This window comes from Zonotrichia leucophrys, unplaced genomic scaffold, assembly GCF_028769735.1.
Source record: "Zonotrichia leucophrys gambelii isolate GWCS_2022_RI unplaced genomic scaffold, RI_Zleu_2.0 Scaffold_145_113207, whole genome shotgun sequence".
In the NCBI taxonomy this organism is placed as follows: domain Eukaryota; kingdom Metazoa; phylum Chordata; class Aves; order Passeriformes; family Passerellidae; genus Zonotrichia; species Zonotrichia leucophrys.
This window is the reverse complement of record NW_026992350.1, coordinates 1-68,388: the sequence shown is the minus strand read 5'-3', so window position 1 is coordinate 68,388 and position 68,388 is coordinate 1. Positions and strand designations below refer to the sequence as shown.

The window sequence follows — 68,388 nt, the reverse complement described above, 5'->3', positions numbered from 1 at the left end:
GCGCGCTCTCATTGGCTGCCGCCGCTTCTGGGCAGCGACCGGCCACGGGCTCTGCCCAACAACCGATGAGGCAATCCAACGCCGCGTGCTCTCATTGGATAAGCCGCCTTCTGCCTGCGCTCCCATTGGCTGAGGCCTTTCCGGGACGCTGCAGCCCCGGGCTGGGGGATTTTTGCGCAGGGGGAACCTTGGGGCGCTGGGCAGGTGGGGGCCGGGATGGAGAGACGCGGGCTGTGGTGGACCAGCCAATCAGAGCCGCTCATTTCACATTTAGCCCCTATTTTTAGGTTACTGAGCTTGTTCAGGATTTTCTGTTCGGAACCCTTGGTCCTGCTGTCCTGGTTTGAAAAGGAAATGAGTTTTTTGGGATGCTGTGGTCAAACCAATCTGTGCTCAGATTTGAATATTAACCCCTGGTGTGGCCCCTGAGGACATGGATACGCCTCTGAGAGCACAGGGGGTTAAAAGCAGAGAACTCCCAGGGGAAGCTCTCTTGGTTCCGTGGGTGAAAGGTTCAGAGCTGCCCTGCCCGGCTGCGGGCTGGGTGCAGGAGGGGAAGCCATGCGGCCGGGTGAGGGGAGCCAGGCCTTGGACAGAGAAGGGAGGTGAAGGCCCTTGCACGATGGAAGGGTGGTTTAGCAGTGCCAAGTGTCTCCTGCCATCTGCCATCAGGGACCTGACCAGGTGAGTTTTGTTTCCAGGGAAAATGGCCGACATTGCTGCACAGGGGCCTGTGTTCCAGAGTGGCCAGCTGGCTGCTGAAATTCCGCATTGCACAGGATGCCTCCCAGACTGAAGCTGGCACCAGTGTCCACTCGGGCTGGTTTGACAGTGCCACGTGCCTCCTGCAATCTGCCATCAGGAACCTGGCCTGATGAGTTTTGTGTGCAAGGAACAATGGTGGCGTTGGTGTTCGGGTGCCTGTGGTGCTGAGTGCCCGGCCGTCTGCTGGGGTTCTGAAATCCAGGTCACCCCTGCCCTGTCCCTCACTTCCCCCACTGCCCACCGGTGACTCCCTGCAGCAGCTCGTGGGATCCTGAACGCGGCTCTGGGACACACACAGACATTGCTGAGGGGCAGAGATGGGGGGGCTGGACAGGTGGAGAGCTGACCCTGAGGGTTGGGGTGCAAAGGACACGGGGTACCAGGCAGGGCTAGAGTACAGGTGCCACCCTCATGGTGGGACAGCCCCAGAGCCCTCCCAGCAGCTGCAGGGAGTTACCCTGATTGGAAGGTAGAGATGAGGTTTGGAGGCCACAGAGTTACAGGTAGGATTTGAACAGCCTTTTAGGAGTTTTATTAGTGTTTTTTTCAGGAATTTTTAAGGATATTTTAGGGATTTTTTATAGGAGTTTTTTAGGAATTCTCTGGGAATGTTTAGGAACCTTTAGGTCTTTTTCAGGGCTTTTAAAAGAACTTTTTAGGGCATTTTAAGGGCTGTCTTACTACTAATTGGAATTGTTTAGGGGTGTTTTGGGGTATTTTGGGGTTTTTTTTTTTAGGACTACTTAAAAGGCTTTCGGGCTTTTTGAGGAGTATTGAGGGTATATGGAGAACTTTTTTAGGACTAGGGTATTTCTATGGTTTTGGGGGGAATTTTTTAGGCTTTTTTAGGGTCTTATCAGGGCATTTTCAAGATTTTAGGGGTATTCTCAGAGCTCTTTAAAAAATCTCTAAGTAGTCCCAAAAGGTTCTTTGGGGATTTTTAGGGGTGTTTAAGAGGCTTTTTAAAAGTAGGGTGTTTTTACTGTATTCTGATGCTATTTCTGTGTTTTTCTGGGGTGTTTAGGACACTGAAAACTAGGCCTTTTTTAGGGAATTTAGAGGGTTTTTTAGGGTCCTTTCAGGGCATGACAGAGGCTGAGGGGCAGCTTGAGGGGTATTGTGGGGCTTGAGGGTGGCAGAGGCTGGGAGCTGAGGGAGGAGCAGGGAGAGGGGACAGTGGGTGACACACAGAGATGCTGAGGGTGGCTGGGGCAGCCGGAGGGTGACACCAAGAAGCTGGGGCTGAGGGGCAAAGAGAGGATTAAGGGTGACACACAGGAGCTGAGGGGCAGCTGAGAGGGGCCTTGAGGGGCATTGGGGGGCTCAAGGGTGACAGACAGAGCCTGAGGGGTTGAGGGAGGGCTTGAGGGGTCAAGGGAGAAGGCTTGAGGGCTGCACAGTGCACTGGAGATCAGGGCTACAGGGAACAGCTTAGGAGGCAAGTTAGGGTACAGGTGCACCAGCCCTCAGCCCAGCCCTCACCTCAGCCTAAGCAGCCCCCCTAACAACAGCACAGCCTTTTCCTCAACAGCAGCACAACACAGCAACCCTGACAGCTAGACCAGAGTGGAACCCTCCCGGTGGGACAGGACAGCAACCCTCACACCAGGACAGTGACAGAACTCTCAGATGACAAGATCCACGGCAAAAAGGTAGGCAAGGCATCTGAGGGTTAGAGAGATAGGTGGGGTGTCACAGACATCTTTTCATAAAAATCCTTTCTTTAGGATTTTTCTCCCTTCTGAGAAGCTGTGGCCTCAGCAACAAAGTGTAAACAATGGTTATCTGCTGCTGTGGAATGCAACAGGTGGATCCGTGATTGGTCTCCTGTGGATGTTTGGATTTACTGACCATTCCTGGCAGAGCTGCTCTCGCTTTCTGCCGGGACACAGACCTTTGTTATTTATTCTTTTCTATTCTTAGCTTAGCTAGCCTTCTGAGATCTTTTCCTTCTATTCTTTGTAGTATAGTAATAATGTAATATATATCATAAAATAATAAATCAAGCCTTCTGAACATGAGGTCAACATTCTCGTCTCTCTACACCCTGAAGACCCTTGTGACCACTGTGAAAGGTGGGGCTTTGAGGCTGAGCAGGTTTTTTTCAGGACTTTTCCACACCTTCTGAGGATATATATAGGGGGTTCTTGAAGGTTTCTTAGGACATTTTTGGCTTACCCTTAGCCTAAGGGTGCATTTACATCCTAGGGTTAGAGTTACAGGTAGGGCTAGGGTTTTGAAACCACAAAGCCCAGAGCTCCAGGCACACTGCTGCTGCAGAATGCATCCCAAGGGAAACAGAAAACTGCCACAACATGACTTCCACCACAGATTTTTCATTGGAATCAGCCTCAGTGAGAGTGGGCAGCTGGCTGCTGAAATTCTGCAATGCTCAGGATGGTTCCCAGACTCAAGCTGGCACCAGTGCCAAGTCAGGCTGGTTTATCAGTGCCAATTGTCTCCTGCAATCTGCCATCAGGGACCTGGCCAGGTGAATTTTGTTTCCTAAGGAAAAGGGCAGCATTGGTCTTAAGGAGTTTCTGGTCTGGAGTGATCGTGTGCCTTCTGAAATTCCACATTGCGCAGGATGCCTCCCGGACCCCAGCTGGCACCAGTGCCCACTCAGATTGCTTGGACAGTGCCAAGCACCATCTGCAAACTGACATCGGGAACCTGGGATGGTGAGTGTTGTTTCCAAGGGGAAAGGGCCGATATTAATGTTCAGGAACTTGTGGCCGTGCCTGTGGGTTCTGCTTGTGTTCTGATGATGCCAGAGCTTCCAGAAAACTGCACCTGGGAATGGCATTCCAGGGGGAAAACAAAACTTGCACAACAAGGCTTCCACAAAAGGTTTTTCCTTGTAACCAGCCCTAGCCTAAGACACTGTTTACTGCCTAAGGTTAGGGTTAGAGCTAGGGTTAGGGTTTTGAAACCACAAAGGTCAGAGCTCCAGGCACACTGCAGCTTCAAAATGCATACCAAGGAGAACCCAAAACTGCCACAATGTGGCTTCCTCCACATCTACCTCCTTGGAACCAGCCCTAGCCCAAAGCAGCTTTTGCTGCCTCAGGTGAGGGTTAGGGTTATGCCGAGGATTAGGGATCCTAAATCCACAAAGCCCAGAGCTCCAGTAATGCTGCAGCTGCAAAAGGAAGGCCAGGGGATACACAGAACTGCCAAAACACAGCTCCTTTTCCTTGACCCCCAGGCTGGGCCCCAGGCTTCCTGCTGAAATTCCACATGGCTTAGGATGTCTCCCAAACCCAATCAGGAAACATTTGCCACTCAGGCTGGTTTGGCAGTGCCAAGTGGCTCCTGGAATCGGCCATCAGGAACCTGGGTTGGTGAGTTTTGTTTGCCAGGGAAAAGAGCCGGCGTTGGTGTTTGAGGTCCTGTGGCCCGGTTCTGGTGCTGCTGCGCTTCCTCCTCTTCCTGTTCTTTCCGGTTCCTCCTTCCCACGGCTCCTCCTCCTCCTCCTCCTCTCGCTCCTCCCGGGCCCAGCCCCCCCCTTTGTCCCCCTCCCCTTGCCCAAATCCGTCCCATCGCCCCCCCAAACCCCTCCCCATCACCCCCCAATAAACGGCCCGGGGCCAACTGGGAAACTTTATTGGGAGCACTGGGAGCAGGCACTGGGCGAAGGCAGAGCGCCAGCGGGGCTGGGGGGACACGGGACCCCCCCAAAATCAGCAGAGTGGGGACGGAGCGGGGGGTCCCGGCCGGGCCCGAGCCGACGGGGAGGGACTGCGGCCGCCGCCGGCTCAGGAGCTCTGTGGGCAGAGAAAAGGGGGTGACACCGGGCTGGGGCCCCGACGGGAGCGCACACGCTCCGCCACGGCGGGGACGCCACTCCCGGCACCCGCCCTGACCTTCTTGCGCAGGGAGAAGCCGAGCCCCAGCGCCAGGAAGACCGAGCCCAAGACGAAGCCCCCAATGCCCGTCAGCATCTTGCTGCGGGCGGCGTCCGGCGGCATCTCTGGGGGGTCCGCAGGGCTCAGCACCCCCAAAACCTCTCACCGACACCCAGAGCCCCTCCCAGCGCCTTCCCTGTGGTCTCCAGCCCAGCCAGGGCCCCCTGAAACCTCCCCCCGATCCATTTTTGGCCTGCCCAGGAGCCACCAAAGCCCCTCCCGTCCCTCTCAGCATCCCACAGCCCCCTCCCAGTTGCCCCCAGCGCTCCAGGACCCCCAAAGCCTCTCGCAGTCCCTTGGCAGCCCCAGCAGGACTCAGCCAGAGCCCTCCCAGGCTGTGCCCAGCACAACCGAGCTCATGGCGAGCCCCGCTTTGCCATCGCCGATCTCCTTCCAGCCCCTCCGGGCTCACTGCGATCCCTCCCAGTCCCAACCAGCACCCCCAAACTCCCTCCCAGTCACACCCAGCACCCCCAAACTCCCTCCCTGTCACACCCAGCACCCCCAAACCCCCTCCCTGTGCCCACCAGGACCCCCCCAAACCCATCCCACCCTCCCCAGTATCCCCCAGACCCCTGCCCAGCCCCCAGCTCCAGCCCGGCTCTCTCCAGCTCCCTCCCAGTGGCTCCCAGCACAGCCCAGTGGCTCTGCCAGCGCCCCCCAGGGGCTCCTCCGTACCCCAGTGCCGCCTCAGGGGCTGCTCCAGGCTGACGTGCTCCACCTGGCAGCTGTAGCTGAGCCCGCGCCGGGGAGGGGTTTCCAGCAGCACCAGCAGCTGGTAGGTCCAGTCCCCGTTGGGGAGCACGTCGGTGGCCACCACGTGCTCCGAGAGCTCCTGCTGGCCCTGGAACCACCTCACCTGGATGGCAGCAGGGTAGAAATCCATCACGGAGCAGAGCAGGCGGCCGGGGCCGGGCTGGGAGCTCGACGGGGTCACCAGCGAGATGGACACGCTGGGGGGCACTGGGAGAGAGGGTGGAGGTCTGGGAGTGAAGTGGGAATGAACGGGGAAAAGAATGCAAATGGTCTGGGAGGCACTGGGGAGGAATTGGAGACGGGTTGGGAGGGACACTGGTGGCGCTGCGAGGAACTGGGAATGAAGTGCTCGGCACCGCGAGGCCGAGTCCAGCGCGGGGCACTCTGCCCTGCGGGTCTGCCTGGCAACCGATGAGTCATCAAGGAGTCGCGTTCTGACTGGATGAGAAGCGTCAGCTTTACGCGTGGCTGAAATGGACGCGCAGGGGGCACTGAGAGGGACTGGGATGGACTGGGGGAGCCATGGTGGTCAGTGGCAGGGACAGGAGGCTCGGACGTGTTCACAAGGAGGGCTGAGGGCTCTGGGCTGATTCCCAGGTAGGTTTTGAGGGACTCCAGGGATTTGGCCGGGCAGGGCCCGAGGGGACACGCTCTGCCCCGCGCTCACCTCGGCGCTCGGCGCTGAACGGGCGAACCCCCTCGTAGTTGTACGGACAGACCATGTCCACCACAGACCGTGCGTACGCCAGTGTGGCCGGGTTGCTGTTCCAGTCACTGGCCCACCCCTCTCCATAGGGGGTGAACCCCACGTAGTGCCCCACGTCGCTGTCGAACATCACGAACTGCTCCCGATTGTAGATGTACCTCTGCACGAACCTCATCTTCTGCGTGCCGTTAATGAAGTGACACTCTGACACTGCCCAGAACTGGAACATCCCTGTGAAAGCAGGACACAGCTCAGGGGGTGCCCACCCAGCACCTCCCAGCAGCATCCCCAGAGCTCCGGAAGACACATCGGATCCCCACTCCGCACCCCCTGTGCCCCACGGCCGCCATGGGACCCTCCTGCCCGCGCTGCCGCTTCCTCTTTGCCACCCTTCCCCCATTTCCCCTTCCACATCCTCTCCCCTCCCACCTCCGGCCGCTCCCCAAATCACTTTTGGGGTCCCATTTCCCCATTTTCCCAAAAATGCCCCAACCCTCAGCATTCTTCCGCTCAATTTTGGGGTCCCGCCTCCATTTTCCCCCTTCCCCCCCCGTCCCAGCGCCTCCCGCCCCCCCGCTCACCCGAGAGCTCCGTGTCTGCAGCCGGGGCGGCTCCCAGCACCACCAGTGCCACCAGCAGGGCCCCAGCTGTCACCCCTCGCCCCATGGCCGGGGCCGGGCAGGGAGCAGCAGCCCCAAAGCAGCCGCGCTGCGCTGGGAGCGCCAGTCCGGAGCAGGGCGGGCTCGGCAGCGCCGCGCGCTCTCATTGGCTGCCGCCGCTTCTGGGCAGCGACCGGCCACGGGCTCTGCCCAGCAACCGATGAGGCAATCCAACGCCCCGAGCTCTCATTGGCTAAGCAGCCTCCTGCCTGCGCTCCCATTGGCTGAGGCCTTTCCGGGACGCTGCAGCCCCGGGCTGGGGGCGATTTTTGGGCAGGGGGAACCTTGGGGCGCTGGGCAGGTGGGAGCTCAGGTGAGCCCAGCAATGCGTGCCCAGGTGCGCGGCATCTCAGGGCTGCCCGTGGCGAGCGGTGACGCTGGCCCGATGCCAGGCACCCCCAGAGCCACTCTGTCCCTGCCCCCGCAGCCGTACAGGGACAGAAAATGGAACCGAGGATTCCTGCGTGTGGACAAGGACCGGGAGAGATCCCTCAGCAAATCCAGCACGGACACAACAGACCCGGTCTGGGCACACGGAGGGAATTTATTACCAACCAAATCACAGCAGCACAAGGAGAAGGGAAAGAAATCTTCCAACACCTTCCTCCTGCCCAACACGGATCAGCCAGAACAGGGGTCACCAGGGCTCTGCCCAACGGGGGTCACTGGGGATCATCCAGCGCGGATCCTCCCATGGGGGATGGAGCTGGAGCAGCGCACGAAGCTCTTCCCACACTCGGGACACTTGCAGGGCCTCTCCCTGATGTGGAAGTGCTGGTGAGTGACGATCTCTGAATCCCACCTGAAGCTCTTCTGACATTCCAAGCACTCCTAGGGCCATTCCCCAGTGTGGATCTTGTGGTGCTTGCTGAGGTTGGAGGTCCCACTTGACGCCGAATTTTGCCCCAAAAGGCGAGAATAACTGCCTAAGAGACTCAGTTTAAGTCAGCATAGACAGGAGGTATTTTATTACGACGCATCGGAGAAATCACAAAAGGGATTTCTAAATATCTCATAACAGAAGCAGGCTTTTTATACAGTTTTGGGTGCAGGGTTACATCATATCATATACATAATCATGTCTTTGCATGCATATTCATAAGAGGCGTGGTGTAGGCGGAGCGTGGGTGGAGACATCTATTTTGAGGATCATCTTGGTGGCCGTTCCGGTTGCCTTCACTGCGGGCAGGGGTCTCCTGATGAGTCTTCCTCTTTAAACCTTTGAACTCCTATCCTAATATGGTCAATTCCCGGTGTACTTGGCTTGGTCCCCATGGCTTGGCAGGGTTCTTAGGGTCAGTTTGACATTGTTGGCTCTGAACATGCTTAGCTCTTCAATTCCCCTATCCCTATCTCTCTTTCCTGTTTGCCCTGAGGGCAAAGAGCCACGGGAGCTTACCAAACTTCAAACAGAAGAATCCACCAGGATTGCTTTCGGATTAATGAATAACCTGGCGCACAGCATCATCAGCAATTCCTGAATGTGGATGGGGCGAACCCCCGTGAGACCACCTGCCGGTGATATGGGATATGGCTCCAGCGTTAGGGGTCGCGTGAGTAGCTAACCGTGGAATGGGATAGGACTGTTTAGGATTGATTTGCAGTTTGTGGCGCTGCCTAAGCATTTTGATCAATAATGCCCTATAGGTACCACTGAAAACAAGATTACGTTTTGTGCATTACCAAAATGCTGATTGGAAAGGCAGTTTGGGGCTTCACACTGAAGCTCTTCCCACATTCCCCACACTCCCAGGGCCTCTCCCCAGTGTGGATGTTCAGGTGTTCCATCAGGGTGGAGCTGGAGCTGAAACCCTTCCCACGTTCCAAGCACTTGTGGGGCTTCTCCCTGCCATGGGGCTTCTCCACCAGCTCTGAGCTCTGGCTGCATCTCTGGCCGCCTTCCTGGCTCAGGGGAGCTCTTTCATCCTCTCAGCTCCCTGGGCTGAGTTTGCGGCCCCTCCTTGTGAGGGATCTCTGGGGCTTTTCCTCCTCCTCCATCCGGCCACAGCTTGGGAATGACAAACCCTGGTTTGGGGGAAACCAAGCTGGGAGCGCCCTGGAGTAGCGGCTCCTCCTGGCCAGGTCCATCTCTAGAACTCAGCAGGAGTCTTGTATCCATGAAAATCTCCACATATCAAGATTCAGCCTGAAAAAACTCTCCCAGGACTTCCCTATTGCTGATCTCTCCACTTTTGGGGTTCCAGAGGTTTCCTTTCCTTGGGATCATAGGGGTCCAGTGGTTCCAGGGGTTCTCCATTCTCTGGCGTCCTGCTTAGGGATGATCCAGGGGCTTTTGGGGGTCCATGGGGTCCATTCTACCCTGATGCTCTGTTTTGAGGTCCCAGGGATCCCAGGGGTCCCTCCTCTCCAGGCTCCCCCCCTTTCCAGTCTGCCGGGGTCCCCCAGCTCTGGGATCGCCCCTCTCTGCTCTCCCCACTCTGGGGCTCCCAGGGGTTCCCCTCCTCTGCTCTCCCGGGGGTCCCCAGGACCAAAGTCCTCCCCTGCCCATACTGGGAAATGGCCACGTGGGCCCCCAAAGATCCCCCAAGGGGCTCAGCTTTGGGCTCCTGCAAGATCCAAACCTACACACACAGAGGAAAAAACCTCCCAGGGACACCAGATGATATTTGGGGTCAATTCCACAATCTGTGAGCTCCAAACACACCCCAATAAAAAACCCTCTCAGGGACCCCCAATGGATTTGGGACGAGCTCCCCCTCCCCGCTCACCTGCAGGCCGAGCTGGGGGCAATGGTCCCGCGGCTGCGGCCACAGGGGGCACTGGAACCTCCTGTTCCTCCTGTTCCTGCTCCTGCTCCTCCTCTTCCTGCTCCTTCTTTTCCTCTCCCCCTCCTCCTCCTCCTCCTCCTCCTCCTCCTCCTTCCTAATCCCACCTCCTCCCCAGTTCCTGCCTTTTGTGTATTTAGAGTGAAGAATCTTGCTTGCATTTAAGGACTAGAACAAAGATCCCAGATGGAACAAGGCTTGCTGCTTTTAGCCAGAAGCATCAGTGACTAAAGGTCACGTTTCCTTTGGTTTGGTGCCATCCTTGTTCCTCCTTAGTGCACCTGTAATAAGTAACAATATATTTGTTCATTAATAGCTAGATAATTTAAATTATAAAACAATAGCTAAATAGCTCTTGTTTAAGCAAGATACCTATGCAGCCGTATGAGAAAAAAGCTTTTAAAGAATTGCTTGACTTACAAACTCCCCCCTCCTCTGGTAACCAGATACAGCTACATCTGGTAACAATTACTAACCTTGCTAGAATTGCTTGCTTGCAAAATTCCATCCCATAGATACAGGAGACTTTCTGAAACACATATGGTAACAATTATTAACCTTGCAAAAATGCTGAGCTTGTGAAAATTAGACTTATAGATATGCCTTGTAAGGAAAGCGGCCAAAGAGGAAGACTTGGGGCCTTCATCCCACGACCACCAGAAGGCAGAAAAAAGACCCCTAGCAACCGGAGGAGCAAGCGCAGAAAACAGACCACGTCATCCAGGAATGCGGAGAAAAAGGACAATAAAAAGGGAACTTTAAAGGGGGGAGGTGCGCGCCTAAGAGGAGCGAGGTCTCCTGGCCGCCCAGCGCTGAATCTTGCTTATTCTTGCTTGCATAATAATAAAGATAATTGTACAGTTCTTAAATTTGGTCGATTCGTTTATCTCAATTTGGTGCTGTGACTCGGATCCTGAGACAGGGTTGGTTTGAGAATTCGGCGGGGGCGCCCCCACCCCTTTGGTGGCCCTGATCTTCTCAACCGACCCCCCTCCCGGACCGACGAACCTAAATTCGAGAATAAGCAAGGAAACACCGGTAACCCTGTAAACTTTGTGCACGAAGATCCGAGCGAAGACACAGGACGCGTGAGTATACGGGTGAACCACTGGGTTGGGGTTGGAATCCCAGGGCACAGTGAATGAGACGTCCAACTGCGGACGACATGAGAGGGACCCTCCAGTAGTGCGTTTCTCATAGCCCACGAGGGAGCGAGCCACGACCGAGGGGTGTGTGTGTGCGTGGAGGTGCCTTGGAAGATGGGGCAGAAGGAAAGCAAGCCTTCTGACCCCATGGGGGAGGGCCCCCGGTTACCCCCAATACCTAAGGATAGTCCGTTAGGATTAATGATTAAGTATTGGGAAGATTTTCCCTCCAGAAGAGGAAAGGATAAAGCAAAAATGATAAATTATTGCATGGTAGTATGGGGGGGTAAGAAACTGGATTCAGGAAATATATACTGGCCCGTTTTTGGATCCTCTGAGGACTGGGTCTGCCAAGCCTTGAATATCTATGTGAATTCCAAAGAGCCAGAAAACCTGGAGGAGAGTGCTTCTGCTAAATTGTGGTTGGTAGGAAGTAATGAGCAAATAACTAGATTGCTCCCCCTTAAGGGAAGCCAAGGGGAAGAAGATAGAAAGAAAATGTCCCGAGTGGAGGAAGAGATTTCTATTTATCCCCCCCCCGTATATACCATCACCAGCCCCAGCCCCCCCGTATCCCTTCCAAACATTCCTCCGGCATCAGCCTCTGACAAACAGCAGGTCACAGACTCCCCGGATTACAGGAGGCGTACTCAGAGCCAAATGAAAACAGTAATTGAGGAAGGAGAGAACAGTGGGTTGTTCCCTCTTAGGGAAATTGCATTAGGAGGACCTCAAGCTGGGATGGGGTTTATCACTGTCCCCTTAAACTCAGGAGATGTCCGTGAGTTTAAGAAAGAGATGGGAAAATTATTAGAAGACCCTATAGGAGTAGCAGAAAGGGTGGATCAGTTCCTGGGACCAAATGTGCGGCTGATGTCAAATGGCCCTTGCAAAATCCTTGGAATAATCAGGACCCCAACCATCGTGGTCATATGCAGGACTTAAGAACTATTATAATCCAGGGCATACGAGAGGTTAATAATTGTTACCATATGTGTTTCAGAAAGTCTCCTACATCTATAAGACTGAATTTTTGCAGAGCAAGCAATTCTACAAGGTTAGTAATTATTTCCAGATGTGGCTGTATCCAGTTACCAAGGGGGGGGTTGTAACTTAAACACTACTTATACGTTTCCCATACAGCCCTATAGATATTCTACAAAAGCTATTTTAGCTATTGTTTTTTTAATTTAAATCATCATCTAGCTATTAATGAACAAATATATTGTTACTTATTACAATCCCCCATTTCTCTTTTTACCAATTTTGTTCATTAAACCTTTTTAGCTCCTTCCTAGCAAGCGCTAAATGGTCTATTTCATCAGTTAAGCTCTATGCATTAATTATACCTGCTAATTTCTTTAGTCTTTTCATCATATTCCAATTCACAACAAATTGAACTGCTGACAAAATAAATCCTAGTACAATCAGAATTAAAAGAACCACAATGGGATGGCACATACTGTTTAAGACACCTGTGGCAGTAGGTGACCATCCGAACAGGGTGTCCCACCACCTATAATTACTATCTTGCTTCACTCTTTCTACTACCTGGTGTATTTTCTCTACATCATGTTGAACAGTTACTAGGGTCTTCTGTCTGCTTTTCCTGATTTTCTCAAGAATTTTGATCAGATCCTGGTGAAACAATAGTTGTCTCACTAGGGTGAAGTTCATCCCAATCGGGGTGGGCATTAGCTTGTGAATCAGCGTGTAGTTGGATTGTAATAGTTGGTGAGAGGTAACTGTAGCTTCATAAGTGGTGTCACACACTGTAATCTTGGTGAAGTTACAAGCACAGAAGTTTGAGTGATTCTTTGTATCCACCATAACATTATCTGCTAGCACAAAATCACAGAGAGTTCTGAAACACGTGCACCCATTGCCTATGCATATAAGAACTGTTTTAGAAACTTCGTTAGGGCGAATCTCAAAATGGCAAATGTTTTGCTCTGTGTCCAAACAGATATCTTGAGCTATAATTACAGCGCCCTCGCAGATAAATCCCAACTGTTCTCGGACAATACAAGATTCCAAGTCAACAGTTTGCCATTTGTCACCAAGCTGACGGGCCCATCCTCTATGTTCTGTAGGATAGAGGACAGCTCTGTCATGGTTTATTCCTAATGCAATGACAGGAAAAACTAGATGTACAGAGGCATTTTGTATGGTCAAGACAAAGGCAGTGACTGTATTAGAAATAGGGTTATAAGTAAAATTCACCAGTTTCCACCAGGATTGGAATTCCCTTTCAAACTCAGTGGCATTGTCCCAAATTATTTTCCGAATTTCTGTGGGGCAAGTGCCTTCCTCGCCCTCTCTTATAATTGCAGCAGAGACTGACTGCATCCATAATTGTGCCTGGATACAGCTGAGGGCTAAGGAGACATTATTTTGTGTGGCACCAAGTGCATCAATTACCAATTTGTGATCGTTCACATTTACTCTTTCCCAATTTGGCAAAATGTTTGACAACGTCCACTGGTGTGTCCCCAAAGCCAGTAGAGATGACCTCAGTGGGTGCTGTAATTTGGACAGATCTCTGGCCGTAGCAGCCAGTTTGTTCATTAGTACCTCTGAATCGATGCTATTCAAAATTCCCAGTCCTGTGCCTAGAACACCAGTCACATCTCTAAGTTTCCTTGTTTTAAAAGAGCTGCGTTTCCTGAGCCAAGTAGTCCAGCCTTCAAAGGATGTTTGCAAAAACGGAGAACAAGCTGGCTGGATTTCTGAAACATTGGTCTGCATTAGCAGTTCGACCTGTTTTAGAGACCATGCTGGATGCTGAATAATATTTGTTGTTGACCAGTTTTTCTGATTATATAAGGTCCTATTTTGAAAATTTTTGGTGTGAGTGTGACCGGTGGTGAAGGTGAAACGGTGATAATGTGAGGTTTAGTAGTGATAGATTGTGTTTTAATATTTATTGTGAATTTAAAGGAAAGGCCCTGTGTATCTTTTGTCCAGAGACAGACTACCTCTGCCATGTGAGTTAATGTGAAGTTTTGCCAGCAGTCTCGTGCTGGGTATTCACAATTTATTTGTTTATCCTCCTGACCCATGGAAACACTGATTGAGATTGTGTTAGTATAGTCTATAGTCCATTAACCATTCAACATCCAATGTTAATTTGTTCTCCCACTACTCCTTGAAGCTCCCAAGTTTTCTGCCTCTTCCATTCGTGTTTGGCATACGGCAGACCGTCATGCAGAACTAAAGTTAGTAAACTCAGACCTGTGGTATTTCCCATAGATCCGGTAAATTGCAAAAAGGCCTGAGACCAGTCAGTGATCAGGGTCCGTTTGACTAGGATCTTGTTCCCTTTGTAAGGCTGATGGGGGATTCCCCAGGCAATTGGGAAGCTCAGGATTATAATGATAGAAATAGCTCGCCAAGCAGGGCAGGGTCCTAGCAACAAATTTTGTTCACCTCTTATAACCATATCTCTTTTACCTGGAGCATTCCTGGGCTCCGTTCCTGTTCCTGTGGCCCGTTGCTCTCCCCCACTCCTCCTTACCTCTCTGCCTTGCCTGCCAGCCTGGGTGCATCGGTCTGCAGGGATCATTATCTTCTCGGCAGCAGGGGTAGTCTTCAGGGGGTGCATTATTTGGGCTATCCCTTTCACTCCTGCCCCCACTCCTAAGGGCAGGCTGCCAGGCCTCCAGGCAAAGGATCTCTCTTATTTTATGGCAGATTCTCTGCCGTTCCTAGCGAGCTTCACAGGGCCTGAGTCTCACTGTCTGGGTTTTTCCTCCGAGCCTTACGGGCTCGTTTCTTATATATTCGGAAGTAGCGACGTACGGTACTATCCCAATTTAGGGGCTCAACTTGCCACTCTATGGGGACATGAATCTTTTTCCCTTCACACACCTGGTCTAATATCACACTCTGATTTTGGCAGATGATCCTATATGATGGGTGATGTATTGCCCAGGCCAGGGCCCAATGTCTCCTCTGCTCTATATTTTCAATTAATGTTATTGCTTCCCTATAAGGGATTTCTCTTTGTCCTGGGGCTGTTGCAAATTTGCTTAGAGCCGTGTAAGGGTTTTCCCTCCTCCAACCCCAATCACAAGTATGACACCAGATACCCCCACCTAATTGTGATTGGAAAACCCACCATTTGAGCCTACATCCCCCGCAAAATATTTTTATCCATGCCCTACAGATGGGATCACCACATTTAATGCACCCAGGTCTGTTAGACAGTGGCCGCCTTATCTCAGCAAGGACCTCAGCCACTGATATCAGATCATCCCATGTGTGCCAAATAAGAGGACACTTCAGTTCCTTTCCCACCCTTTGAATATTGTCTCTGACCAGTAGCTGCAGTCGGTGTTTCTCCCTCTCAGTCATTCATATTACCAGTTGCTATGCGTTCTTATGTTTTCCGAAGAGTCAATCGTAGATCTCCAGGGCGACTGGTCACCTCCCAAGGGGTGTCTGCAGTGATGGGTCCTTTCACTCGACTGGCATGTGTCCAGCCTTTTTCAGCAGTTCGGACAGCTGTCTCTGTGGTAAACAGAACAACATAGGGACCTTCCCATTGCGGTGTTAGGGAGGTCTCTTTCCAAGTTTTAATTAGGACTCTATCTCCAGGTTTAAGCTTATGCATTGCTATATCCAAAGGGGGTCTTTGTACCAATAGCCCTTTTCGTTTTAATTCCTCCCTTTGTTTCATTAGCTGTTGTATGTAATTCTGAATTTGACTAGCTTGGATACAGGGATGGTTTCCTGGTAGCTCTAAGTCGTAAGGCATTCCATAGAGCATTTCAAAGGGAGAAATTCCCACATCCATCCTAGGTTGGGTTCTAATGTTCAGCAGCGCCATGGGTAAACATCTGACCCACGACATTTTAATTTCCACCATAAGTTTAGTGAGTTGCTTCTTGATTTCTCCATTTGCCCTTTCTACCCTCCCTGAGCTTTGAGGGTGCCAAGGGGTGTGATATTTCCATTTAGTACCTAAGGCCATGGTTACCTCTTTTAGTACTTTATTTGCGAAATGGGGGCCTCTATCAGAGTCTAATATTTCTACTAATCCATACCTAGGGATTATTTCCTCCAGTAAGGTTTTAATCACTACGTTTGCAGTAGCCCGTGATGTAGGATATGCTTCTACGAAGTGGGTTAGATGATCTACCAGTACTAATAAGTACTTGTACCTCCCTACTTTCGGTAGCTCGGTGAAATCTACTTGTACATGTGAAAAAGGTCGGTGTGCTAATTCTCTTCCTCCTGGAATCCTTTCCCGAGCTTGATGCCTATTAACCCTCTGGCATGTTATACATCCCCTAACTACTTGTTTTGCTATATCATAAATTCCTATACACATATACTTAATAGTAAACTGATCTACTAAGGCTTGGGTTCCCCAGTGAGTCTTTTCATGTAACTGCTGCACTATCCTCTGAGCTACAGATTTTGGCAGCACTTCCCTATCGTCTGGTAATTTTCGAATACCCTCATTCTCTGTTATTCCCATTCTGTCTAATTTTTCCTTTTCCTGGTCTGTGAAGCTCAGGACACAAACTCTTTCATCATCTCGCATTCTCCTTGTTCCCTGCTCCTGGAATTTTCTGAGGGCAGCTTTCTTTGCTTCTCTGTCTGCTATATCGTTTCCTCTGATCAGATGGGAGGGACCCTTTTGATGTCCTTTAACATGTACTATTGTTATTCTCTTTGGGCCTCTTAAAGCTTGTAATACCTGAGTGATTAGTTCCCGATGTATTAATTCTTTTCCTTGGGAATTTATGAACCCTCTTTCTTCCCAAATTTTTCCAAAAGTATGTATCACTCCAAAGGCATACTTTGAATCCGTATAGATGGTCCCATCCTTAGCTTCCAAGAATTTCAGAACCCGCAATACCACATAAAGCTCACAGGCCTGGGCTGACCAACTAGGACTCAGAGGGCCGGATTCTATTATTTCTAAATTTTCACCTCCCACAATGGCATATCCCGAGATTTGCTTTCCCTCAACAACCCTAGAGGAACCATCCACAAATAACCTTTCTCCCTCTTCCAGTTCTTCCTCTTCGAGATCCGGTCTAATTTTTGTTTGTTTCTCTATGCTATGTAAGCAATCATGAGTTAAATTCTCCTGTGGATCTCCAAACAGGAATTCAGCAGGGTTTTGCAGAGAGGTGGTTTCAAGTATCAACCGAGGGGATGACAGTAAAATGCCCTCGTATTTCAAAAGTCTGGAGTCTGTTATCCGTTTTTCTGCCTTTTATTGCAATACTGCACCGGGGCATTAGTCAATTCCTCTTTCAGTTGTTCTAATGATTCATCATCCTTTTCAGTCCATTTAATCAAACCTTCAGTAGTTAGTTTTTCATACAAGAATTTTACTTTGCCACTAAAGTTTTCAATCCATTGTCTGCAGTATCCTACGAGACCCAATAGCTGTCTAATTTGTCCCTTATTTCTTGGGGGGGGGGGAAGGGAGAGGATTCCCTTAACCCTCTCTGGATCTAGTGTTTTAGTTCCTTTACTGAGTCGGTGTCCCAGGTACTTCACTTCTTCTTCTACGAATTGCAATTTATTTTTGGACACCTTCAGCCCCTGAATGCTCAAAAAGTTTAAAAGCTTAATGCTTTCTTCCCTAACTGCTTCCTCACTCTTTCCAGCTATTAACAGATCATCTACATATTGAACAAGGGTTATTCCCGGGTTTGGGGTATAGGTTTTCATTATCTGTTCTAATGCATGCCTAAATAAATTCGGGGACTCAGTATATCCCTGTGGGAGCACGCTCCACCTTAGTTGTTGCTTTCGGTGGGTATCGGGATCTTCCCATTCAAATGCAAAATAGTCCCTACATTCTTCCTTCAAGGGGCATGCCCAAAAGGCGTCTTTTAAATCTATAACACTATACCATTGGTCATCAGGTTTCAATTGACTGAGCAATGTATGGGGATTAGCTACTACAGGGAACCGGGCAATAGTTCTCTTATTTATTTCCCTTAAATCATGTATTAGTCAGTATTTCCCATCTGGTTTTTTTACAGGTAAGATGGGGGTGTTGAAGGGAGACATACAAGGTTCCAAGAGCCCTTGTTGTATTAACCGTTCTATTTCTGGTTTTAGTCCCCTTCGCCCATCATCTGACATGGGATATTGTTTTATCCTCACCGGGGTTTCCGGGTTTTGGATAATAACTGTGAAAGGCTCTATATTCAGTCTCCCTGCTGTGTCAGGGGTATACCAAACCTCCAGGTTTATCTTCTCCTCATCAGTGGCCCGTAGGGGGCACAGTCGGACTTTCAACTGCTCTTCTTCAATATTTATATTTATTCCTAATTCCACCATTAAATCCCTACCTAATAAATTGTAATCGGCTTCAGGAACTAGTAGCAAGGATCCTATCCCTATTTTTTTTCTCTGATTCTATTAAGACATCTTTAATTACAGGAACCTTGAAGGGTTCCCCATTTGCCCCAATGACCTGTACTGTTAAAGGCGAAATCTTACATCCCAGGGGGCAAAGACTGAACTGTTGGTCTCTCGGCCCCCGTGTCTCCAAGGAAGGTTATGGGGGTTTGCTGGGGACCCACTTTAAGTTTTACCAAGGGCTCTGATGACATTTGAGTCCCCAAGAAATAGAGCCCTTGACCCCCCTAATCCTCTTTGAATATTTTCTCATCCCTAAGCCTCTTTCGACATTCCCTCTTCATGTGTCCTTTCCCACCACAGTAGTGGCACACTGTTCCTTCTCTCCCCCCCGCTGGGGGCCCTCCTAAATCCCGGGGACCCCTCCTCATGTCATTTCTTTCCCGTGGCGGAGGGTTGTTTCGTTGTCCCTCCCTGACTGCTGCCACCATCATCCGAACTTGCCTTTTATGTGCTTCTTCCTCCCGTCTAACATATACTTTCTGAACCTCCCTAATCAATTCATCAAGTCCTCTGTCCTGCCAATCCTCTAACTTTTCTAATTTCTTTTGAACACCTTGTCATGATTTAGCTACAAACTGTGTTTTCAGGAGTGCTTGCCCCATAGGCGTCTCTGGATCCACTCCTGAGTATAACTGAAAACTCTTCCTTAATCTCTCCAGCCATTCAGTGGGGGTCTCATCCTTTCCTTGGCACTCCCTAAATGCCTTGCTTATATTTTGTCCCCGGGGCACAGCCTCTCATATGCCCTGGATTATAATAGTTCTTAAGTCCTGCATATGACCACGATGGTTGGGGCCCTGATTATTCCAATTGGGATTTTGCAAGGGCCATTTGACATCAGCCGCAGGACCTTGAACATGCTGGGCGTCCCAAATTCTCATTCCTGCCCTTCTAATCATCCCTCTCTCCTCTGTTGTAAATAGTATGCCTAGAATGGACTGTATCTCTACCCAAGTATATACATTTGGTCCCAGGAACTGATCCACCCTTTCTGCTACTGCTATAGGGTCTTCTAATAATTTTCCCATCTCTTTCTTAAACTCACGGACATCTCCTGAGTTTAAGGGGACAGTGACAAACCCCATCCCAGCTTGAGGTCCTCCTAATGCTATCTCCCTAAGAGGGAACAACCCACTGTTCTCTCCTTCCTCAGTTACTGTTTTCATTTGGCTCTGAGTACGCCTCCTGTAATCCAGGGAGTCTGTGACCTGCTGTTTGTCAGGGGCTGATGCCGGAGGAATGTTTGGAAGGGATACAGGGGGGCTGGGGCTGGTGGTGGTATATACGGGGGGGGGGATAAATAGAAATCTCTTCCTCCACTCGGGACTTTTTCTTTCTATCTTCTTCCCCTTGGCTTCCCTTAAGGGGGAGCAATCTAGTTATTTGCTCATTACTTCCTACCAACCACAATTTAGCAGAAGCACTCTCCTCCAGGTTTTCTGGCTCTTTGGAATTCACATAGATATTCAGGGCTTGGCAGACCCAGTCCTCAGAGGATCCAAAAACGGGCCAGTATATATTTCCTGAATCCAGTTTCTTACCCCCCCATACTACCATGCAATAATTTATCATTTTTGCTTTATTCTTTCCTCTTCTGGAGGGAAAATCTTCCCAATACTTAATCATTAATCCTAACGGACTATCCTTAGGTATTGGGGGTAACCGGGGGCCCTCCCCCATGGGATCAGAAGGCTTGCTTTCCTTCTGCCCCATCTTCCAAGGCACCTCCACGCACACACACACACACACTCCTCGGTCGTGGCTCGCTCCCTCGTGGGCTACGAGAAACGCACTACTGGAGGGGTCCCTCTCATGTCGTCCGCAGTGGTTCACCCGTATACTCACGCGTCCTGTGTCTTCGCTCGAATCTTCGTGCACAAAGTTTACAGGGTTACCGGTGTTTCCTTGCTTATTCTCGAATTTAGGTTCGTCGGTCCGGGGGGGGGGGTCGGTTGAGAAGATCAGGGCCACCAAAGGGGTGGGGGCGCCCCCCCCAAATTCTCAAACCAACCCTGTCTCAGGATCCGAGTCACAGCACCAAATTGAGATAAACGAATCGACCAAATTTAAGAACTGTACAATTATCTTTATTATTATGCAAGCAAGATTCAGCGCTGGGCGGCCAGGAGACCTCGCTCCTCTTAGGCGCACACCTCCTGCCTTTAAAGTTCGCTTTTTATTGTCCTTTTTCTCCGCATTCCTGGATGACGTGGTCTGTTTTCTGCGCTTGCTCCTCCGGTTGCTAGGGGTCTTTTTTCTGCCTTCTGGTGGTCGTGGGATGAAGGCCCCAAGTCTTCCTCTTTGGCCGCTTTCCTTACAAGGCATATCTATAAGTCTAATTTTCACAAGCTCAGCATTTTTGCAAGGTTAATAATTGTTATCATATGAGTTTCAGAAAGTCTCCTGTATCTATGGGATGGAATTTCGCAAGCAAGCAATTCTAGCAAGGTTAGTAATTCTTACCAGATGTAGCTGTATCTGGTTACCAGAGGGGGGGGGGATTTGTAAGTCAAGCAATTCTTTAAAAGCTTTTTTCTCATACGGCTGCATAGGTATCTTGCTTAAACAAGAGCTATTTAGCTATTGTTTTATAATTTAAATTATCTAGCTATTAATGAACAAATATATTGTTACTTATTACAGGTGCAAGAGGAACTCAGAAAATGCAGCAAAGGAGGACACCCCACAGCCCAGCCTGAACACTGAGGAGGAACAAGGATGGCACCAAACCAAAGGAAACGTGACCTTTAGTCACTGATGCTTCTGGCTAAAAGCAGCAAGCCTTGTTCCATCTGGGATCTTTGTTCTAGTCCTTAAATGCAAGCAAGATTCTTCACTCTAAATACACAAAAGGCAGGAACTGGGGAGGAGGTGGGATTAGGAAGGAGGAAGAGGAGGAGGAGGAGGAGGGAGGGGGAGAGGAAAAGAGGAGCAGGAAGAGGAGGAGCAGGAGCACGAGACAGGAGGAGGAGGAGGTTCCAGTGCCCCCTTGTAGCCGCAGCCGCGGGACCATCGCCCCCAGCTCGTCCTGCAGGTGAGCGGGGAGGGGGATCCTGTCCCAAATCCATCGGGGGGTCCCTGAGAGGGTTTTTTATTGGGGTGTGTTTGGAGCTCACAGATTGTGGAATTGACCCCAAATATCATGTGGTGTCCCTGGGAGGTTTTTTTCCTCTGTGTGTGTAGGTTTGGATCTTGCAGGAGCCCAAAGCTGAGCCCCTTGGGGGATCTTTGGGGGCCCACGTGGCCATTTCCCAGTATGGGCAGGGGAGGACTTTGGTCCTGGGGACCCCCGGGAGAGCAGAGGAGGGGAACCCCTGGGACCTCCAGAGTGGGGAGAGCAGAGAGGGGCAATCCCAGAGCTGGGGGACCCCGGCAGACTGGAAAGGGGGGGAGCCTGGAGAGGAGGGACCCCTGGGATCCCTGAGACCTCAAAGTAGAGCATCAGGGGAGAAGGGACCCAATGGACCCCCAAAAGCCCCTGGGTCATCCCTAAGCAGGACGCCAGAGAATGGAGAACCCCTGGAACCATTGGACCCCCATGATCCCAAGGAAAGGAAACGTCTGGAACCCTAAAAATGGAGAGATCAGCAATAGGGAAGTCCTGGGAGAGTTTTTTCGGCTGAATCTTGATATGTGGAGCTTTTCATGGACACAAGACTCCTGCTGAGTTCTAGAGATGGACCTGGCCAGGAGGAGCCTCTACTCCAAGGCGCTCCCACCTTGGTTTCCCCCAAACCAGGGTTTGTCATTCCCAAGCTGTGGCCAGATGGAGGAGGAGGAAAAGCCCCAGAGATCCCTCACAAGGAGGGGCTGCAAACCCAGCCCAGGGAGCTGAGAGGATGAAAGAGCCCCCCTGAGCCAGGAAGGCGGCCAGAGATGCAGCCAGAGCTCAGAGCTGGTGGAGAAGCCCCATGGCAGGGAGAAGCCCCACAAGTGCTTGGAATGTGGGAAGGGTTTCAGCTCCAGCTCCACCCTGATGGAACACCTGAACATCCACACTGGGGAGAGGCCCTGGGAGTGTGGGGAATGTGGGAAGAGCTTCAGTGGGACCTCCGACCTCAGCAAGCACCACAAGATCCACACTGGGGAAGTGCCCTAGGAGTGCTTGGAATGTCAGAAGAGCTTCAGGTGGGATTCAGAGATCGTCACTCACCAGCACTTCCACACCAGGGAGAGGCCCTGCGAGTGTCCCGAGTGTGGGAAGAGCTTCGTGCGCTGCTCCAGCTCCATCCCCCATGGGAGGATCCGCGCTGGATGATCCCCAGTGACCCCCGTTGGGCAGAGCCCTGGTGACCCCTGTTCTGGCTGATCCGTGTTGGGCAGGAGGAAGGTGTTGGGAGATTTCTTTCCCTTCTCCTTGTGCTGCTGTGATTTGGTTGGTAATAAATTCCCTCCGTGTTCCCAGGCCGGGTTCGTTGTGTCCGTGCTGGATTTGCTGCGGGATCTCTCCCGGTCCTTGTCCCCACGCAGGAACCCTCGGTTCCATTTTCTGTCCCTGTGCGGCTGCGGGGGGCAGGGACAGAGCGGCTCTGGGGGTGCCTGGCATCGGGCCAGCGTCACCGCTCGCCACGGGCAGCCCTGAGATGCCGCGCACCTGGGCACGCATTGCTGAGCGCACCCGAGCCCCCACCTGCCCAGCGCCCCAAGGTTCCCCCTTCCCAAAAAACCCCCAGCCCGGGGCTGCAGCGTCCCGGAAAGGCCTCAGCCAATGGGAGCGCAGGCAGGAGGCTGTACAGCCAATGAGAGCTCGGGGCGTTGGATTGCCTCATCGGTTGTTGGGCAGAGCCCGTGGCCGATCGCTGCCCAGAAGCGGCGGCAGCCAATGAGAGCGCGCGGCGCTGCCGAGCCCGCCCTGCTCCGGACTGGCGCTCCCAGCGCAGCGCGGCTGCTTTGGGGCTGCTGCTCCCTGCCCGGCCCCGGCCATGGGGCGAGGGGCGGCAGCTGGGGCCCTGCTGGTGGCACTGGTGGTGCTGGGAGCCCCCCCGGCTGCGGGCACGGAGCTCTCGGGTGAGCGGGGGGCGGGAGGCGCTGGGACGGGGGGGAAGGGGGAAAATGGAGGCGGGACCCCAAAATTGAGCGGGCATTGAGAGTTGGGGCATTTTTGGGAAAATGGGGAAATGGGACCCCAAAAGTGATTTGGGGAGCGGCCGGAGGTGGGAGGGGAGAGGATGTGGAAGGGGAAATGGGGGAAGGGTGGCAAAGAGGAAGCGGCAGCGCGGGCAGGAGCGTCCCATGGCGGCCGTGGGGCACAGGGGGTGCGGAGTGGGGATCCGATGTGGCTTCCGGAGCTCTGGGGATGCTGCTGGGAGGTGCTGGGTGGGCACCCCCTGAGCTGTGTCCTGCTCTCACAGGGGTGTTCCAGTTCTGGGCGGTGTCAGAGTGTCACTTCATTAACGGCACGCAGAAGATGAGGTTCGTGCAGAGGTACATCTACAATCGGGAGCAGTTCGTGATGTTCGACAGCGACGTGGGGCACTACGTGGGGTTCACCCCCTATGGAGAGGGGTGGGCCAGTGACTGGAACAGCAACCCGGCCACACTGGCGTACGCACGGTCTGTGGTGGACATGGTCTGTCCGTACAACTACGAGGGGGTTCGCCCGTTCAGCGCCGAGCGCCGAGGTGAGCGCGGGGCAGAGCGTGTCCCCTCGGGCCCTGCCCGGCCAAATCCCTGGAGTCCCTCAAAACCTACCTGGGAATCAGCCCAGAGCCCTCAGCCCTCCTTGTGAACACGTCCGAGCCTCCTGTCCCTGCCACTGACCACCATGGCTCCCCCAGTCCATCCCAGTCCCTCTCAGTGCCCCCCGCGCGTCCATTTCAGCCACGCGTAAAGCTGACGCTTCTCATCCAGTCAGAACGCGACTCTTTGATGACTCATCGGTTGCCAGGCAGATCCGCAGGGCAGAGCGCCCCGCGCTGGACTCGGCCTCGCGGTGCCGAGCACTTCATTCCCAGTTCCTCGCAGCGCCACCAGTGTCCCTCCCAACCCGTCTCCAATTCCTCCCCAGTGCCTCCCAGACCATTTGCATTCTTTTCCCCGTTCATTCCCACTTCACTCCCAGACCTCCACCCTCTCTCCCAGTGCCCCCCAGCGTGTCCATCTCGCTGGTGCCCTCCTCGAGCTCCCAGCCCGGCCCCGGCCGCCTGCTCTGCTCCGTGATGGATTTCTACCCTGCTGCCATCCAGGTGAGGTGGTTCCAGGGCCAGCAGGAGCTCTCGGAGCACGTGGTGGCCACCGACGTGCTCCCCAACGGGGACTGGACCTACCAGCTGCTGGTGCTGCTGGAAACCCCTCCCCGGCGCGGGCTCAGCTACAGCTGCCAGGTGGAGCACGTCAGCCTACAGCAGCCCCTGAGGCGGCACTGGGGTACGGGGGAACCCCTGGGGGCGCTGGCAGAGCCACTGGGCTGTGCTGGGAGCCACTGGGAGGGAGCTGGAGAGAGCCGGGCTGGAAGTGGGAGAGGGGCTGGGGGCTGGGCAAGGGCTGGGCAGGGGTTTGGGGGACACTGGAGAGGGTGGGATGGGCTTCGGGGGGTCTTGGTGGGCACTGGGAGGGAGTTTAGGGGTGCTGGGTGTGACTGGGAGGGAGTTTGGCGGCGCTGGTAGCAAAGGGCAGGGGGTTTGGAGGATGCTGGATGCGAGTGGGAGGGACTGGAATGAGCCTGGAGGGGGCGCTGGGAGAGGCTCGGGGTGTCCCTGAGAGGTTTTGGGGGTGCTGAGCCCTGCGGAACCCCCCAGAGATGCCGCCGGACGCCGCCCGCAGCAAGATGCTGACGGGCATCGGGGGCTTCGTCTTGATCTTCGTCTTCCTGGCGCTGGGGCTCGGCCTCTCCCTGCGCAAGAAGGTCAGGGTGGGTGCCGGGGGTGGCGTCCCCGCGTGTGCGCTCCCGCCGGGTGTCACCCCCTTTTCTCTGCCCACAGAGCTCCTGAGCCGGCGGCGGCCGCAGCCCCTCCCCGTGGGCTCGGGCCCGGCCGGGACCCCCCGCTCCGCTGATTTTGGGGGGGTCCCGTGTCCCCCCAGCCGCGCTGGCGCTCTGCCGGCTCCCAGTGCCTGCTCCCAGTGTTCCCAATAAAGCTTCCCAGTTGGGCCCGGGGCCGTTTATTGGGGGTCGATGGGGAGGGGATTGGGGGGGGCGATGGGACGAATTTGGGCAAATAGAGGGGGACAAAGGGTAGGGGCTGGGCCCGAGGGAGCGGGAGGAGGAAGAGGACGAAGGAGAAGGAGGAAGGAGGGGGGGACGTGAAAGAGAGATGAGGGGAAGGAGGGAGGAGGAGGAGCGGGAGGAGGGATTGAACCGGGAGAGGAGAGGCGGGAGGAAGAGAAGGGGGAGATGAGGAGAGGAGCAGAAACAGGAAAGTAGCGGGGATTCCCCGGCCTTCATCGAGGTGTCCACGGGGGGGCCAGGAAGATGTGGAACCCCCAGCCAGGTGTGTTCCCAACACGGGGGGGCTCTGACCCTGGGGGTCACCCCATTATCCAGCGTGGATCCTCCCACGGGAGGTGGAGCTGGAGCTGGAGCGGGGCACGGAGCTCGTCCCGACCCAGGGCACTGCGGGATCCGCGGGCAGCAACATATGCTCCTCTTGCTCCACCCCTCCTCCCGCCATCCGGCTCTGCCCTCACGCAGCCCGGGGGGCCCCGAGAGCGCCGGGCGGGACTGTGCCGCGTGCAGAGCCCGCCCCTGGCTGCAATTGGGCGATGGTGCCGTCAGTCGTGGTTGCGGCGCGCCGATTGGTGGGAGCGGGGCGGAGCAGAGTCTCGGTGGTGGGCTGAGGGCGGCCGAGGCTGGGCAGCGGCGCCATTGTCGGAGCGGCGGCGGCGGCCGGAGCGCGGTGAGTCGGCGGCGGAGCTCGGAGGCGGCCGCAGCGCAGGTGGGAGCCGCGCTGGGTTGTGCGGGGGCTCGGGGCTGGCTGCGGGCCTCGGGGGCGGCAGGGGGCTCGGGCGGGTTGGTTGTGCCGTGTCCGGCCCGTGTTGCCGCTGGCGTGAGGGCGCTGCGGGAGCGGCTGCCCGCGGTCTCCTTGCGGCCGCTGCCTCGGCAGGAGCCGCTGCCGGAGCAGCGCTGGCTCGGCCCGGTTGCTGTGGCTGGGACAGAGGGGGCTGCCCCGTGCCCGGGGCTGTGCGGGGAAATTGCCGTGGCCGGAGGTTTGTGTGCCCAGAGGAGACAGAGGAGTCCTGTAAAAGTGACTTTATTGCTGAGCAGAGGGAGAGGCCGTGGGGCATTTGCCGTGCGCTCTCTGCCATTGTTGTAGTTCGCAGCCTCCTTTTTATCCTCATTTTCCCGGCCTCATCTCCCTCTCTCTTTGCCCACTGGCTGGGGTACTTGGAAGGTTCAGACTTTCCGATCCGCCAACTGCATGTCCTCGTTGATGTGCATCCCCACTTTTGTAAAACAGCCGATATTCATGGCTCTGTTAAGTCTTTACTCTGTTGGAAGTTCAGGAATTCAGCGAGACTTTGAGAGCAGCAGTCCATGTTAATTAGTAAGAGTTATTGAAAATGATGGTTTCTCCCTTCCTTATCTACGAGTCCCTGACCCAATCTCCGGGAATATTCACTCAGTTGTTTTGGTTTTTTGTTTTTTTTTTTTTTTTCCTTTCTTTTTTCCTTACTGAGTCTTCTTTGGTTTTGTGATTATTCTCAGTGCTCTCATTCCCTGCCCTTCTGTAGCCGTTTCTGGATCTGGAGGCCTGGCTGCCACCTGCATCCCCTCACTCTGCTGCTGAATGAACTGCACTCTCAAGGTGTGGAGCATGGTAAAAAGATGAGAGTTGCTGTAGCACATCAGAGGAGATACAGCATTCGTTTAACACATGGTCTGCCAGGGAGCCACAAAACCGTGTCCCATTCCCATCCTTTCCACGTTTGGACTGGTACATGAGCTGCTTTCTTGTTTGCTTTGCTATCTGTTTCATCACTTTTCCTTTGTCATGTATTTGCCAACAGCAGTTTGTGTCATTTAATTTTCCACAATCCCCTTGCTTTTTCTGCTAAAAGGTAATATGATCCCATCCCACGGTTAAGTGTTGTGTTTCTCATTTCAGTGGATTGGTCAGCAGGAAGGTCAGGAGCTGGAGCTGTCTGGTTGGTTGCTATTGCGAGGGCAGCTTGTTATCTAATGATGCCATTGAAATGAGAAATGGGTTCTGTGGCTCCTGATATGAATTGGTTTGGGTTCCCAGGGCCTGGTCCATGGTGTTGTAGGATTTGTTCTGCTGGCCGTTCATCTTTTTCCATTTTGGGCCGCTCTCTCCAGCCAGGGCTGCATCAATTGACTCCTTTTCTCTAATTAAATAATCAAATCCTTGGATTCCCAACTGATTTCCCTGAATTTTAGGTAGCAAAATAATCCCCAGTGCTCTAATATACCCTATATAACACAGATAGTGACAGCACATGTTGGAGTGGGCAGAGGGATGATTCCCCTCCCCTATTTGTTTATAGTGAAGTCTTCCCAACATTCTGCATTTGCTGTTTCCCTTTGCAGTTTCACCCGTTTGCGTTGCAGGGTCAGATATCCTCCCCCTGGGCTCTGCCTTGAGCTGTGCAAATTCCATCAGTGCCAGCAGGCAGAGCTTGGGGTGAGGGGCAGAGGGAATCAGCCCAATTCCTGCCCCGGGCAAGAGACCCAGGTGCATTGTCCACACTTTGCCCAGCAGTGTTCGTTTGCATTTCTAAAGCTCCTCTGCAGGCTGCCTGGAGTAAAGCTTCTCTTCCTGCTGCTGGGCAATGTTGATGTTTTGTTGCTGGTCGTTATCTCTGTGGGTGTCTTTTGTGCTGTTCCCAGTCTGTTCAGGTGTTAAACTCATCTCCATTGAGTGGTTGTCCTGGGTTGACTATATGATGCTTTTATCCCCAATCGTCTCATTCTGTTTATGTTGAATAATAATAAGTTTTGTACCTTTAAGAGTGTTACAGAGAGTGAAGGGGGAGAGAGAAGAAGCGCGCAGTTTGTTTTCAGACACTGCACTCACTCCTCCACATTCCTGCTCCTGACTGTGTTGTCTGCGGACAGACAGCGGGACAGAGAGCTCTTCTTTTGCTTTTTAGTTAGTGTTAGCTAGCTGAGGCAAAGAAGTTCCCTGGACTGTTTTTTTTCCCTTTTCTTTGGACCTCTTGGAACTGCTCTGGACTGAACCGGCAGAACTGCTGCTGTGGCCCACTGGGCCGGCCCTGGCCTGCGACAATTCCAGCACTGAGAGACTGATCAGAGACTGAGTGAGCTGCTGCTTGAACCCGGGGTTTTCTCAGTTTGTCATCTCTTTTAGAGTGGCAAGGGGTCTCATTGTTTTGATACTGTTTTGGTCTTATTATTTAATAAACAGGGGTTTTTTCCACCTTTCTCCAAGGAGGTATTTTTCTTTCCTCCCGGACCAGTTGGGGGGAGGGGCCGATTGGATCTGCTTTTCCCACCGGAGCTCCTTTGGGGGGATTCTTCCCCAAATTTGCTCTAAACCTGGACAGTGGTGTAACATCCCTTTAAAAAAACCTTTAAAATTCCTTTCCCCAAGGCAAAGACAAACAAAGCCTGAGCAGAGAAATAAGGTTTAAAAGAACGAAAATCGGTGCATTTTGCAGCAGTGCAATGGCAGGCAGCCCAGAGTGTGGGTGTGAGTGAGCCCCAGAGTGGAATTGTGCCCTGGTGTTCCCCAGCAGCTGTGGCAGTGCAGGCCCAGGCAGCGCTGAAGCTGCAGCAGTGGCAGCAAGGCTTGGCCCCAGTGGCTGGAGATGGCAGAGGAGGGTGGCCAGGATTGCAGAGGATTCCAGCCAAGGATCTGTGGGCAGGCGCAGGGGCTTGGCCCGCTGTGGAGCCCTGGCTGCTGCTGCGTTGCCTTCAGGGCAGGCTCAGGGGCGGCCTCCCATCCTCCTGCTGCAGGCGGGAAGTGCAAATCTCCAGGGCTTCAAAGCCCTTGAGGCCAGGCTGAGGGGTCCCCCCGTGTTGAGCTGTGCTGGCGGCTGTTTCTGGCCTCAGGGACACTTGGCATGGGCCCCTTGGCCACCAGTGGTGCTGCTTTGCACTCCTTGGGCAGGAGCCGATGTCCTGGCTGGGTGTTGGCAGCAGCAAAGTGCCAGGGCAGGCTCTGTGCCAGCCCAGCTTGCTGTGGGAGAATATCCCTTGATATCTGCTCCAGTGGTTGCTGAAGCAGTGAGAATTGCTTTTGCCCCCCTGTTAGGTGCCATGGTGTCAGCAGAAGATATTGAAGCCTTCCTGCTCAGGGCATTTCAGTGCCAGGCTCTCACAAGCACCCAGAGCTGCGCGGGTTGAGCTGAGCATGGGGCGGTGACCTGCGCTGTGTCTGATTGCCCTTCCTTCCCTCCCCTGGAACAGGGTGTTGCTTTTAGACACCACTTGTCCTGGTTGCTTCAGAGAGCTTTGGAGAGGCTCCATATCTAATTTTCCCTCTTTCCCTGGGGCTGCCCACACTTCTGGGTTCACCTCAGCATAGGCCTGGCCAGACATTTGACACAGAGGTACAACAGAACTGGCCTCTGTATCACCTTTTATAATATTAATTTTTGTTCCATATTTAGTGATCAAATCCCTTCCCAGTAAATCATTATAGCAATTAGGAGTAAATAAAAATTCATGCATTTCAAATTCGTCTCCCAGATCTACTATTAGTGGTTGAGTAAAACCATACATCTTTCCCACTTTTCCCACTTATCCCCTCCGTAATCACACGTATTTTTAGCATTTTCCCCCTTTGATCTAAGTTTCAGAGTGGATTGAGAGGCCCCTGTGTCCATCAGGAAATGCCTCCTCTCAGTGCAGACCCACTCTGAATGTTCTCAAGGGCTGCAGTGTGGAGGGTCCCTGGTGTGATGGGAGCTGTGCCAGCCCTGCCAATCCATGTCCATCAAGGGGTGGACTTGCTGGTGCTGAGGGTGCTGCTGTCTGTGCTTGCAGTGTCCTTGTGCCCTGCAGCTGGAGCCCTGGTTCCTTGCCAGGGGCTGTTTGGGTGGGCTCTCCCCTGGCGAGGAGGGCAATGCCTGTGCCAGGTGCTTGTGGCCGAGCCCGTGCCCTGGGTGCTGGGGCCCCCTTGGGCGCTGGGGTTGATCCCTCAGGGGCTGTAGGAACTGTGCCCTGGCCTTTGCCTTCAGCTTGGCCTTTTGCTGCTCCCTTCTTGCACTCACCTGCTGTGCCTTTGTGCCCAAGTGCTGCAGGGCCTTCTTGTGCCCCTCCTGCAGCCCCCTCAGTGCCTGTGGGTGCTTGTCTTGCTTTACAAGAGAGGTGTCTGCTCGGGAAGGCAGAAAAAGCCTCTCCTGGAATGGAGAATGCAAACCCCCTCCCTCTTCATTTTTAGACTAGTGAAATCAAGGGGCTCTCAGGCAAAGATATGGGAATAGGAATACCAGTTCTTTACTAGTGTGTATAATAAAGCAAACAAACAGCAACAGCTGCGGCACTGACAGCAAACAGAGCCCGGAGCCAGTCCCGGCCTTTGGGCTGCGGCGCTTTCCCCTTGGGTGCAGTTCCGGGCACGGCCGGCAGGGGCGCTGGTGGCTCCCGCGGGGCGGGGCAGCGCATCCCTCCCATGGGAACCTCTCTGAACGGAAATAGAGCAATCCCTTCATCTAATCTTTCACTTTTTTACCTTCTATAGCCTTTCTCCCGTGTTTTGAAAATGAATTTGGAGAGGGCTGCCTTTTAACTGAGCTCCTAGTGTTTCCATAAGGTTCTTCCTGTAGAGAGAGAGAGTTTCCCTGAACAGCCAGAGCTGTGGTTACCAAGGGGACGTAACTCAGAGCAGGACGAGGTCAGGGGAGGATATCCCGCCGAGGCTCGGTGGGAGTGTGGGCAGGGTCTGCTGCCGGAATCGGCAGAGGGGGATGTTCCCGTGGAGGCCGAGGCGGAGCGTGGGCAGCCCCCAGATGGCTGATGGCGGCTGATCCGGCAGCTCCCGGCAGAGCAAAGGCAGGTGGGAGAGCCCGGCAGCAGCGGCGGTGCCCAGCGCAGGTGGCACGGGCAGGGCAGGCGGGGATGGGATGGCTGGGACCCCCCCTGGGTGCGGTGGGCGCGGTGAGCTCGGAGCAGGCGGCAGGACAGAGCAACCCCCATCTTGCCCAGCATGGGCGGCAGAGCGGCCGCGGGCCAGGCAGTGGGAGCAGGGCACACAAATTGAGCGACAGCGCCGGGGCAGGTGGAGCTGCCCTGGGCAGTGAGGCCGCACCTGGGATGGAAAGCGGGGCAGGCGGAGCTGAGGCGGGCAGCGAGCCGGGACCCGGGACAGGCGCCTGGGCCGCGAACGGAGGGGGCAAGACCTGCAGAGGATCCCACTCTCTTTCTGATTTTTCCTCTTGTTCCCCTCCTTTCATTTCCCCTTTTTCGTTTCTTGTTTTGTCTTTGGTGTTCCTAATACTTTAAAGATTTTTATTCTCCTAAAATCTCCTGTCTAACATATGGCCTATTCTCTTTCTTTTAGATTAAATGGGGTTTTTTTACAAATAAATCCAGAACCTAAAACATCTAAACTTCTGCTTGGATACGTTGAGATAGTCTATGAGCTAACTCACAGTCTCCTAATGTTGTTTCTCTCATAACCTTTTTATTTATCGTTGGGCAAATTAAGCATCTTTCAGTTATTTTCTTTGCTGCTCCAAAAATCCCAGTCCAACCATAGTTTCTTAGAAAATGATCACACAAAGCTTGAGTACCCCCATGGATTTTCTGATGCATGTCTTCTATTTTCTTCCTGGTAAGCACATTTTATTAAGCAAATATCTTCTATCAAGAAGTTTCCATTTCCCTGATTTATCTTGTTCCCTTGCTATCTTGTTTAATTCTTTTTTCTCGGCTTCCCTAAACTTTGGAATTTCCAGTTTTTCCTCGTTTGGAGTTAATATTAACATAACTCTTTCAGCTCCATTTTCTGCTGCATCCTTAGCTTTGTGATCTGCCAAATTATTTCCTCTTCTTTCTGGGGTCTTTCCCTTGTGGGGTTCCTTAACATGTACTATAGCTACCTCTTTTAGGTTATTTTAATGCCTCTAAAACCTCTAAAATAAGTTCCTCATGTACTAGTCCTTTTCTTCTTGTATTAAGTAATATTTTTCTTTCAAAAATTTTTAAAGGCATGTACTTCCCTAAAGGCATACCTTGAATCAGTATATATAGTTCCTTTATTTTGTGTTAAATATTCTAGTGCTCTTTTTATAGTATTTAATTCACAAGTTCGTGCTTACTAGTTTAAGGTTAATTTCCCTTTTTCCATAGTTTGCATGTTTTTCCCATCGACTACTACATACCCTGTATTTTCTCCTTTTGCAAGGAGGTGTATCTCTGTTAGCTAACATAACTCCCAAAGGACTCGTTTTTTTCTTTTTTTTTTCCCTGTATCCAACTTACTGGTTTTCTGTCTCATTTTTCAAGATCTTATCTATTCATCTTCTGCCTCTGTTTTTCACATTCACTAACAACCTAAATACCACTTTTCTTTCAACTACACACACAAAAATAAAAAACTTTTTTCTCACACTACTTTCAGTACAATACACCTCCCTCCAAGGACATATAGTGAAGCTTAAAATGCACAATCCACATTACCTATACTTTCCTTCATCTACATTCACTCACTTTTATTTCTCACTCACTTCCACACATTCTTTCTCGCCCTCAGGACACAGAGTGGATCCCTGTTGACAGAGAATCGCGGGTCCCTGTGGCCCCCCCTGGCCTTGGGGTGGCCTCTGGGTCTCAGTATCTCCGGGCCTCCTGGGAGGGCCCTGACTCTGCTGCCTCCGGTGCCGTTCCCCTGTGGGGCTGATTTGTGTGTCACTCACACTCTTTAGCCACGGCCCCCTCACAGGCCCTGGGGACAATGGCCCGTTTGCAGGTCACCTGTACCTTATGCCACAGCCCCCACACGCCAGGAGAACAATGGCTTATTTGTGGGTCACACACTCCTCTTTCCACAGCCCCCCTTCCCACCCACCCAGGAAGGGCTGATTTTGTGTGTGACTCACTCTCACACACAACAAGACAACAATAAGGTAGCTTTTGTTATGAATGATCAAATCGAGAGCCAAACTTATAAGAAAATTTAGCAAAAATTTATTATTTGTCTGCAAGACTCAAGTTCGGTTGTCAAAACCAGCACAGCCAAGGGTCAGCGTCGAGCCCGGGTTCGGTGCTGAGTGAACACGGATCTGACCTGCGAATGTCAGAGTCTCCCCCTGTTCACAAATGCTGCCTGACGCAGCGAGTTCTTTTACAGTTTATTCTGCTCGAGGCAGAGATGACCGAATGTTCTTTGTGTCTCTTCCCATGCATAACCTTGGCTTTACCTGTGCAGAGGTGGACAAAGACTCAGTCCCGGTGTCTGATGTTGTCAGTAGACTCCAGGGAAGTCAGCATTCACATGCAGCAGGGTGGGGCTGTGGATCATTGTGGTAGCTGTAATGTCGAGGCGTTAATCACTCTTAGCTGGACCTGGTGACCCGGGGGAAGCCAGCGTTTATCACCCTGGAAGCTTCTGTTCTTTCCTTAAAAACCCCGATGTTTATCTCACCCAAGTCCAGGAACTAGATGTATATGAATAAGACACTGCTCCTGGCCAGGATGGTCAAGAGACATAATGTGGATTTTACAATATTTTATACATTAATAGCATGAATTATCTCTACCATATACTACACTATCACATCACCTATTACAAGTTTAGGTGTTTCTGGCCAGTCCTGGTGCTCTTGGATATCCCTCAGCCCAGCTGTGCTGTCCAATCCCAGATGCTCTTGAGCATATCCTAAATCCGGCTGAATTTTGCTCAACCGTGGATGCTCTTGGAATGTTAATTCCTCAACCCAGCAGGTTTTAATTCTGGATGCTCTTGGGCTCTCTTATCCCTCAAAGCAGCAGACTTTTTAGGAGCAATTTTGTCCCGTTTCCTAGTGGTTTGGGCTCGGCAACTCCTCTGCTCCCTTGCTCCGAGGGGTCCAGCCCCTCTCTGAGACCCAGTCCCAGTTACCCCGTGGGATTCTCTCACTCCTGTTAACATTCACTTCCTCTCTTTCCTGGCCGCTTACTGCGGAAAGTTGGAAACGCAGCGTGGGAGACTCCAGCACTCACTTGGCAGGTCTGGGACAACCAGCCCGCCTCTCATTCACACACATTCATCCCTCTGTACCTGCCCCCCTGAGAAATACTTACCAATCCCTTTTCCTTCCCGGGTTCTTCGTGCACATTACTACTCTTAGGGGGCCAATTACCGTGGTTGTAGGGAGCCTTTTCCCTTCTCTTTGTTTTATTGTCTCCTTTTGTCCACCATAACCTGCGTCTGTCGGTCACCCCAGGGGAGACAGAGCGAGGCTGCCAACGGGGCAGGGCGCGCCTTCCCCACTCTGACTCTCCTAAAGCACCGGCAGCGAGGTGTTAGTAACCATCCTCTGCTACCAAATTGTGAAAAACGCCAATCACTTGCTTTTAAAATTTTAAAAGTTTAATGGTAATAAAATAATTTTAAAAAATTGTAATTCAATTAGAGTAATAACAATTTGGAGAAGTCAAATTAGGACAATATGAGACAATGTCTGGGTACCTTTTTCTGGGCAGCACAAGCCTGAAAAAGGACACATGTTAACACAGGATTAACCCTTAGAAACAATAGCCCTTTGCGTATTCATACACTTCATACATGATGCATAAATTCCATTCAAACACAGGATTCTGTCTGGTCAGTGCCACCTTCTTCCTCTGAATCCTAACAGCGCCTTCGAGGCAGGAAGAAGTTCATTTCTTCTGATAAGAGAGAAATAAATTATTTTTCTCTGAAAGATTTAGGTGTCCTGTGGCTGCTGTCTCACTGCAAGCCATTCCTTGAAAAAAAGGCTCTTACCAAGCATAGTTTCTATTTTAACATTTTTTTAATAACCTAAATCTATATTTAACCAACTATTTAAGAGAATTAATACAGCAGTACTTTCTAACATACGACATATAATATTCATTTTAATATTTGCGAAAACCCAATCACAAAATATGCATTTTTTACAACTATAATCCCACTTACTTCCAGTTTTTCTCAGTATGGTCCCAGCTGCCACCAGCATGGTTCCAGTGACTTCCTCAATCAACTCAGTGAGTCCCAGTATGATGCCATTTGCTCCCAGTTGCTCCCAGTCAGGCCCAGTATGGGGGATGATGTGCAGGGTGTGCTCACTGTGACACTCAGTTCCTCCCAGTATTAGTCCAGTCAGTCCCAGTATGATCCAAATATGGGCCCAGTGTGCTCCCAGTCTCTGCCAGAATAAACCAGTAGTGCTCCACATGGTTCCAGTTGCTCTCTTTCACCCTCACTTTCCTTCTTGTCACTCCCAGTATCTCCCAGGGTACCCCAGTTCCCTCCACCATCTTTCCAGTTCCTTCCAGTATGATCCCATTTGCTCCCAAGAACTCCCAGTCAGCCTCAGTGTAGTGGCACTCACTGCCAGTATGATCCTAGCCATCCTCAGCACCATCCCAGTTCATCCCAGTATATCCCATTTACCCCTGACATGGTCTCAATTGCCCTCCCCCAGGCTCCTACTCACTCCCAGTGTGATCTCAGCATGATCCCAGTATGATGGCAGCATGGAGTCAGTACAAACTCAGTACAATCCCAGTATGATGCCAATAGGATGTTAGTAGAAAGCCAGTAAAGTCCCAGTCACTCCCAGTATGATCCCAGAATGATCCCAGTGTCCATCAGTGCGATCACAGTCTGCCCTGGTATGGCAATATGATCCCAGAATAATGTCAGTACAAACCCAGTACAGTCCCATCATGATCCCAGTACAATCCCAGTATGATGTCAGTACAAACCCAGTACGATCCCAGTATGATGCCAGTATGATATCTGTACAAGCCCAGTACAGTCCCAGTATGATCCCAGTATGATATCTGTAGAAGCCCAGTACACTCCCAGTCACTCCCAATACGATCCCAGTCCAGCCCAGTCCCTGGCAGTGCTGCCACTGCTGGGATCCCCCAGCCCTGTGTGCGCTCCCCCCTGCGGATGTGCCGAGAGGAGCCCCAAGGGCTGGCAGTGCCCAGGCAGGGTCCCCAGCAAGGCCCAGTTTGGATGTGCAGCCCCCAGTTTGCCCAGTTTGCCTCTCCTTTGGCCCGGGCCGGGTTCCCCCCGCCCGCAGCGGCTGGAGCAGCCGACAGCCCCGTGCTGCCCATCCCGACCTGTCCCGGCTCCATCCCCGCTCCTGCCGCGGCTGCGAGGGCTGCGGGAACGGGGCACCGAGGGTGTGGCTGCTGCTGGGGGAGGAGGGAGGGAAGGGCAGGGATGGAGGGGAAGGAGGAGGTGGGGTTAGGGAGGAAGAGCAGGGAGAGGAGGGATGGAAGAGGAGGAGCGGGAGGAAGAGGAAGAGGAGGGACAAAGGCAGATCGAGGCTGAGCTGAGGGAACCACGCAGTCGATCCCTGCCTGAATTCGCAGCCCCCACCTGTGGGATCATCGCCCCCCCATCGTGCCTGTGAGCGGGGAGTGGGAGCTGGGCCCAGATATCCCGGGGGGTTCCTGGGTTGGGGTTTTTGGGGATGTTTGCAGAATGAAGCAGTCCAAGGCTGAGCGGAAAAGGCCCCTTGGGGGAACATCGGGGGGTGGCGGTGGCGGCTGCCGGCAGAGGCAGCCTGGAGGAGCAGAGCCCTGTGTCCCACAGGAGCCCAAAGTGGGGAGCCCAGAGAGGGGGGAGCGCCGCCATTGGCGGGAGCCTGAAGAGCCTGGAGAGGGGCAGGGGGGACTCCTTGGAGCCGCTGCAGCCCAGAGCAGAGAATGAGGGGAGAAGGGAGCCCGGGAGCCCAAACAGCCCCGGCATCCCGAAATGGGGAGAGCGAAGCGGGGGGAGCTTTTGGCATTGCTGGGACTGCCAGCAGCCTGGGCAGGGCGGGCACCGAGGAGTAGGGGGACCCTCAATCCAAGCGTGACCCCAGCAGCTGGGACAGGGGGGAACCTCCGAACACCAGAGGGGAGGAACCAGGGACGGGGAACTCCTGGGAGGCTTTTTCAGGGCTGAATCTTGGTGTTTGGGAGGCTTTTCTGGAGCCCAGATGGCCGGTGACTTGTAGAGATGGACTTGGGCAGAGGGACCTTCAAACTCAATGTGTGTTGGGGAAGATGAAACAGGAAAGCCTTATAAATACGATTGTCTGGCAAAAGATTTTTAGAATATGGAAAGTGTAAGGAAGACTGAAATGAAAGCAAGCTCTGAGATACCTGTTAGTGAACAACTGGAAAACAATGGTGTGGCCCAACTGAAGGTAATTCCCCTTTTGATGAAACAATTCCCTCTGCTTGCAGACAGATCCAAGGGTCACAGCAGACCCCACTAGCTCAATAGAAGGGGTACAAAGAGGAGTTTTTAGGGTTGAAAATGTGACACAGTATGGTGATGTAATGATTTTTATAGGCTGTTTGTAAAGGCTATAGGATTTGTATCTTGTACTAGATTGGTTGGTGAGAAATAGAATATTCAACACAGAAGAAGATTTATTGTATTGTAACGGGACCCTTACTCTCTTACGCTCTTCTCCTCTTACTCTCTTACCCTCTCACCCTCTGTACCCCTCTCTTCTCTTGGGCTTGCTCCGAGCTGTGCCTGGCAGCTCCAAGCAGGGCCCTGCACCCAGGCCCTTTGCAATAAACCGCAAGTTCCACACCCTGGCTGCAGAGCTCTCTCGTCTCCGTCCGTCCCGACCGTCCTAACCCCCTGATGCTCCTACAAACGCTCTCATCCCTTGTTTTCCCCAAACCAGGATTTCCCATTGCCAAGGCCTGGGAGGCTGCGAGGAAGAGGAAGATGCCCCGGGACACTGAGGCAGGTGAGGAGGAAGTCAGTGCCCCTTTCCCCTCTGTGCTGCTCCATCTCCCAGCCCAGCACGGCCCCGGCTGCAGCTCAGCCCTGGGGGGATCTCCTTGCCCTTGCCTGTGGCACGGAGGCAAATCCCATCCTGTCCTTGTCCTTCCTCCCCCAGAGCAGGAGCTGAGCATGGAGAGCAGGGAGGACAAATGCCCACGGCAGAACCTGGTGGAAGAGGCCGTTTTGAGCAGCTCCACGGCACAGGAAGCCAATGGGGAGGAAAAGCCCCGGAGATGCCGCACGAGGAGGGGCTGCAAACGCAGCCGGCGGGGATCTGAGGGGGAAAGAGCCAGCCTGGGCCGGGAAGGCGGCCGGAGACGGAGCCAGAGCTCGGAGCTGGTGCTCCATGAGCAGCTCCATGATGGGGAGAAGCCCCACACGTGCATGGAGTGTGGGAAGAGCTTCAGCCGGAGCTCCAGCCTGATCATGCACCAGAGGATCCACACTGGGGAGAAGCCCTATGAGTGTGGGGAGTGTGGGAAGAGCTTCAGAGACAGCTCCAACCTGATCAGCCACCAGAGGATCCACACTGGGGAGAAGCCCTATGAGTGTGGGGAGTGTGGGAAGAGCTTCAGAGTGGGCTCCAGCCTGATCGTGCACCAGAGGACCCACACTGGAGAAAGGCCATACAAGTGTTCCGAGTGTGGGATGTGCTTCAGCCAGAGCTACAACCTGATCACGCACCAGAGGACCCACACTGAGGACAGGCCCCATGAGTGTTCCAAGTGTGGGAAGAGGTTTAAGACCAGCTCTGTTCTCCTCCAACACTGTCGGATTCACAGAGAGGAGAGGCCCTTCCAATGCCCCAACTGTGGGAAAGGATTCACGTGCAACTCCCACCTCATCACCCACCAGCGCATCCACACTGGGGAGAGGCCCTACGAGTGTGATAAATGCAGGAAGAGGTTTCCGACCAGCTCTGGTCTCCTCCAGCACTATCGGATTCACACAGAGGAGAGGCCCTTCCGCTGTTCCGACTGCGGGAAGGGATTTGATGCCAAATTTTGCCCCAAACAGGCAGAGTGACTGCCTAATCAGACTCAGCTTAAGTCAATTAAGCAGGAGGTATTTTTATTAGCGACGCGTCGGAGAAATCACAAAATGGATTTCTGAGTTCACATAGCAAAAGCAAGCCTTATATACAATTTTGGGTATAGGATTACATCGGATCAGATACATAATCATGCATATTCATATGGGGCGTGGTGTAGGCGGAGCATGGGCGGAGCGTAGGTGGAGACATCTCTTTTGGGGAATTTTCAGGTGGTCGTTCCTGTTGCTTTCACCATAGACGGGGTCTTTCTGATGAGTCTTCTTCTTTAAACTTTTGAACTCTTTTCCTAATTTGGTCAATTCCCGGTGTATTTGGCTTAGATCTCGTGGCTTGGCAAAACCCTTAGGGTCGTTTTGACATTGCTGGCTCTAAACCTGCTTAGCTTATTAGTTTCTCCTATACTTATCTCTTCCCCTGTCATGATGCTCTACCTTTTATCTAATTTATTGCTCTGTTTTCCTAGTGCTGTGCTTTCTCCGTGTGTTCTAGTGCTAGGCCCTTCTTTACATGCCTCTCATTCCATGTTTTAACCCATTACTTCTGGAAAGCTATCTGCTTTAGGGCTTCATTTCCCCCCTTTTTCTTGTAACTTACGAATTCTTTCGTCAAGTTCTGGTCTCACAGGACGCTGATAGGCTCGTACCATTGCCCAAATCATTTGGGTCTTCTTCATTATGCCCCTTAGTCTCCACTACAAACAAATGTTTGTAAGAGTTAGTAATAACAAAGCTACAATTACTACTAGCATTGGGTGCACCAGGTAATGGAAGACCTGTGTAGCTGTTGGGGAGTATCCTGTAAAGATGTCCCACCAGTGATGCTGGCCTACTTGTTCTACTTCGGTCAGGACATTCTTTATTTTTTCTGAATTGTGTTCTATCTGCCATACCATTCGTTTAGTTGTTTGATTCACTTTTTGCACCAATTTCTTTACTTCAGGGTGTGCAAGCATTGCTTTGAGAATTTTGACGTCTATTCTAATTTGTAATTTCGGTATAGGTTGAAATTTGCGTTAATTAGCTGTTGGGTAGTTATTGGGACAGTGTAATGAAAATCACAACCTATGATCTTGGTAAAGTTGCCTATGCAATTATCTATAGTGACGTTGTCACAAGCTGTCCTTACGCAAGCACACCCATTTCCTATATAGTAAACTTGTAGCGGAAGCATTTCTAAGGTACATACACTATTTTCAGCATCTAAGCATAAATCGGCAATCCTTTTGCAAATAAGTAATATCGGTGTGAATGTTCATTTGCACCTTTTTCAGGGAATAAGTGGGGTCTAACAATAATTTTAGTTCGTTAGATTTTCTTATCACTTGAGGCCCTATAAAGGTTAGGTTGTGTACTGCTTTAGGCTGGCATCGAGGGTTGAATTGTTAATACTAGCCGCCTTGTTTTTCTTTCTCTTTCTCCTGCTGGGTCAAGCTCTCGACACTCAATTTGGATTTGGTCTCTCTTGTATGCTATCATGGAGGGCTGATCCCATACTTCACTTGCATATGGCTGGTTGTTACGTAAGGCATAAACCTCGAAATAGGGTCTGCTCATTCCTAATTCTGGGTGGATACACTGATGTGCATGAGACCATGGGTCTATTGGGGAAGAGTCTTGGGGAAGAGCTATATTTATCGAGAGTCCAATGATCAGAGTTGTAAAGGTTTGGGGTGGAGTCGGGGTCATAATGTCTGGCTGTCAATTTTGTTTCTTTTGGCGTTCTCGTTGCTTGATGTGAATTTGTTCTACTCGTAAAATAGCCTTTTCTAGTTCAGTGTCTAAATCTCTTTGTTTTTTTTTTTTTTAAAGGGTCCAATTTGGTCACTTGTTAGTGGATGTCGTGGGACAGAAGAATAGCAACGGGTCGATAAAACCTTAGAACGACTAAGTTTCAAACAATATTGTAACCAGCGGTGTACTTTCCAATGGCACCACCCTAATACAATTTGTTCGGGAGCTTCAAACAATTCCCTAGCCTCTAAAATGGGTCTGTTGGCGAATTTCTCTAAGGCCAAATAGTCGTCATTTTCTCTTGCTTCTTTGCAGCTACACTCATAACATTGGAGGTCTAGTAAACGACTTTGTACGTTCCAAAATTTTCTATCGCAACCTCCACAAAGAAATCCAATTAGTCCCACACAATTTCTTTCCCCACACCCAAAACACGGCTGATCGTGAATAGGGTCCTGTGGGTCAGGTCTTTGTTGACTGTATGTTTCAACCCACCCTGTCCACTGTATTGGCGTGCTACGCAATGCAGCTCTAGCTTCGGCATTAAATTCTGCTATGAGAGATAAAGGTTTTGGCAAAGTCAATGTTAGTTTATGTTGGATTCTCACGTGATCTTGCGGAGACAGCTGACTCAGAAGTCTGTACATCTAGGGCAGGTTTAATCTCCTCTTGTTTGTTTTCTGGAGCTCTCTTGACTCGTGAATAGTGGATCTACGTAGGTCGTTCCTTGATCTGAACCGCGGTGAAGGTAGTCAGCAGCACTTGGAAAGGTCCCTCCCACTTTTCTTGTAGGGGTTTTCCTAAAAGATTCTTAACATACACCCAATCACCGGGGTTAAACGGATGCAATTTGCAATCCGGTTGCTTAGGTTGGTGCTCTATCATCACAGCAGCATTCTTATCAAACTGTTTCCCCACCGCAATTACATAATCGTAAATGTATTGATTACCAATCTGGTCTATGACATCTCTATTTACAGCTTGCATAGCATAAGGTCTACCATATAGAATTTCAAAAGGACTTAACTTTTCCTTCGATCTTGGCTTGACTCTCAGTCTCAGCAGAGCAATAGGCAAAGCTTGATACCACTGCAAATTAGTCTCTTGGCATATTTTAGCAATTTGCTGTTTGATAAGATGATTCATCTTTTCTACTTGCCCACTGGCCTGTGGACGGTAGGGCGTGTGCAATTGCCAATTGATTTGTAATGCTTTGCTTATTGCTTTCACTACTTTTGCACAGAAATGTGTACCTCTATCTGAAGAAATGCTCTTCGGTACCCCAAACCGTGGAATAATTTCATTCAACAGTACTCTAGTTACCTCTCTTTCCTTATTTGTCCTACAGGGGAATGCTTCAGGCCACTCAGAAAATGTGTCAGTTAATACCAACAGGTACCGAAATCCCCCCTTTTCTTGGGAGTTCAGAAAAATCAATTTGCCATTTTACCTCGGTTTATAGCTCCTAGGTGTACTTTGGTTCCTGTGTTTGGGTTGTTCTTCAGACACCGTTCACACTGGGACGTAACGTGTTTTATAGTAGTAAATAATTTTGGTCCTGCTATTCTGGTCTGCAAATATTGGTAAAGCGAATCTAGGCCCCAATGGGCCTTTTCATGTTCTGCCTTCACAAACTGCTACATCACGTTTCCTGGTATCACTAACTGTCCTGTTTCTAATCGACTTTAATTATTTTCTAGTATTTTGCCTTTATTTCTTTGAATCCACCTATGATCTGATTCTTGGTAATCTGGCTGGATATTGATATCCAGCTCCCCTGGTATTAGGGCCGCTATTTCCGCTTCCCTATTTCTTATGGCCGCTAATTTAGCTTCTGTATCTGCCTTCCTGTTCCCTATTTCTGGAATAGTATTGCCTTTCAAGTGCCCCTTGCAATGCATTATGGCCACCTGTGTTGGGAGTTGGACCGCCTCCAGCAGTCGCAGAACCTCTTCTGCATGTTTGACTGTTTTTCCTTGTGTAGCCAACAGTCCTCTTTCTTTCCAGATGGCTCCATGAGCATGTACGACAGAAAAGGCATATTTAGAGTCTGTCCATATATTAATTTGCATGTTCTCTGCTAATTCCAGGGCTCGGGTCAGGGCTATCAGCTCTGCTTTTTGAGATGAAGTCCCTGCAGGCAGGGGGTTTGACTCAATTACCCTCTCTGTAGTGGTGACTGCATAGCCAGCCATTCTTACTCCTTGCCTCACGAAGCTGCTGCCATCTGAAAACCAGTTGTCCGCGTCTTCGAACGGCTCTTCTTTGAGATCTGGGCGACTGGAGTAGACGGCTTCAATTGTTTTCAGGCAGTCATGTTCGATGGGTTCTGCTGGAGCTCTTCCTTCTAAGAATGAAGCTGGGTTCACAATATTAGTTACCTGAATGGTTACATCATCTGATTCAGCCAGGATGGCCTGGTACTTTAAAAATCTGGAAGGCGACAACCAATGGTTGCCTTTCTGTTCTAGCACAGCTGACACAGTGTGGGATACTAACACAGTCACTTTTTGGCTCAGCGTAAACTTCCTGGCCTCTTCTATGTTAATTATCACTGCGGCCACTGCCCTCAGACAGCCTGGCCATCCTTTACTTACTTCATCCAATCGCTTGGAGAAGTAGGCCACAGCTCTCTTGTGTGGTCCCAACTGCTGTGCTAGTACTCCTAGGGCCATCCCTTGCCGCTCATGGGAAAATAGCCAGAATGGTTTTGACACATCTGGGAGACCTAAGGCTGGTGCTCTCATCAGCTCCCGCTTCAGTCTCTTAAAGGCCCCTTCTGCCTCGGGAGTCCAAACTAGGACATTCTTGGTTTACAATGGTTTAGCGAGTATCCCATACTGGTAGATCCATAGCCGACACCAACCTGTCATCTCCAGAAAGGCGCGCAGGTCTCTCACCGTCTCTGGTTTGGGCATCTGGCAGATGGCCTCTTTCCTGGCTGCTCCCAGGGATCGCTGTCCTCTGGAGATTTATCTCAGGTACACCACTTCCTTTTGCACCAGTTGTGCTTTCTGTTGAGAGACTCGATATCCACTTAAACTCAGGAAATTCAACAAGGAAATAGCCCATTCAATGCATTCTTCCTCTGTCACTGTCGCTATTAGGAGGTCGTCTACGTACTGCAGGAGAGCGCCATCTCCCGGCGGCCCTTCCCATTGTTCTAATTCTTTGGCTAACTGATTCCCAAAGATCGTGGGCGAGTTAGACTAGCCTTGGGGCAACCGTGTCCAGGTAAGTTGGGTCTTTCTCCTCCTATCTACTGATTCCCACTCAAAGGCAAAAATCCTTTGACTCTCGGGGGCTAAGGGAAGGCAGAAGAATGCGTCTTTCAAATCTAATACGGTGAACTAGGCCAGGCTATCCTTTAGCCTAGTTAAAAGCGTATATGGATTAGCAACCACCGGGTGTAATGTCTTGGTTATTTCGTTTACTGCCCTCAGATCCTGAACGAGCCTATACGTTCTATTAGGTTTCTTTACTGGCAAGATCGGTGTATTAAAATCCGATTCACATTCTACCAATAACCCCAGTTCTAAAAACCTTTTGATTATGGGCTCAATTCCCTTTCTGTCTTCTATCCTCAGAGGGTATTGTTTTCTTACCACCGGTCTTGCCCCGACCTTAAGTTCGACAACAATCGGTGTCGCTCGTTTGATTTTCCAGGTATATCCGTAGCCCATACCAATGGATAAGTCTTGCTCAGGATTCGCTCGAAATTGTGGTTCTCAGGTTTGGGTTCCACACAACTGATTGTTAGGCTTAGGGCTGTAATCAGTTGTTCATCGTTTACTTGAAATTCCAATTTGTCCTTGTTGAACTTTATTATGGCTCCCAGGTTTTCCAATAGGTCTCTTCCCAATAAGGGCTTTGGCGAATTTGGTAAATACAGGAACTGAAGTATTCCCATTTGTTTCCCAATTTTGTATTTAATGGGTTTCAAAAAGTAAGCTTTTTCTGGTTGGCCTGTTGCTCCCACAACTTGTACAAATTCATCACTTTTAGGTATTCGTGCTCTTTTCTACAAGTACTATATGCCAATATACCTTAACACTTCATTCACACAATTTCCATTCGCTTTGTCTAGGAAATGTGGATCGGGACTCCGCTCTCGTTTCGCAGCGATGCTGCGTCTCACTTACTCCACACACACTCGTACAGTGAAAGGTTCTTACCTTATGGCCTTGGTCGCCGATAGACCGTGAAATACCGGGTTCCCAAGTTCATGCACATACATTTCTAATCTGTTTACATAGAAAGTAATAAAAGCGTCCCCTACAAGATTTTACAACGGACACATAAAACAAACACATAAAACTACCAATTAACACATCTTTCTCCCGTTCTCAAAGAACAGTAGGCAATCTCCCATACAGCAAAACACACCAAAGATACCAAGTTCAACTCTTCTCTACTATAACCTAGTCGTTTCCTTTTGTACTCTTTTCACGGGACTTTAACCCGTATTTACGGGACTTTAACCCGTACCGTATTTACGGGACTTTAACCCGTATTTACGGGACTTTAACCCGTAAAATCAGGGATTTTTACCGAGGCGTCCCTCCGGCTTACCCTGCGAGCGGTCACGTCTGACCCTCGTTTTCCAAACAAAGCGCTTTATCCCAAAACCAACAAACAATTCAAATACCTCTTAAAGCCAATAGGCAATTAAAATACCTCTTAATTGAGCAGGAGATGCAGCCAGCGTCCATCCGAGAGCACCGGTCCAGGGAAGGAGCTTCTCCCGACGAAAAGCCGTCAGAGGCGCCCAGAAGACCCCGACCCCAGACCCGGCTCGGGAGAGGACCCTTAAGGCTTGGATCTCCTGTCTGGTGCCATATCTCCTGCCTGGCTCGCCAGAAAATGATGCCAAATTTTGCCCCAAACAGGCAGAGTGACTGCCTAATCAGACTCAGCTTAAGTCAATTAAGCAGGAGGTATTTTTATTAGCGACGCGTCGGAGAAATCACAAAATGGATTTCTGAGTTCACATAGCAAAAGCAAGCCTTATATACAATTTTGGGTATAGGATTACATCGGATCAGATACATAATCATGCATATTCATATGGGGCGTGGTGTAGGCGGAGCGTGGGCGGAGCGTAGGTGGAGACATCTCTTTTGGGGAATTTTCAGGTGGTCGTTCCTGTTGCCTTCACCATAGACGGGGTCTTTCCGATGAGTCTTCCTCTTTAAACTTTTGAACTCTTTTCCTAATTTGGTCAATTCCCGGTGTATTTGGCTTAGATCTCGTGGCTTGGCAAAACCCTTAGGGTCGTTTTGACATTGCTGGCTCTAAACCTGCTTAGCTTATTAGTTTCTCCTATACCTATCTCTTCCTCTGTCATGATGCTCTACCTTTTATCTAATTTATTGCTCTGTTTTCCTAGTGCTGTGCTTTCTCCGTGTGTTCTAGTGCTAGGCCCTTCTTTACATGCCTCTCATTCCATGTTTTAACCCATTACTTCTGGAAAGCTATCTGCTTTAGGGCTTCAGATTCAAGCACAACTCCCACCTCATCAGGCACCGGCGCATCCACACTGGGGAGAGGCCCTACGAGTGTCCCCAGTGTGGGAAGAGTTTCTCCAGCAGCTCTCACTTGACCCAACACCAACGGAGGCACCACTAAGGGAAGCCCTGCGAGTGCCCCGAGTGCGGGCAGAGCTTCGTGCGCTGCTCCAGCTCCATCCCCCACTGGAGGAGGCACTTTGGGCACAGCCCTGGTCACTCACATTCCCTGAGATCCATGTTGGGAACACACCTGGCTGCTTCTCCTTTTTGTTTGGCCTTAATTTCCCTGTACTTCACCTTCATCCTTTAAAAACACCCAAAACTGGGTTAAATGAAGGAAATTGAATATATCTGAAGTTCCATAATTTCTCAGTTGTTTTAGAGGGAACTTAGGATTTGGGGACACGTTCTGTGTGGAGTGCTGCTGTTGCTAAGAGGCAGGAATTTGATCTCACCCTTCTTGTGTTGCTAAGAACTCCTCCCCTGACCCAAACCCCAACTCCACCCTTGGGATACCCTATAAAAACTCCACAGCCCTTCCTGTGCCCTGTCTTTGAGGGATAAGAAATGGATTCCCAAAGGATCAGCCCTTTTCCCACTGGATTCCAAAGGATCAGCCTCATTTTTCACTGGATTCCTCGAGGATCAAGCTTTTCCCGCTGGATTCACAGATGATCACCTCTTTTCCACTGGGTTCCCAGGGGATCAGCCCTTTTCCCACTGCATTCCAAGAGGATCAACCTTTTTCACTGGATTCCCGGGGGATTCTGATTCTGTCACTGCTGATTTTTTTTTTTGTACTACTGCATTTGTATTTTTATTTTTTCCTAATAAAGAACTGTTATTTCTACTCCCATATCTTTTCCTGAGAGCCCCTTAATTTCAAATTATTATTACTAGTATTATTATTATTTATAGTAGTAGTAGTAATCAAAGGATTGGCCATGTAAAATAGTTCATGAAATATATAAATGAGTTTATGGTTATGCATGAGGGTCTATGAATATGCAACATGCTGATGTAATCAAGCCAGAATAATTGAGGAGTGTCCCCGAAAATATCTGGGGCGTCTTGGTGGCCATAACAACCTTTGCTCCTTGGTCCTTGTCTCACATGACATCAGCCTGTTTCATATTCATAGACTCTTTGCATATCCATAAACTCATTTACATATTCTAGGAACAAAATTGGCTTCATCCTTTTTGGGGTCCCACCCCCGTCCCAGCTCAATTTGGGGTGTCCCATCCCTCTCCCAGCTCATTTCTGGGATGCCATACCTCTCCCAGCTTAATTTGGCGGTCCCATTCCCCTCCCACCTCAATTTTGGGGTCCCGACCCTCTTTTCTCCGCTCTCCCTCCCCTTTCCCATCGTTCCCCCAGTCCCCTCCCCCGTGTTTGGTTTTGGGAGCTTCAGGCCCCTCCTGCTCCTTTTTGGGCTCCCGACCCTGTTTTGCATTAATTTGGGGTCCCCCCCCATCCCCAGGGTCACCTTCCACCCCCCCAAATTCCTCTCTTGGCAACTGATGAGTCATCAGCGAGACGCGCTCTGATTGGCTGGAAATTACCCCGCCTGGTCTCTGAGTATTTACTGCAAAGAGAGGCCTTGGTCTGTTCCTGGCAAGCGATGAGTCAGAGTCGGGCCGGGCACTGATTGGCTGAAAATCTCTGAGCGGGGCCAGTGCTCTGAGTTTGTGCCCAGCAAGTGGATCATCATCAGTGCTGCGCGTTCTGATTGGTCGGGATCAGTTTTGGGGTGGGGACAGGAGGAACTGGGGTTACTTGGGGTTTACTTGGGTTTATTAAGGGTTTGTTTGGGGTTTATTTGGGGTTATTGATGGACTATTTGGGGTTTATCTTAGGTTTTACTTGGTTTATTTCTGTTTATTTGGGGTTATTTGGAATTATTTGGTGTTCTTGTGGTTAATATTGGTGTATATGGGGTTTTTTAGGTGTAGTTGACACCAATTGGTGTTTTTTGGGTTTAATTTGGGGGTTTATTTTGTTATTTTGGGGTTGTTTGGATTTGTTCGGGGTTATTTGGGGGACTTTTAGGTAATATTTGGGGTTTTTTTGAGGTATTTGGGGTTTATTTTGAGTGTTTTGGGGTTATTAGGGTTATTTGGGGTCATGTGGGGTCAATAAATCCGGCAATGTTTCTCCTGCAAAAACGGGAATTTTTCCTTAAAAATCTGAGAGTTTTTCCCCAAAAAAACTGGAATGTCCCTTAAAAATCCCGGACTTTTCCCAGCCAATATCAGCGTGCCCTGCCCCAAACCATCCAATCACCGCGCTTCATCTCCCAAATTAACGAATCACGGCAGGTACTGCCCCAAACCAACCAATCACTGCGTGTCTCCCCTCAGGAACACCCGCCTCCCTGTGCTCCGATCCAACCAATCACCGCACGCCTCCACTCAGCACCTCCCGCCTTCTTTGCCTCTATCCAACCAATCACCGCTCGCCTCCCCGCCGATCTCCTGTAAATCACCACGCCCTCTTTGAAACCGACCAATCACTGGGCATCTCCCCTCAGCAACTCCCGCCTTCCCGGCGCGTACCAGCCAATCAGAGCCAAGCCCAAAGCTGCGTCCCCTGACCCCGGGGCCGGGCATGGAGCCGGCGCCCCCTCCCCCGCCCCGCCCCCCGGGACCCCCTCAGGGACCTCCGGGAGCCGCCCTGGGCTCGGGCGGGTCCTGCGGGAGGCGCTGGAGAGAGCGGGGGAGGCGCTGGGAGAGGACGGGGGGCTCCGGGAGCTGCTGAGGAGGCGCAGGGACAGGTGAGGGGTCCTGGAGGGGTCGTGAGGGGAATTTGGGGAGGGGTCTTGAGGAGGTTTGGGGGGGATTTGGGGAGGGTCTGGGGGGAACTTGAGGGGGTTTTAGCAGGGTCTGGGGGTGCTGGGGGGGCTTTTTGTGGGAATTTGGGGAGGGGTCCTCGGGGGGTGTCACGATCCATCCTCACGGACGTGTTTCGTGATGGTTCATGGATTTGATCTCAGGGTGCAAAAAGAACCGACACAGTACAAGGGGGTTTGCAATGATAATTGTAACAAATGCACCTTTATTGAATGAGCACAGCAAAATGCGATAGAGGGATTAAAGGAGAGAAAAAGATAGAGGAAGAGAGAGACAAAAGAGAGTGAGAGAGAAAGAAAGAGGGGATAGAGCTACCAAATGTAGAGAAAAAGTCATTTGGTCCAGTCCAGTCGAGGATCTGCTGTTACGTCGGGGAGATCTCGAAGTCTCTCGCTAACTCAGAGGTTTTTATTATGATAACTCTATTGGAAATTGCGAGGGGGGGATACAGATACAATAAGGAATAGATGTAACAGGTAGTCCATGCTCTCAGCAGTAAGCGAGAGCCATTGTCTTCTTGGTCCAGCGGTCACAACCTGCAGGCAAACATCTCGCTTTGGTCAGCTTGCCTCCCCCACACACCTGCCCTGGGCTGGGGGTTTCAGTCCCAGTCCTTGGAAGGAGCAGAGGGGCCTTTTCACATGGGAGTTCCATGTCTCAGTCCTTGATGGAGAGGCTCCTTCCATCTCAGTCTGTCTGTCCCGGTGGTTGTAAAACAGGTGAGGGTCTTCTGTGGGGGGCCCACCTGAAACTCAGGAGAAGTCCAGCCAGGCCGAGAGGTGGGACAGCTTCCAAGGCTGTTGTTGCACAAAGGGCACGGTGCCCCTTCTTCTCCTTGGGCTCAGAGCAGCACACAGCAAACACCACCTGTGAGAACAATAACTTAGCACTGTGCTCTCAGGTCTCAGGCACATGACTTTCTCTCTTGGAGCCAGAGATTTCAGACAGGGGGGTCTTCTCTTCAGTGGTCCCCCAATGAGGATCATGAGGCAGATGAGGGAAAATTCAGACAGACTCTCACACGACCCCGTGACTCACAATTGTCTTGAGGGATCTTCATCAGCAGAACTCTGGAGCATCATTGATGAGTCTGCAGAACTCGCCGTACGTTGGTAGTATAACCCGGAAAAATAGGGACGATAGAAAGAGAGGAAATAGAGTGAGAGAGGGAAAAAAAAGGATAGGAGAAAGAGGGGGAAAGGAAAACAATAAATAAACATAATATTGATTATCATAACAATTTTCACAAATGGTTGATTAATTAAAACAATATTACTTTTAAAACAATATTTAAATGGTTAAAACCAGTCACAAATAATCAAAAGCAAAAGCAATCAACACATATTAATACAAGCATTAACTTTAAAAAATTATTTTCTAAAACAATTCACTAAAAATCAAACGTAATTTCCACAAAATCATAAATGGAAATCAAGGATTATTCCAAAACACATAGGCTTCATTCATAATTGCCTTGTGTCAAATGTCATGGGGATGTCCACAGTGTAGAGGACATCAGCCAAGTTGTGTGCATTAACTATAGACGTCAATCTTGTCAGCTGTTTCATGCTCCAATTAATAATGAATAGGACTGCTGATAAAATAAAACCAAACAGAATTAGTATCAAAAGGATAACAATGGGATGACACTGTTCAGGACACCCGTGTGTCCTAGGGTGACGTTATGATGCTTGTATCGCCATTCATATGTTCTGTGCCTTTAAGACTGTCTCTGTAGTGTGAAAGTTTTGTTTGAGTTTTTCTTATCAAGGACACGGAGACGGGGCAGTGCATAGTTCTGCTTTCGCCTTTTTGCTTTGCTCTCTCTCTCTCTCTGGCTCTTACTTCTGCTTCACTTCTGCTTGCTTTTGCTCCTGCTTATTAGCTAGTTTAGCTAAACAGTCCAAATTCCTTCCTGGACTGTTTCTCCTTTCCTTTTTTCAACCTTCTCGAACCTGCTCCGGACTGGGACCTGGGAACACCGAGAGTTTGCACCTTGTGGCTGCAGCAGCTGCCCCAGCGCCGGAGGGACTGAGAACAGAGCGACCACCCCTGAGAGAGACTTTCTGAATTTGTCATCTTTTTCAGAGCGGTGTCATCCGGTATTGTTCATTCTGTGTGCTGGGGGTGCTGTGCCTGTTAAATAAACAGGTTCTTTCCTCTTCTCTCTGAGGAATCCTTCCCAAACCGGTTGGGGGGAGGGGCCGTGTGGGTTTGCTTTCTGGAGGGGCCCCCTTTGGAGATTCTCTACCAAATTTGCCCTAAACTGGGAAAAAATCTGGTGCCCAACATGTGGGGCTCGAGAGAGTGGAAAAACCCTGTTTTGAGTGCATTTTGGTTGCCATTACTCTGTGTTTGTATAAAGCAGTTAATAGCCATGCTTTTTGAATTCATAATGTCTGTTGGGGTGAAGGCTTGCATGCATTTCTGGTCCCTAGGGTTTTTTGAGATCTTAATACCTCCGTGGTCCCTAGGTTTATTTTCTTATCCAGAAATAGCTTTAGTATTGTCCCTTATATGTAGTTTTTATAGCAGAGGGGCAGTGACCAGAATAGCTATCCTGCTGGGCTTGGTGGTAATGATGTGTAAAAAGTTTATAAACATGCTGGGGTCTGCTCCAGGTATGAATGGTTCATGGCTGTGGTTATGCATCCAGTTTGTTAGAGGAGGAGCGGCAGGGGATCAGGCATTTCAGCCTTTGCTTTCCTTCTTCTCCTATGAATCTGTTGCATCACTATTGAAGGATGTTGAGTTTCCCCTGAACGTTAAAGAGACCATCTTTCTGGTATTCAGTCTGGTAACCTTCGTGTATACAGCCTGCTGCTTCTCTAGGATGAGGGCTGAGATTTCTAGACGAGCTGATGAGACCCCTGACTCAAGAGTAGACCCCAGTGTGGAAAATCCTAAGTGGTGTGGGAAATGGGAGGATATGGGCCAAATCCTGAAGGAATTCTCTGACCCTATAGTCTGGGATTTTCCCCATGAGCAAATTCAGAACCCAGCTGAGGTGGGGAAATATCTGAAAGAGAAGTACCAGGATGAGCCTAAGGAGAGGAAGGTCATTGCAGTGAGCTGGGCCCTGGCTGGTGCTCATCACTCGCTGCTAGATCCTGTCGGGCAGCAGAGAGAGGCAGGGGGGCAGGGAGATAAATCAGCAACTGTCCCGGTGACTCAGGCTGCAGCCAACAGCCCAGGCTCGAAGCCAGCAGCCAAACCAGATAGTGAGCCTAAGCCAGCAGCTAAACCAGAAAATAAGCCTCAACCAATGGCTGTTGCTGCCAGCACTAGAAGTGGGAAATGCACGGACAAGACCAATCGACCAGTGGATGATGAGGATGATGATGATGAAGGAGAAGGAACCTGAATGCCTCCTGACATAAAATCAGGAGTCAAAGCAGCAGGTGCAAGATCAGATGCAACTATTGAGTCCTTTTCCCTGAAGGACCTTCATGGCTTACAAAAGGATTACATGTGGGGACGGGGTCTGTTTCTATTGCTGGTGTGACAGGGGGTATTGGAATATGAATCCCAATATTACCAGTTAGATTGTGCCTGGGCCAGTCTGACCCTCGCTGCTAGGCCAAAGGCGGGAGCTGTGGTGTATCACCCCAGAGACACCTTTAGCTTGCTGGTGGTTGCAGCTGGGCACTAAACAAGTCCAGGCTTGTTAGGAACTCCGTTTACCTCAGGAGGAAAGCTTCAGGCGATGGTAAAGAGAAAAAGGAGAGGATTCTGCTGGAGGGTTATATCCAGAGGTTTATTCCATGGTTACAGAGGTCTGAATCTTAAGAACAGCTCCAACACAATCCCGACCGCATGGCCTGATTCACCTTTTAAGCTCCCGGGGCAGGGGGAGGGGAGGGGACAGGTGAGCCACCAACCAGGTGGGAGGGGCGGGGTCTCAGGAGAGGATGGCACCTAGACAGACCAATGACCTCTGGGCCTGAGGGGCATCCTTTGAACTTGGCCAACCACACAAGGCCTTGCTGGAATGTTAAAACTGATTGACAGGACTCACTCAGCAAGGGGGCGAGGGGGGAAAGGAGAGAGGTATAGGCACACCTGGGTAAGGGACCCGGAAGTTTAAAGCACACTGCAACAGTCACTGTCCATATAGTAGGAAGTATAGCTTCCATTTGGGACAGAAGAAACCCAAGAGCCATTTAAGAGCATCAAGAAACAGGAATAGGCATCCTTTAGAGCCATATCAGTAAGTTCCCACCATGGCAGGGAAGCAGTGCTGGGTTAACCCATCAATACTCCACTGTTAGACATCAGAGACCAGAGCCCTGCTCTGAGAGCCTTGAACAGGTCCTGCAAACCTCTCCTACCTGAGGCAACACGCAGCTCCAGAGACAGAGGATCTGGCAGGGACACAGCAGGGAGTGGTGGCAATGCAAAGACCTGAACACTCAAGGGAACAGAGCTCCCATTGATGGAATAAGTACATCAGACATATAGCCTGGTGGGAAAGGAAATCTCCAAATCAGGCAAAGCCACTCTGATATCCCCTTTCTCCAATATGGCAACCTATCATCTGCTTATATCTCCTTTCTTCTGTCACTTCCTTTCAACAAATACTTGAAATTCTCTTTAGTGTTTAGATTTGAGAATCTGCAGATTGTTACTGATCAATTCCAGCTTTATTCTTACTAATTAGAGATACACTGGTCTTTAACCTACTCCAGGGCCCTCATGTGAATTCAGAGGTTGTGACAAGCAGGAATTTCTCTAGTGACATTGAACCCAGGGACACCCAGCAACATCAGCCCCAGGGTAATGCCTCAAAGTGCTATCCCTAGTGACAGAGCCAAGGCTCCCAGTCTTCACATCCCTGCTTGCCACCAACTCATTCTCATATATGGCCTGGTCTGCATTCATCTGGAATGACAGATAGGAACCATCACTGTGGTAAAGTCAGGTTGGAGCAGTATGAGGCTGGAGAACAGCATTTGGCCTCTGCAAGTCTGTAGGATGTCCACTGAGCAGCTAAAGCCATGGCAGGCTGTTCCAGCTCTTCCAGCCTAGCAACAGCTGCAGCTCTTACCCGAAAAGTAGTGCCACAGGCAGAGAGTGGAAACTGGTACACAACAAAGGCATTGTTTGTGAGGACAGGGACACAGCCAGTACTGTGTCCACTGGCCAGTTGCACTGAGCCCAGGGCAACAGGTGGCAGGGTGACATCTCGAGAAACAGCAATGGAAAACTGGCCATCTGGTGTGCAATGAGCTGTCACTGGAGAAAAAGATGGAATCAGCCTTGAGCTCAGAGATAAGAGAGATGGGAAGGATGCTCTAACATCACAACCAAGACAAGACCAGCAAGTCCTGCAAGATGTCCTGCCTTTAACCCACAAAACAAGTGCTAAGTATGGCAAGACAAGTGCAGCCAGTTCCAACAACAACACCAATGCTGGGCATAAAACCAGGTGTGTTGCAATAGAGTGGAAAATGCTGGACACTTGACTGGGACATGATATTCCTGGCAGCCAAAAACATGGCCCTGAGCCACCTGCAGGAGTGGTACACACCAAGTGCTGGCTTGCCCTGCCAGTAAAATCAGAAATCCTGTTTTGCAGCAGCTCAGGAGGGAGGGAGAACAGGTGCTCAGGCTTACCTGTGTTACCAAAGTAGCAAGGTTTCACCCTGTCTCTGGGGTCATAGCAGCAGCCTCGTGCTTCACAGTCTCCCTGGCTGATGGGCAGGGAGGCACACGGCAGCCGGTCCTGGCTGGGAACAGCCAGACAGACACTGCTGCTTGGAGCATCCAGGGCTGCAAAAACCAGCAGGTCTTTGCAGATAAAGCACAAGAGCAGGGGGACAAAGACATGAAGGACACAGGCTGAAGGTGTCCTGGTGATTCTGCATACAAATCAAGGAAAGTGAGAGTTAGGTGAGGGTCAGCCACACGGCCTGGATCTGGCATGGAAGCCTGCTCAGGAGGGACCTGCATTTCCATGAAGCAGAGACTTCCCCTGAGGCCATGTACAGGAAACTGGACCTACATTGGATCTGTCAAGATAAGGCATTCTAGATTGACTCGTGGTAATTAAGAAAACCATTGTACCTAGTCTCCAGTTAATTCACTGAACTTGCTGAACTCATGTAGCCAGAATATGGCTGGGAGACATGATGTACATATTCACCTGCTGACCCTGCAGAGAGGCACAAGTCCTTAGCAATTTGGTGGCCCCTATGTCCAAACCTTTTTTCATGGAGATTTCTGCACAGCAGTAAGTCCCCTTTCCTAGCCCCCAAGCTGACTAGGAGCAGCCATCTGAAAGGAATGGTACTGATCACCAGAAGATTCTGACAGGTACTTGTATCTTACCAGGAAGGTCCACAGGGCACCTGAGCAGAGTCTCTTAACGAAGAACGTTTTGCCCAGCAGCATCTATTCCTTCAAGCCCAACCAGTATAAAGTAATTGTGATCCTAGGGAAAAGCCACACCAGTCAGGACAGCCAGAGCAGCAGTAGTTACAGTCCCAGCAGAATCCCTAAAGCCACTCACCCACTCAAAGACATAACAGCCTGCATAAGAGACTGGTATTTTCCTGGAGCCTTCTGGAGTCCCAGATACCAAGAGCCCACAGCCAGAGTCATTCTGCAGAGCATGTGCCTTCCATTCAGTATCTAGGGAAAGAGGACACAGCAGCAGGGGCTTCAGAGTCCCACATTGCAGATTAGACCCACTACAATCCTACCTTTCTATAGGAAATAGGGACCTAGACAATATTAGGGTCGGGAACAGCAGTGAGAGTATCCAGCAGCCAAGACATCTAGATCCAGGCACAGCACTTCACCAAGTCCTTGATGGCTGTGTCATATAAACATCCCCCAGATTATGCAAGATGCACAGAACTTCAGTAAAGTACAACAGCACTGCACATCAAAATCTGTTCCTTTACTCTCCTTCCATGCACCTCTGCGTCTGGGCAAAGATATGGCTAAAAATGCCTCTTGATATTGCCTCACCCCATGTAGTCAGCGCAAATGAAACATTCCCTTCCCAGCCTTGTGGTAAGGTGAGCTGTAAACTTTTCTGGCCACAAGTCAGCAGGGTAGGATCAGAAAAAACACTGATAGGAGTCCCCAGAACCAAAGCCAGGGGGCCAGGAAACACCCAGAAGAGCATAGCTCCTGATGCAGCCCAAGACCACCCTACAACAACCATCCTGCTCTCTTGCTAGGCTCTTAGCCTAGTCCTTTTAAATTGTGAAGCCAGCTGGGACCAGAAATTCCCAGGTGGACACAGCCCAGCAGTTTATCACCTTCCATTGCCCTCACCTGAACTCAGCAGAGTCTGCTGGTGCTCTTTGAAGAAAAACAAAGGGCAAGAGTTGAACTAATGTCAAGAGATGGGTCTGTATTCATACTGTAGAGCCCCAGGAGGGTCTTCAAAGCTTCTTTCCTACCCTGAGTTCCTCCCACAGCTGGAACACATAGGAAATCTGGTTGCTTCTCCCCATGCACCCTATTGCTGCTCTAATTGCTCAATACATGGCATGAGTGCAAGAAACAGTGACAATGCTCTTTTATTCTTTTTAAGATTATACATGTTCAAATGCCAGACACAGGATGCTGACACAAAAGCACAGAAAGAGCCCTCCACATAAAATCTGTGAGAAATCATGGAGCTCAGAAGGCCTTGCACACCTAAACAGTGACGATTCCCCATAAACACTCTTGATTGTGGACTTACAGCCCCTGTTTGCAGTGTGTTTGTGTGGGGATGGTTGCAGGACTGGTTCAGACCTGGCTGCTAAGTGGCAGGATGCTCTCTGGGATCCCTACCCCCAAAAAGCGGCAGGTGGGCCCCTGAGATGGGCTTGAAACACAGGCAAGGGGAGCTTCTGTGATCCCAGAGAAAACTGCCTGCCAGCAGCCATTGCCTGCCTGTAAGTGCAAGGTGTCATGGAGAGTCTCCTCCCCAGCCACACATCAGGCAGCCACACCAAGCGAATGCCTCATGGGCCATCTTTCCATGCATGTTTCTGCATTCATGCCATGAAACTGTGAATGTCTTTACAGTTCTGCCTTTTAGCAGATCCTCCAGCTCCTGGATGTCTGCACAGCACCGTACAGCATCAGTACCCTGGCCCCAGCCAGCCCTCACCACAGGCATGGTGGGTGGGCAGCAGCTGAGTCTGAGGGAGGCATTTCCTTTGCCCTTCCACCTTAGCCCACAGCCCATCTTTGCTGCACACCTGTGCAAGATGCCATGATCCCAGCTGGTCAAGAAGGTCACTGTGCCTACCTCTGCTAATTTCATGCACCAGCCAGGATGGCTGCTCCACAAAGTGTAAGACCTTGTCAGCAGCTATGCGCAACAGGCAATGGATCTTGGCAGCTTGCCTACGTAGCTGAGGCTTGAGCAGCCCTCATGAACCAGCTGTGCTCCCCACAGTGCCTGCCAGGGCACCAGGCAGCAACAGAGTAGAGACACCAGGGAAAACATTTGGACTTTGGCAAGGAGGGAGGCTTCATCTCTTTAAAAGCCTGTAAGAACTGTGCATGCCCCAATCACATCATCACTGTATGACAGCCAAATGCTTCTTTTGGCTGCATTACCTGCTGATAACTGGGTAAAAATCAGTAAAGTACTTTGGAGCTATAGGGAGGTACTTTTATTATACATTAACCCATCAATACTTCACTTCTGATAATAAAAAAGAATGTCTACATGGACTTGAAGAATAATTCTACATGAAAGAACCCCAGAAGTGCTGTAGATCTGCCAAGGAGTACCTGTGCTGAGAACAGTTTCAGGTAACTGCCCTTTCCTAGTTCCTACACAAACACCAAATAGCTGTGTTTGATCATGTAGGGATGGAAGGCTCTTCAGATGAGCCTGAACTTCAGGGAAATTAAATGCTTTGTTTGAAAGAAGTTGTTATGGAAAATGGAAAGTGGAAAGCAGCCTAGCTGAAATGAAACAAGCAAGTCTCTCTTCCTCAGAAATCTTTTCCTCACCCATTTGATCATTCTCATGCATTCCAGTGACCCAGTTGTAATCACCAGTTTAGACAGCAGCCAAGACCACCACAGACAGAAGGACATGCAGAGGATGAAGGTAGGTGAAGAAAACCTCTCTGTGGACCACTAGTCTAATCAATGAGTGCCATGGGCAACAGGGAACTTTGGAGACAAGGTGGTAAGGTCATGAACACTGCTAGCTGGCAGCTACCTCATGTCAAAGTGCAAACTCTCATAAACTTTACATTCATTAGACGAAAGTCCATGAACCTACATGAACTTCCATAAACTGCCCTGGCAGCATCTGAGCTGATGCAGAAATTCTGCCCAGCAGACCAGCTACTAGCCAAAAGTTGTTGACAGTTTGGTTTTTCCACCAAAGCATTGAATATGGCTCTCAAAGAAGTAAAATAAGATTTAAAATGAACAACTAGAAAATTGTTGCACCAATCCAAGAGAACAAGGATGACTTAGAACTCCCTTCTGTAGCAAAGGTACAAAAACTTTTGCAAGGGATGGAGATCTTCACTCGCTCCTCTGAGTGGAAGGGAAACTCACCTTAACACACTGCTTTGCAGTAAACACAGTATGCCCCAACAAAGCCCTCAGCCAGGCCTCTTGCTAATTCCCACCAAGTCCCACATCCCCTATCCTTGCAAAACCTTCTAATCAGTTTTGCCTGCAAATATGTCACAGTTCAGGAGAGACAGAGGGTTAAGGTCAGACTGAACAAGATGAGCACAGCAGCAAGGGTTTTCTACCAGCCCCTGCCATTGCTCTTGGGACCCCGCCGGTACGCAGGCCCTGGGCAGTCTTGGGCAGGAAGCCTCCAGCTCTTTTTTAAGCCCTTGCAACACAGCCGACACGCTCTGCTGCCTCCCAGAGCACCTAGAGAACTTCCAGAGCACTAGTTCCTCATAGTGGAGTCAGACATCAAGAAAACAAGAACCTGTGCATGCCAGCTTCCAGCTGCAGGTTGGGTGAGCTGCTTTGGTAAGTGCAAGGACAAGTTGCCAGGTTGCAATGGCCTATACCAGCCTCGGACAAGTACATCTCTGTCCTAGCTTGGGAAGCCATTTCCCAGAGACTCTTTCAAGTTCTGGGTTTCTCTCTTCTCTGTACTTTTCTCTTTTTTCCTCTAGGAGCCCTTGAGGAGTTCAGAGTCTCAAGGTTTTGTCCCCTTTTCTTACATCTTCGTTTAGTCTCACCCAGCAAGTCCCTTCTTGTCTGTTGTCATGTCTGGAGACCTTTCTAGCCTTGCTGGATAGATATTTTATACTCTCCTCTCTTGTAAGGCCAGACACCCCTAGGGAGAGAGACTGGGGCTATTGCTGTGCAATAGCTCTGAGGAAAACACAATGGCTTGTCCTTTAGCAAATAACATGCAGTATGAAGTTTACTAATAACATCAGGAAGATTTCAGGAACAATGAAGGATGGCTCACAGCACTGAGGGCTTGCATAATCAATACAGAAGAGCAGAAAACCCAAATGTCACTGAAGTACTTGGAAGATGTTCTTGTGACAGTGAATATCTGTGAGTGCCTCAGAAGGACACTGTCCCCCTACCACGATTTCTTTAACAATTAAGTCTAGATAAAAGAAAAAGAAAACAAGTTTTTTGAGCACATTACAGATTTCCTAATCTCTGTTGGCTTCTGCAGTTGTTTGAGATAAGGTGTGACTTCAATGAATAATTAATACCAATAAAAGTCTTAGTTTCATAACACAGGGCAATCTAACAAATGATTAACTAGTAAACATTGACTGACTCAGCCATGTGACTCAAAACCTGCTCTTGAACTAACACAGACCTTTGGGATATAAACTCAGATTCTGACAGCCAGAGTCACTCCCTCCTGAGCCACAGACGAAAATGGAGCTCCTGGGAGGAGCCACTATTGTCCTCCTGGTTTGCATTGCCTGCCTGCTCTCCTTTGCAGCATGGAAAGGAAGGTCTGGGAAGGGGAAGATGCCTCCAGGACCAGCTCCCCTTCCCATTCTAGGCAACCTGCTGCAGGTGAAACCAAGTAACTTGACAAAAACCCTCCAGAAGGTAAGGCCACTTCTTCTGTTGTTCTGCTTTGGGTGAGAAATCTGTGGGACTTGTGTGTGGGGTCAGCCTGTGGCTATGGCTCAATGACTTGCAATTCCAGAGGAGCAGAAAAGTCATGGGGACTGCAGCTGCTTCCCCTCACTGCTGTTGCCATGTTGTTTAGGACCTGATAAGTGGGACCCATCTGCACAGCCACATTTATCATGAGAGACCCAAATCTTGATGTTACCAATGTGTGAGGCTAACTGCCTGCTGTGGGAGGCAGCAGCATGGAGACTTTCCCACTCTTCCTCACTATTTGCTCCATGGCCATGTTCTCTCTTGCATTTTTACAGCTCAGTGAAGAGTATGGACCCGTTTTCACAGTGCACCTGGGCTCTGACCCAGTGGTGGTGCTGCATGGATACGATGTGGTGAAAGAAGCCTTGGTCGATCGCGCAGACGAGTTTGCTGCCAGGGGACACATGCCAATTGGAGACAGGGCTAACAATGGATTAGGTATGTTTGCTGACTCAGCTCCTTCTGAAGGAGAAGGGAAGGGGTTGTGGATGTGATCCAGATTAGAGCCGGAGTGTACCTTGCATGAGGGAAAACTGCATGGGGTGGGTGCAATCCACCTGGAGAGGGGAAGACAGAGAAGGCTACTGCAACTCAGAGGGTGGGAGGTGGCAGAGAAGGGGAGCCAGATTGCTCTCAAAGATGGGCAGGGAAATGGCAAGGGGCAGCAGCCAGCAGCTGCAGCAAGGGAAATTGTGTATGGGTGAGTATGTATTATTCACAAGGATGTTGGGCATGTAGTGGAGAAGGCCAAAAGCAGGCAGTTGGACCGCAGAACTGCAGTACGCTGTGACGCTGCCATGTCAGTGCTCTCCAGGGACAGGATTCACTGTCACCATGAGCCACTGTTCATCTCACAGCCAGCATGCCCGGGACATGTCTTTCCTCTTCTTTCTTCTTCTGCAGGGATTGTTTTTAGCAACAATGAGCTATGGTTACAAGTCCGGCGGTTTTCTCTCACCACTCTGAGGAACTTTGGAATGGGGAAGAGGAGCATTGAAGAGAGGATACAGGAGGAATCTGACTACTTGCTGGAAGAGATCAACAAAACAAAGGGTACAATCCATTTTTAATATATCTTATGTTTGAAAAAATAGGCTCTATTAAGGGAGCTCACTTATTTAGCATGGAATGAAGTTCCTATGGATTTGGTCCATGCACCAGCTACCCCTCATTATGAAGCCGAAATAATTTTGTGATCATGTCCTGTTCTGTTTGGAGGACCCTTCTGTGTCACTCAGAGACTGATCTGATATTTCCACTAACAACTGGAGTTCAGATTACCCGCAGTAGCCATAAGTAGACATACAACATTTCATGGGGTTTTTTTTAATAGTCTGTAACGTTTCTGAAATCACAGGAAGAGCTTTTGACCCAACCTTCATGCTGAGCTGTTCTGTCTCCAATGTCATATGCTCCATTGTCTTTGGGAAACGATATGATTATAAAGACAAGAAGTTCCTGGCTCTGATGGACAACATGAACAACATCTTTGAGATGATCAACTCCCGCTGGGGACAGGTACGTTCAGTAGGCATTTCACAGTGGCGACATTCTCCCAGGGAAGCAGGAGGCCTCCTTCCCAATGAAGTTCCATTTCAGTCTTCTAAGTAGGACCCCATCAATGCTCTGCTGCACTGAAGGCATTTCATTCAAGAGCAAGAAACTCCCTCGCCAAAGCTGGAATTGGCTTTGCCAGCTAAGTACAATAGTTCCCAATAGCCCTGGACAACTTTCTTCTCCACTTCTAAGGTTACTACTACTACTACTACTACTACTACTACTACTACTACGCAAGTCCCGCCAGACTGCTCAGCCTCATAGTCCTTCTGCTTGGCTCAGTTGACAGGGTTGTGGCTTTTCTGGGCATTTGGTTAGTATCAAAGGATGGGGCAAATGTCATACTAGGGACCTTCCTGTTTCTTTCCTTCCAGCTCTACCAGATGTTCTCAAATATCATGGATTACCTGCCTGGCCCACACAACAATATATTTGGAGAATTTGATGCTCTAAAAGCCTTTGTAGCAGAGGAGGTGAAGTTGCACCAAGCCTCCCTAGATCCCAACTCCCCTCAGGACTTCATCGACTGTTTCCTCAGCAAAATTCAGGAGGTAAGGAGAAGATGGCCCCAGTTTGTCCCCAAACACACCTATGCTGAGTCCTTTCCTCTCATAAGTAACACAGACATGGGGATGACCCCTTCCCAGTCAGCTGTGCAATGGGAAAACAGCAACAATACCCCAGATACTGCCTGTGTTAGAGCTTACAGCTCTGGGTCTGCGTGCTCACCAGCCACCACTACTGTTTGGAGAGCAAGAGCTTCCTCTGCTTTCACCAAAACACAGGGACTTTTTCAGTCTGGTCTTGCAATTCTTTCACTGGAAAGCATTAGACACAGCAGACAAGCAGTAGAGTTCCATTCAGTGCACAGCCTAAAAGGAGGTTGGTATTGAGTTTACTGCTCAAGGCTGCATTGCAATGCCCCAGATGGCTGGGGCCCCTTAGCAGAGAAATGCCACAGCTCTAGGAGAAAACAAAGGTCTGAGATGACACGTGAAAGGGCCACTTTCTCTCATCTCAGCCAGAGGAAAAACAAAGCCTTTTCCTTAGGAGAAAGATCGTCCCAATTCCAGTTTCCACATGAAGAACCTGATAACAAGTGCTTTCGACTTGTTCCTTGCTGGAACTGAGACAACAAGCACCACTGTACGATATGGGCTCCTGCTTCTTCTCAAATATCCAAAGATTCAAGGTACCAGTTTGTGACCTCTTCCTCTCTAGCTGTTCCCCTGGGCTGGGCACATGACTAACACCACATCCTTGTCCCAGATTTTCCCTTCATATCTCTCTCTCTCTCTCTTTCTCTCTCTGAGACTGTGTCCACATCTTTATTTAGCCAAATCAATGCAAGTTTCTTTGCATGGGCAGAAGTGTTAGCTGTGTTCCAGTCAACATCAAAATCAACTTAATGCTCCTGCCATCTGAGATTTGTTACTAGTTTACAGCAACCTATTTAGATGGGTTTGGTTTTATTTACCCATTTGATGATTTGTGCCTCTCATGACAGAGAAAATTCAAGAAGAGATTGACCAGGTAGTAGGACGATCAAGAAAACCCTGTGTGGCTGACCGGACCCAGATGCCCTACACAGACGCCGTGGTCCATGAAATCCAGCGCTTCATCTCTCTTGTCCCCCTGGCTCTCCCTCACACTGTGACCAAAGACACCAGCTTCAGAGACTACGTCATTCCTAAGGTGAGCTCCCTCCAGTTCAGCAGTTCTTAGGCTGTCAGTTACAAGCCACAAGTTAGAACTGTTGTGGCGTGATTTTGTTTTCACCCAGTCCTTTCTGAGGGGTTTATCCTCAGGCAGCTGGAGCTGACTTGCACTCCCTTCTCGATGCTCTGTGGGCCAACACTAAAACAGTAGCTCTGATCAACACTTTTGTTCCCTTGCTCTGAAGCTTTACATATTTGCAGAAGCACATTAGGTTCACAAACTAGAGCAGTGATTCTGCACACAAAAGACACCAAAGTTGAGGAGCAGCTCACCACCATCCAGGATAGCCTGGGCACATGCTTGGGAGCAAAGTCAGTTGCTGGTTATTGAGCACAGAAAGACTCTGAGCCACAAAATGCTGTAGGTGATGTTTGCATTGAATGGAACAAGCCAAACTTGTTGGCTCTGTTCTAGCACACTTCCTGAGGCAGTCTCTGCTGGCCACTGCCAGAGACAGGCTGGTGGGCCAGAGCAGCCCTGGCTTGGCCTGGACCACTGCAGCAGTGCTTGTTGCTCTTCTGGGTGAATGTGGGCAGCTGGGAAACAGCAGTACATGGGCTGCTGGTGGAGTGATTTCCAGCTCTCTGTGCAAAATCATCAGGCAGGACCCAGAGAACTGCTTAGCCATCAGCAGAGAACTCTTGTGTCATCGCTGCTGAATACTCCAGCCCCTGTAAACGGCTGGCCAGGAAGTGGGGAGGTAGAGGATTGTGGCAGGCGAAATTTGTGAGGACAGGGGAATTCCACAGGAACTTCTTTTCCACAGCCTTGTGTGCTTTTGATATTTTGGACTCATAGAAAAGAAGTGACATGGTGCATCTACAAAGTAATTATTGTGAAACACCAAGAAAGCGAAGAATTAGGTGGGGGTATCCCCTGATGACCAGAGCAAGGTCAGAATGAATGTTTTGAAGATGACAGGGAGATTTCAGGAAGAGCAGCCAACAACTGCTGTGACATTCAGTAGGGTCTCCCTAAATCTGCCTCCTCTAAAGAAGGGTCTCCAACGGGAAACCAAAGGCACATGTAGGGTTATACAGGGAAGCACAGTCTCAACTTGGCAGGCAGTCAGATTGAGTGACCTCATTTGCCAGCCTTTCATGTTCTGCTCTTCTTGTGTTACTCCAGGGCACCACAATTTTCCCTGTCCTCACTTCTGTCCTCCATGACAGTAAAGAGTTTCCAAACCCACATGAGTTCAATCCTGAACATTTCTTGAATAAGAATGGCAGCTTTAAGAAGAGTGAATTCTTCATGCCCTTCTCAGCAGGTAAGGCACAGGTTTGCTCTTTTCCTCTCTCTGTCAGCCTCCACCTCTGGTGATCACCCTGTCTTTCCCTGCTGTTCTTCCTTCACACACCCATCCAAACTGTCAGGGGTCTTTTGCCAACAAATTCTTCTCTTGAAAATGTCCTTGGTAACTTTGACAGTTGTCTCACTGCTATGGCTGTGTGTAGTAAACAAAGCTGTGCGACACAGCTGCTTAGCACAAACTCAGGTCTACTCAGAAACTCCCATTGAGTTCTAATTGCTGCTCTCACTTTCAGGAAAACGAATATGCCCAGGAGAGGGCCTGGCACGAATGGAGATATTCTTACTCATAGCCACCATCTTGCAGAACTTTACTTTGAAGTCTGTTGTCAACCCCCAGGAGCTCAACATTACCCCAACTCTGAGTGGGACAGGCAATGTACCTCCTGCCTACCAGCTCTGTGCTGTCCCCCGCTGAAAAGCACTGAACCACTCTCCAGTGTCCTGAAACTGGCTATTCTTTTACATGTTCTTTACTAAAATCAACAGCAAGAGCACTGGCCCACTTTTACCAGGCCTTCAGGAAGGCAGTCCAAACACAAGGCACAAAGCAGAGACCTCTGAAGCCTCCCAGAACTCCACCACATCGCAGGAGGCTCTGGCTGACACTGCAGCCTCTTGCACGGATGCTCTGTCACAGGATCATTGAGTGCAGTGGCTGCATCAAACAGCCACTGTTGGTTTTCTCTCCAGCACAGCTCCCCTGGCTCTCCCACAGCATGTATCCCTCCAAGACCTGGTTTTGCAGATGGATAGTGCTGCATGTGTGTACATTCATGATCCAATAAACAAAAATCTGTTTATGACAACTTGAGCTGTTATTTAATTTGGGTTGGGGCAGTGCCCACATCAGCTGTTGCGCTGCAGAGTAGGTCTGCAGAGCCTGTGGCCAGCACCCTGTGGGAAGGGCTGTCCCTCCTGGGCAAGGATCCTGCCTTTGTCACCCACTGTGCTCCCTGCTGCTGCCTGCAGGGAGCTCCAGAGCAGTCACAGCACACCACCAGTCGGGAAGGCTCACGGTGCTGGAGGGGAAGGGTGACCTGCAGCCTGTCTGCCTAATGAAAAGAATGCATTCATGCTTTTTGCAGCCTGTTGCAAGGAGATCACTTACCTGAGCATTGGAGACTGCAACCAACTCTCTGGCACCTCTTTTCTACCATCAGTATCACTGCAGGGATTTAGATGCTCTTTATTAAAATTAATTCATTTAGGAAAAGGGTAGTGTCTCTTATTTCTGCCTCCAGCTACAATTTGGTGCCATTCTTTCAGTAAGAGGCCAGACGGTTTTCATAAAAATATTCCACCACAGATTACTTTCTCCTAGGCTTCTTTGTTCCTGTGGCCTTTGGTTGTGTCTATGTTCAGTTTGTTGTGTTTGTCTTGATCTTCATTTACATAGATACTTCTTGTCCCCTGCATCATGGTCATACAAAAGTCATAGTGGCAAAATATAATTTCTGTGATTGGTTTTTACAAGGCACTCAGAGACCATGTGAGTACTGCAGAGAAAACAATGTGCAAGAATTCCCACTGTGGCAGAAGCTCGCTGGCCACATTCCTACCTCCCTTTGGAAATGTTTAGAATTACTTTGATAGAGATATCACATTTGCCCACAGCTCAGGTCCATCCCTCCTTGTCCCTCAAATTTTTCCCATGAGGACTGCAGCTCTATTGCTTGTGTACTCTAAAACAATGGCAAACCATTGCTGACTGCTCATCTGGGATTGCATCTAATGGACAGGTGTGCAAGCAGAAAGAGCAGTCACATTATGAGACACAGGCACAGTGGGGAGGAGATTACCTTGAGGTTTCCATTAGTCTAAGGCTGCCCTTAGAGTCAGTCCTGCAACCCAGCAGCATGTGTGCTTTGGTCACAACAAGTTAAAAATGGCTTACATCTGGAGGTCTTGGAGGGGATGATTCATATTCATATCCTTCCTGCCCACTGGCATGCTGATTCATCTGAGGCAATGGACAAAACCATGACAAACAACATCTTTCAACAATTCCCAACAACTGCATGAGAAGCACAGGGCAGTGAGAAAATGTTCTCTTCCTAAAGAGCTCCAGAACACAGAACATGCTCAGGGGATAACCAACCACACAAAGGATAATATTTGGGATAATATTCAACATATCCTAAGCTGGATGCAATAATGCTGTGTCATTTGGAAAATGACAGCATCCTCTTGACACCTGCTCACAAGAATGACCTTGCAGAGGTCTGCTTCATAATCTAGGGCACCAACCTCCTCTTTCCTCCAACTGCCCTAAGACCCAACAATACCTCTAGGACAGAAAGGCTGAGGGCAGATGCTAAAATCCAAGCAGGTATTTGAAACCATCTCTTGCACGGTAAGGAAAGGCAGAGCTAATGAAGGAGTGAATTTGATTGCTGTGGTTGGGGCAGAGAACGGGAGGTTAAACACCCCCAAGGAGCTTTCCAACCAATAGATAGGTGATCCAGTGCCTCACCTCTCCTCCTTCCTGACCTCTCCCTGCTGCTCCCATCCAAAGACCCAACTCCCACTCACCATTTCATGGTTCTCCGTGGAAAATCCCTGCGTGCAATAACAGCAGACTGCCCAATGTCAGGGTTAGTGCTCCTTTTAGGATTAACTTCTTTTCCTGCTAACACATGCAGGACCTGCAAAGTGGAAAAGATGATAGCATTTCTCTTGGGCTGACTCAGACAAACTGTCTAGGTCCCAGAACATCCAGGCTCTGGCACACACCTGGGAAGCTGGGCTTCAGGGCTCTGGAGCCTCCATATCTTCTGTACCAGCAGCATGGCAAATCAGGCAGCTTCTGGCTCTAAGACTGCACTTATGAGGCACAGAGGGGAATCCTGCTTTTGCTTTCTAAGGCTACTACCTCCTCTGCCAGAGCATTTGCTAGAAATGCCAGGACAAAGTGGAAGATTTCTCCTGGCTTGATGCTGGGACAAATGAGCCTGTCTGGACTGAGGCATGATTCTTTTTCTGAAGTAAGTTGTGCCCCTGGGCCATACTGTGCCATGGTGCTCAGCTGCAGGAGGCTACATGGGGATCCTTATTCCTTACTTCATCTCCTGCTTTGCCTTTGGGAACAGCTGAGAGGAAATTCAGATACCATGAAGGTTTGGGTAACTGTGACACACCACAGCACTGTTCTGGGTAGTGGAACATTAATCAATTAGGTGTGTGCTGGGGAAAGAACTCAGACATGGTCCTTAGCAAGCAGGGTAGACATCAAGCAACGGACAGAAAGAGGAAGAAAAGCATTTTAGGTGCTGCCTTAGCAGCATTTTGCTGCCACAGATTGTGGACTAAAACCTCACGGTAAGGAACATCTACCTCATCCTCTGGTCCTTCACACAGGAATTTCAAGTCTCTGGATCTTTGGCACCTGCTGCTGAAGGCCATGGGTTGTAGTCCAGCAAATGAGCTGATCCTTTAAAAAATGCTTTCAGACTAATTCCCCGATCCCTGATATTTATCACTGCAGACCTGCATCTAGGCCCCCTAAAGTGTAAGCAACACATGCGACAATGTAGCCCTTTGGCTGGACAACTTGTTGCCAAGATGATGCCAAGACCGGTGCTGCCATGCTGGATTTGCTTGTGG

At 50.3% G+C, this 68,388-nt stretch overlaps 4 protein-coding genes and 1 pseudogene across 5 annotated transcripts; 3 read left to right on the top strand and 2 right to left on the bottom strand.

Moving 5' to 3' along the window:
• Positions 1-4,523: 4,523 nt before the first annotated feature.
• LOC135460994 (class II histocompatibility antigen, B-L beta chain-like) lies at positions 4,524-6,884 on the bottom strand. Its single transcript, XM_064737975.1, has 4 exons — positions 6,717-6,884; positions 6,097-6,366; positions 5,352-5,636; positions 4,524-4,738 (listed from the first exon to the last, which is right to left on the bottom strand). Exons 1-4 carry the CDS (start codon positions 6,799-6,801, stop codon positions 4,524-4,526), a joined length of 855 nt encoding a protein of 284 aa, XP_064594045.1. The 5' UTR covers positions 6,802-6,884.
• A 16,076-nt stretch (positions 6,885-22,960) lies between these two features.
• Positions 22,961-25,168, top strand: LOC135460998 (class II histocompatibility antigen, B-L beta chain-like). Its single transcript, XM_064737980.1, has 5 exons — positions 22,961-23,130; positions 23,475-23,744; positions 24,205-24,489; positions 24,861-24,967; positions 25,044-25,168. The coding sequence occupies exons 1-5, from the start codon at positions 23,046-23,048 to the stop codon at positions 25,050-25,052; spliced, it is 756 nt and encodes a 251-aa protein (XP_064594050.1). The 5' UTR covers positions 22,961-23,045; the 3' UTR covers positions 25,053-25,168.
• Positions 25,169-25,258: 90 nt separating this feature from the next.
• LOC135460993 (zinc finger protein 501-like) lies at positions 25,259-38,997 on the top strand. Its single transcript, XM_064737974.1, has 4 exons — positions 25,259-25,294; positions 25,751-25,994; positions 37,855-37,920; positions 38,074-38,997. The coding sequence occupies exons 1-4, from the start codon at positions 25,259-25,261 to the stop codon at positions 38,982-38,984; spliced, it is 1,257 nt and encodes a 418-aa protein (XP_064594044.1). The 3' UTR covers positions 38,985-38,997.
• A 13,845-nt stretch (positions 38,998-52,842) lies between these two features.
• On the bottom strand, positions 52,843-56,987 carry LOC135460996 (zona pellucida sperm-binding protein 4-like; annotated as a pseudogene).
• On the top strand, positions 56,900-65,591 carry LOC135460995 (cytochrome P450 2C19-like). 2 transcript variants are annotated; one of them, XM_064737977.1, is made up of 10 exons: positions 56,900-58,177; positions 59,913-60,135; positions 60,471-60,633; positions 61,099-61,248; positions 61,553-61,713; positions 62,127-62,303; positions 62,803-62,944; positions 63,260-63,447; positions 64,600-64,741; positions 65,019-65,591. In XM_064737977.1, exons 2-10 carry the CDS (start codon positions 59,956-59,958, stop codon positions 65,198-65,200), a joined length of 1,485 nt encoding a protein of 494 aa, XP_064594047.1. In that variant the 5' UTR covers positions 56,900-58,177; positions 59,913-59,955; the 3' UTR covers positions 65,201-65,591. The 2 variants fall into 2 exon arrangements, with proteins under 2 accessions (XP_064594047.1, XP_064594046.1); XM_064737976.1 differs by lacking the exon at positions 56,900-58,177 and having other exon boundaries at positions 59,631-60,135.
• The last annotated feature ends 2,797 nt before the right edge of the window (positions 65,592-68,388 follow it).

Coding starts and splice junctions, on each gene's coding strand:
- LOC135460994 (XM_064737975.1), bottom strand. CDS start 6,801: ATGGGGCGAGGGGTGACAGCTGGGGCCCTGCTGGTGGCACTGGTGGTG. Junction 6,367..6,716: donor TGCAGACACGGAGCTCTCGG/GTGAGCGGGGGG, acceptor CTGCTTTCACAG/GGATGTTCCAGTTCTGGGCA. Junction 4,739..5,351: donor GCCCCTGAGGCGGCACTGGG/GTACGGAGGAGC, acceptor CGGACCCCCCAG/AGATGCCGCCGGACGCCGCC.
- LOC135460998 (XM_064737980.1), top strand. CDS start 23,046: ATGGGGCGAGGGGCGGCAGCTGGGGCCCTGCTGGTGGCACTGGTGGTG. Junction 23,745..24,204: donor GTTCAGCGCCGAGCGCCGAG/GTGAGCGCGGGG, acceptor CCTCTCTCCCAG/TGCCCCCCAGCGTGTCCATC. Junction 24,490..24,860: donor GCCCCTGAGGCGGCACTGGG/GTACGGGGGAAC, acceptor GGAACCCCCCAG/AGATGCCGCCGGACGCCGCC.
- LOC135460993 (XM_064737974.1), top strand. CDS start 25,259: ATGGGACGAATTTGGGCAAATAGAGGGGGACAAAGG. Junction 25,295..25,750: donor CAAATAGAGGGGGACAAAGG/GTAGGGGCTGGG, acceptor GCCCTCACGCAG/CCCGGGGGGCCCCGAGAGCG. Junction 37,921..38,073: donor GCCCCGGGACACTGAGGCAG/GTGAGGAGGAAG, acceptor TTCCTCCCCCAG/AGCAGGAGCTGAGCATGGAG.
- LOC135460995 (XM_064737977.1), top strand. CDS start 59,956: ATGGAGCTCCTGGGAGGAGCCACTATTGTCCTCCTGGTTTGCATTGCC. Junction 61,249..61,552: donor AGAGATCAACAAAACAAAGG/GTACAATCCATT, acceptor CTGAAATCACAG/GAAGAGCTTTTGACCCAACC. Junction 61,714..62,126: donor TCAACTCCCGCTGGGGACAG/GTACGTTCAGTA, acceptor CTTTCCTTCCAG/CTCTACCAGATGTTCTCAAA.